Genomic DNA, 72089 nt, shown 5'->3' on the forward strand with positions numbered 1-72089 from the left:
TAGGAAGTGGTAACCTTAGAACCCATTGCTCTGTGCTCCTTGATTTTCTGACAGAAATTTGAATAATACACCCCATGTTCTAGTGCTTTGACATTTTTAATTCAACCTCCAATAAGAGGTTGTTGGTGGAATGGCAATTTGTTTCAAACACAGTAATGTCCCATTTTTAATGCGTTTTTTTCAAGATCGAGATCAAAATAGAAACAAATGCAAAGAGTGACAAAAGTTATTATAGTAGTTACCTAAGTTAATTTAAAGGCCACATTTCTGGTATGCCCTATTTGGGAAACATAGTGCATCTCTTACGTGAAACTACTCCACATGCATTCTGAGGTGGAAACTTGCTTGTTTGGAAGTGACCTTGTATCAGAATTTCCTTGTACTTGTTGAGAATTTTGCTTCTTTGAAAGAAATCCATCTGCCCAATATGTAAGGTCTTTCATGTATTCTGAAGTGGAACAATCTCTTGCTGTTGAAGCATCCTCCTGAACACTGAGAGAGACAATTCAACCTGTTTGGGTTTAGGATTGCAATCCAAGTTAGTTTGAACATTACTATGTCTAAGTAAGCATATTATTGCAGGGGTTCTCAAACTTTTCAATTTCTGGAGCACTCTATACTCCAAAAAGTAGTCTCAGGGAGCCCTGTCGGAGCATGCACAGATTCTTGGGGAGCCCCAGAGTGGCACAGTTCCAAGCCCAATGCCCAATACTGGTGACGAACCAGAGCAAGGGGAGAATGAGGAAGGAGAGCTGTGAACAGGGGAGGCGAGAGGGATGGATGAACAAATCAGGCTAGGAGTAGGTGGTAGCCAAGAATGGTGTGCTCATGAAGCCCCTGAAGGAGTCTTGGGGAGCCCTTGGGTTTTGAGAAATGCTAAACTTTAGGATTGTGCTGTTAGGAGAAGTTTGAGAGTTGCCCTCAGTCAAATAAGGATGTAGTCTGGTAGATGAGACAATTGAAGAAAGTTGAAGCACAAATGATAAAGATAATCAATGGACCATTAATAGTGTCCTGATTTCAGAACTGAATTCATATCAGAGGTGTAAAATTCAGGGATAAGCAGACTTTTATGAAAGATATTCAGCTACCTCAACTACGCCCCCCTCCCCTTTGAAGTTAGAACATTTTTTAATTTCTTTAATTCTTAGAGGTGTTTTGTCTGCTGGATCAAAAGACAGGAACTGCTCACTGGGTGGCATGGACTTGCAATTCATTATTCTGTCTTTGGGGTGGGTGGGTAGAAAATCTTGTGAGTTTGTTTCATACTTGGAATTGGAAGAGGCATTCTTCCTATGTCTGTCTGACTAGTCAAGTGGGGCTGCATGTGTGGTATTGGCTTACCTGCTTAATTACCTGGGGCTTTTTGTTTGGGCAGCATTCTCTGGAGTGATTGGTTTTGTTTTCTGCCTGTGGCACTGCATGTTGTGGTCTAGATTAATTGAATTACTTTGTAGCATTCCAAATTCTTGACAAATTTTAAAACGCTGGTGGTCAATACCCAAATCGCAATTTGGAATACAGATCATAGTCATTTTCTTGCTTGAAAAGTGTTCTGGTCCATTACATCATATTGTTTGTGTGTTCCAGGATCTGTTTGATAGTACAGTACTCAATGGGATGGAATCAGTGTGATCTCGAGGAAGTGGAGCATGGAGTAATAGTGATGTCTCTGCAGATGGCAAACTATTGCCAGTATTTTGGTTTGGTATGCTGAGCTGAATTTTGTTTTGCTCAACACTGCTGAATTTTACTAGAGCATGCATGTAAGGCAGCAACACACGAAGGCCAAAGGCTAAATATGAACTGCTGCTTTATCAAGAATCTGTAGACTAAATTTCCAAGTGGAACTAATTTGTGCAAAAGGAAAAAGCATGAGAATATTTTTTTTCCTTTCCTGTTTGTAAAAGTGAGAGGAGAAAATGACCAACTGTTTCTTTGTTATGTATTTTGGTCTCCTATTTCTTTATTGCGGCTATTTGCTACTGCTGTTTCTTGAGCTTTGTGTTTTATACAGTTTATTTTTTGTGTATTTGATGTTTTATGTATTTTGGAAGCCACTTTGGGCGCCCAGCTGGGAGAAAATTGGGGTAAAAATTGAATAAGTTATATTCAATGTTATGTTATAAAGCTATCTGGTGGTAGATCTTGCCACCTCTGGAATAGTCTTTCATAGTCTTTTGAAGTCATGTAAAAGAGCACTTCTTACAGCCTCAAAAGCAGAAGCATTTACATTTGCATGAAGATGCTCAATCACAATGTTCCAGCACTTATTTGGATGTGGTGGTAGTTAAGATTTCTGCATGTCTAACTGTACATGCAGAATACACTAATGAACATTGATAGCGCATAATTCAGCTGACTTGTTTGGAATACTAGTTGTTAAATATTCTACCTCATTTCGTTACCTAACATATGCGAGCTGGGGATGGGTTTTGTGGTGGTGGATACTGGACATTCTGTACCAAACACAGTTCAGCACAGAAGAAGTCAAAATTCTGGAGTTTTATATGTATATAAAAATATATGCAGATATATTTTTCTTCAGTTTGTATAATTTGAAAGACTCAGGTTTACAAAGTATTTGGAAGAGTTCTTAGGTAGTTGTTGCAATAAGAGTGAGGAAATGAAGGACATGGTAATTTGGGTTAAAAAGCCAGTAGGGCCATAAGGCATAAGGGTAGCCATTAAAACAGTGTTTCCTGAAGTTCTAGTGGCTGTGAACAACCTCTGTTTTCTGACTATAACTAGGGGATGTGTACCTCTTACACTTGAAAACATTTTTTTTTAGTGTGAAAGGTGTAAGAAATCCTGGAATTAGAGCTTCAGATCCTCAATGATTTGCAAGCTTTGGTTGGAATAAGCCAGAATTGCATTATTTTGGACATGATGGAGCTTGACCTTAGCTCAGTGGCAGAGCACATTATTGGAATGCAGAAAGTCCCTGGATACTCCAGGTAGGGCTGGGAATAATCCTTGTCTGAGGGCATAATCCGAACCCGGTCTACTCAGAAGTAAGTCCTGTTTTGTTCAGTGGGACTTACTCCCAGGAAAGTGAGGTTAGGATTGCACCTTAATCTAGGGAGAGTTACTCCTGGTGAATGCAGACAGTACTGAACTACTGGTGGTTTGATTCTATAGAAAACAGCGTCATCTGTAGAATGTCAGCATCACTTTGTTTCCTCTAGAGCAGGGGTGTCCAAACATTTTGGCAGGAGGGCCACACCATCTCTCTGACACTGTGTTGGGGGCTGGGGAAAAGAAGAATTAATTTACTTTTAAAATTTGAATAAATTTACATAAATGAATTTATTAGAGATGGAACTGGAATGAGTGAATTAAGGTCTTGCAGTAGCTCAAGTCATATAAAAGGGCTTGCACAAAGCAAGGTCAGCCTTTCCTTCACTGCTGCATCACAGACGTGAAACAACAAGTAGTGGAGGGAACCCTCATCCCACAGCTCAGGTGAGAAGGGTAGACGAACAGTCATCCTCATGCTGAGAGCAGTTGTGTCCAACTGCTCCAGCTAGTCTCTGGAGGGCCAGAGGCTCATTGGAGACTGGGGGCTCCCCAAGGGCCTGATTGGGAGCCACCGAGGGCCGCAAGTGGCCCCTGGGCTGGGGTTTGGGCACCCCTGCTCTAGAATGTTCAGTGTTTTCAATGTGAGAACACTCATAGTACACTGACCTCTATGGTCTTTGCCTCTTGTGGTGACACATCAGGCTTTCAGGAGACACTTCCAGGTTCTGTGTCTGTTTCTAGGGCAACTGCCGATGGTAACAAATTATCCCTTTTCCTCTGCCAGTTCTGCCACATTACAGAAGATTCATTACTACAGACAGTTGCCCTAGAAACTGAACCCAGAAGAGTTTTTCAGTGATTTTCAAGCACTGTGCTCCAAACTCCTGCTGGACACTTGCAGACTTTTCACGGCACACTGATGTGTTGCGGCACACCAGTTGAAAATCGCTGCTCTAGATCAGCAATCTCCAAACAGGAAACCGTTGTGTCCCCAAAAAACCCTCCATGTCCTGAGCGACGCTTACCGTTCTGCTGTGGCCCTGCATTTCTTTTAAGCTGATCTGGGCACAGGGATGCCGAATGGTAAGTGCTGCTCACGTGTCTTTCTCCAAACCCCAGATCCGGCCCATGAAGGTTTGGAGAGCCATGCTCTTTATTGAACCTGGGAGGCTGTATTTGGCTCTGAGTCTCCAGTTGCAGATCCCTGATATAAGTTTTGGGATGCACAGAGCTCTCCTTGCATGGGTAATTTAGTTCTTGTTTGTGATCAGCAGGAACAGCAACATCTTAATTTGTTTTTCCCTAAGATAAAGAAACACTCAGATGATGGGGAGAGGACTTCCTTAAAGGAAAAGTTGATTTCAGCAATGGCTGGTCCTCCCTCACCCAAGTCCCTTTCTTGATGATTTAAGGTGAATGTATATTTTCCTGTCAGTCACTGTCGCCCAACCTGTCTCTCTATGCATTGACTTTAAATTCTGCTGGCTGTCAGTTCTCAGTGTGTAGCCATGGGAACTCTGATGTCACTAACAAGAGCTTGTGACTTTTATTTCATGCAGGAAGGATGACTAGTGAAGGCAGGAGGTGGCTGGTTGGGGGGATGTTAATTACTGTACGTGATAGGAATAGAGTAAAAAAACAACAACTATCCGGTGATTCCAAGGAGGGATCCCTGATAAATCATTTCATATCTGGCCTCCCCGCTACATATTATAAATGCAAATTCCGTCCTTGAAAGAAAAATGTTGGGCGTGTGCTCTTTGTGGGGAGGAAAGGGAAAGCTCAGTGGTTAATGTCTAGTAAGCACTTTGGGAGATTAAAATGGCTGTTCTTGTAGTTCCTGCAGAGGAACTTGTTGAAACATGGTAATGCTCCTGTCGCTCACAGAGATTTGCCTTTGGGAAAGCTTCTGACTGACAAATGAAGGTGCTGAACTGGGTATAGGAGAACAAAATGTTCTGGGTGAGAATCTGCAAAGAAATGTCTTCCTAGAGAACTTTGAAATTACTTTTCTTACTTGTCCTTGATCTTCTGAAAACACTGTCCTCCGGAGATGGGGGCTTTGCCTACAAAGGGGTGTCTTGCAGAAACAGGCCAAAGTTGAAATCAAAGCTGAACCTTCTGCAAAATTGTTTTAAGTGCTATAATTCTGTATCTTCAACATAACAACCAAACTATTTCCTGAACTTTGTGTTGGTAAGATATATTGCCACTGAGTGCTTTTTCCCCAAGAAATGATAAATATAGGGTTTCCAACTCTTCAGAAGTCTAGGAACTGGCATCAAATTTCAGGTGAATTCACTACAAGCAGTCCTGGAGATTTTATAAAGGCCTCCAGGAATTTCCAACGTGGCTTAATGTTGGGGAATGCCCTGAAGAATCTCCAGGATTGGCTTCAGTCAGAGTTGACAACCCTAGATTTGCATCTGCAGGTTGAAGGATGGCAAACCAACAACTCTCCTTCACCATGCAAAAACTGTGGGGCTAAGTTGCCTTGTGAGGAATGTTTCTATTTTTAAAATGGAATCATTAGGTCTTGATTTTGTCTCTTTTCAAAACTAGGATGATCCTATCTACCTCATAACAATGTTATTCAACTAGAGAGAATAATGCATTGTGCATTTTGATTGTGAAACTTCATTCATTTTGGTGCTCATGATACCTGTTTGAGGTCCATGGGTAGCAGAACTGGAAATTATTAGCCAGAGCAAACTTCAGATGCAAACAAGATTTGGTTAAAGTTCCAGTCTGTTCCAGTTTGCCTGTAGCAGAATTTCAAGAGGCAGGCTGATTTGGCTGTTCATGAGTTCAGAAATAGTCTATGAATTAAAAACCTGGGATAATATAACTATATGTTCATTTAATCTGGGTTTATTTAAATGTTATTACGTTAATCAAAATAGGTTATTAAGCTAAATTGACTAGTTATAGTCAAATGAAACAAAATTTAGATTTTAAGCTCTGTGCTTTGTGAATTCTAATATAGAAGTTCGTCAGAGTGGAAAAAGATTTAAATATCATTTTATGGCATGGCCTCTTTTCTTCCCCGTCCATTTTGCTTGTGTGCTACAAGAACAGAAGCCTGTGATAGTTAGTTAGAATAAAGCGCTTTTTACAGACATGTTATCCCACCATGGAGAAAACTTCTCATAGACCACCAAAATTATGAGATTTTATCATCCTATTCATGACTAGAGTTCAGCTTGGGGAAAAAGAGGAGATAGCAGGAAATGTACTCAATTCCTCTTTACTTCTGTCTCTCCACTCAGTGTTTCCACTCAACCTTGTTCCTCATTTCTATCCTTGTTTGTTGCTTGGAGTTTGCAGTATTGCCTATAGGTATCAATTAACTATAGAATTTTAGTACCAAGGGTTCCCACATAAGTACCCAAAACTCATTGAGGCTGAAGAGTGTGTATATGGTTGAGTTGCAAGCACAAGTCTTCGGGCTCCTGTGTCCAAACTACCAACACTGTCGAGCATTTAAGGGTAAGGTTTCTTGTATGTTGCTGCTGAATCTGCTTTCTCCTAGGTTCAGTTGTTTGTTCTTATTATTAGCTAATACTTTGTTATGCTTTCTAATTAATTTTGAGTTTTTGTATGGGTTTTAAAAAATCTGTTTCCTCCTTTTCTGTGTGACTGGAAGGAGAGAGGACAGATTTTCCCATTGTATTGTCTCTGAGCCTGGCTGAAATCAAGGCCAATTTATTCTCATCAGCAAGTGATGGTTTTATCAAGGGATTCACTTTTCACTTGATACTTTTTACTTTTTTACTTGAAGCTACCTAACTCTGATGGAAATTCTGTTCAGGTGGTGATAAAAGGTTGATGTGTGATGGCTTGGCTGTGTTGGAGGGATAATATAGTTGTGTGAGGCACCCTAAGTTGAATAACAAGTTGAAGTCTCTTTTCAAGATACTCAGATAGTATTATGCAGACTTATACAAAATCAGGGAAAGAATCTGGGTTACTTTCCTACAGAGATGCAGGTGAAACTGAAGTGCAGCTAAGGATTTGAGGTTGCAGTCCTTTACTGTAATAGACACTTTGCTGGGAGTAAGCCCCTTGACCACAGTGGGACTTATTGAATATGTAGGATTGCTCTCTTTGTCATGGTAATAGTTTGTTGACAGTGCTGTACAGTATTGTAACGGAATTTCTATGGGCACTAGAGTAATCTCATCATTGAGTACCTTGGAAGGGAATGTTATGCCTGAAGCTAATAAATAACAGTAGGGAACTTCAGCCACCACAATCAAGCTTACTAAGCTAGTGCAAGACAGCGTGAAATAAGAATGTACATCGTGGAGGATGCCTAGGCAAGACATTTAGGGCTAGAAACTGGCTTTCTTTGCCTTCCTGGTGATAGTGAATATGTTCTAGCAAGAATACAGGCCTCCCCCCCTACCCCCCAGTATCAGCTAGGACAGTCAGGCTGTTTCAGTTCCAAAATCAGGTATGAATCCAGATAGTCTTTCTCATCCAAGAACTTCTGGAATTGAATTGCCACCATGTACTCAAGCACCTTGCCCAGAAATGGAAAATTTTGAGTTTACTTGAAGTTCTTCAACTTGAGGGGAAGGGAAGAGCATGTGGTGTTGTCTTCTTCAGAAGTGGCCTCACCACCATCTCCTACACTTAAGTTAGAACAATATTCTCTCAAAGAGAGGTATTGAACCCCCCCCCCCCCACACACACACACGCACAATACCAGTCTCCCTCTTCTTGTTTTAAGCATCAGGCAGGGCAAGAAGTGAGGCTTCAGACTTCTAAGAATCTGGTCTGTGTCCTCCGGTTGCACCAACTGAAATGCATTCTTGGAAGGACAGACTGCTGCTGTAGTTATCTCATCTGTTTGAGACTCTGAACACTTTGTGTTGTCATCCTACCTTCTCTATATGCTTTGCTTTTTTTGTGTAACTTGAACTGTTGGTGACACATGTGAGACCTTTCTAATTATTTTGTGAGGTCTTTAGGTGCTCATCCCCCTCTTCAGAGTCTGGCTCCTCTAACACCAGGAGACGTGTTGACCACTGACATATTTCAAGGACTTGGACCTCTTGTTAACCTGAAAGTGATTGGTGGAAAAAGCATTTGTGCTATTTTGAGAATTTTTTCTGGGTTTTCTCTTTAGATTGTGTGAATGTAAGCATTTTGCAGTGTTCCCAGCCCCACTCCCTAGAACAGATAATAGTTAGGGCAGGATTTAACTAGTTTGCTTAAAACTTAGGAGCCAGATGAATTTTTCAAGCCCAGCTGGAAAGCTTATCTCCCCACCAGGTGGTGGTGGTTCTTCCCATTTTTTCCCCACACTAGCTTCTCCCCCCAATGCTTCACTTTCTTTTAATCCTGAAGGAGAGCAAAGGAAGGAATGAGTGACATAAATCTTACTTCTTCTGCCCCCTCCGTCAAAGTTCAGGGCAGCAAGTGTTACCAGTTGACATCAGTAAGATGAAGCATACAAGGAATGGGATGTGGTTTCTCAGGTAATGAGTGGGGCAGGAGGTCTGGTCTAGAGGGTAGAGCCTCTGGTCTAGAGGGTAGAGCCTCTGTTAACCTGAAGATAACATCAGAAGGTTGCCAGTTCGAGAACACCGGCAGCTCCCTGAACGGCGAGACCTTGAAGCAGTTGACAAGCCGAGCCGAGTTATTCCATCTGCTCTGAGCGAAGAAGTGTCTTGGCTGCCCTCTATGTGAGAGATGTCAGCCTGCGTGGGAGGCACTGGAGGCCAGACGTGAGATCAGACCAGGAAGATCCATCTGAAATGTTGCGTGGTTCTTGAAAGCGAGAACCATTTGTGATTGTAAAAATCCCCTTGAGGGATTTAGAAATGCCTGCCTATGTAAACCGCTTTGAAGTCAGAGGAGTAATCTGATGACCAGAAAGGCGGTATATAAATACCGAGTTGCTGCTGTTGTTGGCCACATGATCCTGCAGAGACAAGAAAAGGTGCTTTCTGACACCAGATGGGATGGTTGGGGAAGCATCTGACTGGGAGAATCTCTTATTGGTGAAAACACCAGGCGTCAAGATGAAATTTCAATGCGCCATGTTGACTTGGCACCCAGGATTTGTTGAACCATGAACTGAACCATGTATGAACTGAACCATGAACTGGGGAATGAGAAACTGAGGGCATAGAAGGCCTGGAAAAAGTTTTTTCTGAGGCCCTGTCAGAAAGACTTCAGGAGACTATATAGGCAGAACTCAACCACTCTTGGAATTAAATGTGTGGTTTGTACTTGGTTCTTTTATCTGCTTACTTCAGGTAGGGACAAGAATGACTGGATTAAGGCAGGTATAATCTAGGCTACTTTTCAGCCTGTTTCCTTTAATCTCAGTGTTGTTTCTTGGTATTGTTTTTTTAAAGGTAATAATATTACCTTGCTTGCAGCATTTATGCGGCAGCCACTTTAGCGCTGGCCCACCTAAGCTTTGTGCTGCATGGATAGATGAGAGAGCATACTGTCCCTCTGTATGATTGCAAATGTGTAAAAGTGTTGGAAGGTGACACTGGAGTCAGATTTGGCTCTGGCTAGAAGCCTCAGGGCTGTGATTCAGTAGGGCAGGCAAGGGCTTGTTGCAACTGGAAGGTTGCTGATGTGCCCTTTAGAAAAGCCTTCACTGAATTGCTAGTGATTCATGCTGGAGTCTATTAATAGTTGTGCTCCACCTGCTTGCTAAGGTGTGAAAGTCGAAAGCAGCAGGCAATTGGCTGCTGCTCTACTTCAGTTCTAAGGGTGACCTAGATGTCAGTCCTTCCACCTATCACTGAGCAACTTTCAATGTATAAGGAGCAGAGGTGGCCTTGAAGGAAGGAGAGTGGAGGAGCATTTAGGAGTGTAGACTTGCAAGTCAGAAGAGGAGAGGAGGAGAGCTTTTTGCACTGTACTCAGTAACTAAATCATAACTGAGAGCCTCTTTGTTTGCAGCCTTTTACTGCTTTTAAACATTTGATTAAGATTGTCAATAGCTGGTGCTTATACATGTTCCTAATATGAGGAATGGGCTCTATTAAATAGGCAACTTGGAGGCAGAATATGAAAGAATGGGTTATTGGCAGAAGTGTTTAAAAATGGGGTTGTTTTCTCAGAAGTAAGCTCATTGTAACACTTGGGCTGTAATCCTATTTCACTCACCAGAAACCTCTAGTTCTTGGATATTCTACACAAAGTCTCCAGTATTTATTTATTTATTTATTCATTTATTTATTTACCCCACCTTTCTCTCTGAAGGGACCCGGTACGACTTACAAAAATGATTAAAAACACAAATTAAAAACATGATTTAAAAACAAGATAAAGCATATTTGAACAGACGTCTTAAAAACAGCAATCAGACAAAAAGTATAAAAAAGCAAACAGCAACAGTTTATAAAAGGACCGAAGCCTGTAGTCAGATGTTAAAAAGGTGTTAAAAGATGTTTAAAAATTATGTTAAAAAGGCCAGGAATTCAGAAGGCTTGTCTAAAAAGAAAAGTCTTCAGGTCTCGCTGGAACGTTTCATTCATAAGAACATAAGAAGAGCCCAGCTGGATCAGGCCAAAGGCCCATCGAGTCCAGCTTCCTGTATCTCACAGTGGCCCTCCAAATGCTTCAGGGCGCACACAAGACAGCAAGACTCAACCTGTGTCCTGGTGCCCTCCCTTCCTTCTGGTATTCTGAAGTTTACTGAATTCCAGGCCAGTTGTCTTTTGATGGTCTCTGCTCTTCCTTCTTCATATGGATGTTTACAGATCTGTGCTCTTTCCATTGGGGGTGGGGAAGCTCACCCTCCTAATTGGGTCCAAGTGTCGACCCAATGTGCAGCGGCAGTGAAGAAGGCCAATTCTATGCTTGGGATCATTAGGAAGGGTATTGAGAACAAAACGGCTAGTATTATAATGCCATTGTACAAATCTATGGTAAGGCCACACCTGGAGTATTGTGTCCAGTTCTGGTTGCCGCATCTCAAAAAAGACATAGTGGAAATGGAAAAGGTGCAAAGGAGAGCGACTAAGATGATTACGGGGCTGGGGCACCTTCCTTATGAGGAAAGGCTACGGTGTTTGGGTCTCTTCAGCCTAGAAAGAGACGCCTGAGGGGGGACATGATTGAGACATACAAAATTATGCAGGGGATGGTCAGAGTGGATAGAAAGATGCTCTTTACACTCTCACATAATACCAGAACCAGGGGACATCCACTAAAATTGAATGTTGGGCAGGTTAGGACAGACAAAAGAAAATTATTATTAATTATTATTAACAGTATTTATATACCGCTTTTCACTAAATATTTCACTAAATATTCACTAAAATATTTCTTTACTCAGCGTGTGGTCGGTCTGTGGAACTCCTTGCCACAGGATGTGGTGCTGGCGTCTAGCCTAGATGCCTTTAAAAGGGATTCGACAAGTTTCTGGAGGAAAAATCCATTACGGGTTACAAGCCATGATGTGTATGTGCAACCTCCTGATTTTAGAAATGGGTTATGTCAGAATGCCAGATGCAAGGGAGGGCACCAGGATGAGGTCTCGTGTTATCTGGTGTGCTCTCTGGGGCATTTGGTGGGCCGCTGTGAGATACAGGAAGCTGGACTAGATGGGCCTATGGCCTGATCCAGTGGGGCTTTTCTTATGTTCTTAATCCTAGCCAGAGTTTCTACTGTTGTGCTTACATCCTCTTGCCATTTGAGCACTGTCTCGTCTTGCACATTAGTCTGATTTTCTAGGGAGGTGTTTTGGTATTCGATGCCTATGGAACACCTTTCCAGGGACATGAACTTGGAGGCACAACCTTTGTTTCCGCAGCATGAGGCTGCTTTCTCTCTCCCTGCTTCACAGAGGCAAAGTACGAGCATGCCTTCTTTTTGCTCCCACTGTATTGCAAAGACCGGAGAGGAATGATGGGCAAGGATTTGTTACCCTGCACATGCCCGATCTTGTCTGATTTCAGAAGCTAAGCAGGGTCAGGCCTGGCTAGTACTTGGATGAGAGACCGCCTGGGAATACTGGGTGCTGTAGGCTTACACCATAGTCTTTCGAGACTGAAGGTTGCCAACCATGATGACTAAGACCTGGGATGCTGATGCATGATCCCAACACAAGACATAGCCTTGCAACAATTTCAAAACAAGCATTCACAGGGAAGCAGAGCTGTCAAGCTTTTAAAAAACTTGTTAATCCTGTGGCATGGTATACTGGAGTGGTGGTTCCCAAATTGGTGGGTCCTGATCCAGTAGCCTGGGAAGCACTTGTTACTGTCCCCTTAAGGGTAGGGAGGGGAGAAGGCAGCAAGGTGATCCCCAGGATCAAGGCGCTGCTGGGGACAGGAGTGGTTTTTAACTTAAACTCCCCCTGTGCCAGCCTCTGGGGGTGGGTTGCAGGGAACCCCACAGATGCGTCTGCAGGGCTCCCCAAGCCTTAGACATTTTAAAAATGCCAATCAGAAACCACTCCTGGAAATGGTTTCCAATCAGTATTTTTAACATTAATAAGGCTTGGGGAACCTTGCAGAGGTGTATGCTGGGCTGCCTGCATCCCCCTGGAGGCCAGCAGAGTAAGTTGTAAACTCCCATCTGTCCCTGGCAGCAGCATGATCCTTCTGCCTTCTCCCTTCCCCCCACAAAGACTTCGTTCTTCCCAAACTTTTGAGGAGAAGTTTGGGAACCACTGTACTGATGACTTTATCTGTTGGATGACAGAATTAAATTTCAGGCATTTACTAGCAGTCATTTTTGTGTATCCATAAGTATTGGTATGCTGGAGGAAGGTCATTGGAGTATATTATACACATAAAGGCACGCTGTGATTATAGGATGAGCCATTGACCATCATAATAGAAAAAGGGACTAGCGTTTGGAGGCCTGTGGTCTGTGGAGTATAGGGGCTTCTGAAGTATCATGCTTAGCCTGCAGAATATGTATGGGCTGATTCAGGTTTTTCTTTAAACTTTTAATAATGCAAGTAGGGAATCAGAGTGAAAATTGTGTTAGTGGTTGGATTCAAGTCATACTTGCCCATCTCTTGCATCTCTGTAATGTGCACCTCTGTAATTTCCAGTTGCTCCTCAGGTTTGTTGTACTTCCAGGTTACATTTGCTGCCATATGCTATCACTAGAAGTGTTTGTTTCTGGTGAGTAAGAGGCTGTAATCTTAAGTCTTACTGAACACAATGGGCTTACTTTTAAGTAAAATAAATAACACTGTTTTCAAACACCTCTAACTATCACTTCTCCCGTGAAGCTTCTGTCCTTAGATGTAGAAGTATGGACAGCTTTTATCTCTGGGAGGAAGAATAATGTGAATAGGGAGAATCACATAGTGATGTTGTTCCTAGTGTTGAGCAGGTTATACCTGCCATGCTGGTTTTATGAACACCCCTGCATTAAGGGCAGGTAGGATGCCATTGTTGACTGGTGATAGGTGACACATGGAGCATACTGAGTGTTATTAGATCCTTGAAAAACTATATCTCTTTTCAGATGTGTCCTTCATGTCAACGAACATCCGTGACTATTTTGGGACAGTTTGATACATCCTGGTGATCCACAAGATCAACACTCTTTTCCTCTGTAGGTACAACTTAATTCCCTAACAGCCAGTGGCCTGTATTGCTTTTAGTGTTTGAAAGATAAAGTAAATCTGAGAAAGATTCAGACAAATATTTGCTAGACGTATATTTTAGAGGCTAGCTTCTTCGAACACATATTCTGTAGCTGATCATAAGTTACAGCTGTGATGTGACTGGAGACAGTAGTAGCTCCTTCCCTTTGGATGCTTTCCTCTCCTGAATGGTGGCTTATGTAATTACTGTTCAATAGTTGGTCTACTCTGAGTAAAATCAGCATATTTCATGTATTTGGTCAATGGACCCCTCCTGCCTTTCCAAGTATAAAAAGACAGAGCAGCATTCTTGCAGCCTTGACTATTAAGTATTAAAGACCTCATCTGGCAAGTGATTGATGCTAAGCTGAAGCAGGTGCAGAGAGCCTGGTGGCTACCTCAGAACTATGTGGGAGTGAACAACTAGATTGGGAAAACAAACTCTGGGCCTTGCCTGTGCCTGCTTAGGCCTCTGGATTTCATGCCACCTGGCCCTTGACTGTCATGCCAAGATTGATCTGGGGACCAGCAGGCCTAAATTTCTGGTTTCCCTTGAATATGAACGGAACTTGGAAGCAGAAGTGCGTCTGTCACGCACTATTTGCCTTTTGCAGGCTGCGGGTATAACCTTGGGAGGAACCTTAGCATAAAAAAACACACTTTTATTGAATTTCCTTGACTCTCCAGCTTTTATGTCACTTATGTGAGCTTGAAAGGCATTCAGGGTTCTGCAAATGTCCCTTTCTGATTACCCAGAACTTAGGTTTTCAGTTATGCTTCTGGTCTGAAACTAGTTTTTAGTTGGAAGGATTCAAAAAGCCATTTACAGGTAGAGCCTATTTATCTGCTTTCTGTTCTCTGACTCTGTGTGATTAACAGAAAAGGCATTGTGCTAAATTCCATAGAGATACGATGCAGCCTGACACTTGGAAGGATGGAAGGAAACTAAGGCAGCTGTTATCAATTCCTTCCCCTCCACCATACTCAGCCCTCCCGTTGCCAGCTGTCCTGCTTCTTTCACAGGTGGGATGCTGAGCTTTTAAGAGTCCAGTCCTATGCGTTTCTACTCAGAAGTAAGCCCCATTGTAGTCAATGGAGCTTACTCCCAGGAAAGTGTGGAGAGGATTGTACTTGAGAGCCCAGTCCTATGCTTGCCTACTCAGAAGTAAGTCCATTCTAGTCAATGGGGCTTACTCCCAGGAAAGTGTGGAGAGGATTGTAGCCTTGCTGTTTTGTTTCCATAGGCTGGAGCACCGAGAGCCTGCACCATGGGGGGGGGGGAATTTGGAAAACACTTTAAAGCAATCCTCTCTGTTGCTATTGCACCTGTCCCTGTGTGAGTGAGTGAGTGAGAGAGAGAGCGCGCTCTCCACCTTGCTGTCTGGGCGAGGTGGAGCCTTTTTGCAGTGTTTTGGGCTGCCTGGAAATGGAGCAGAGGCCAGCACAGGGCAAAGGAGGCAAAGGTGTGTGTGACTTTCAGTTCCCCCACTGAAAGATAAAAAAATCCCTTGATAAATAGGCGGCACCTGTAGTTTTAGTGCCCTTCCACCCACCTGTATCTTTCCATAAGCTGTTTTACACAATCTTGTTCTTGCATTCTCTAAGAACAGAACAGGTGCACTACTTTTGGTACACATGAAGAAGTAATAGTGAATGGAGGAGAACTTTAGAATATGCAAATTTCCATCACTATTGGCATGTTAATTGTGTGTGACTTCTTGGCAAGCTTAAGCTTTGTTACTGGTCTTTCTGTAGGCATGAACTACTAAGGATTTGGTTTTTATTTTTTACCTAAAGGGGCTAGTTATGGAAAGACTCCCATATCTGTAATTATCGAGCACAACTGTGCATTTGGGAGAATGATCTTGGGTTGGGAGAGTTGGCTTTTCGTAGATTGGCTCACTTATTCTTTGTTTCATGTTTTTTTCCGCCCTCTTGTTTCTGACTGCAGACTTGAAGAATCGCCATGCTCTCCCACCCAGTGAGAGATGCTCAGGAAGTCCGTGTCAGCAGAATTTCCATCCTGATGAGACAGTAATGGAATGTTGCTGGAGTTCTTACCTTGGAAAGAAACTCTGAATGGATTTGCCATGGTGACATGAAAATAGACCAGAATGGATAATGGACTGCTAAGGGGCAACCCAACATACATACTGCCTCTTAGTGAAATTATCTTTTAGTTTTTCCAGACTCAAGATTGGGAGGGAGGGAGGGGGGCAGGGTGGGTGGGGTGGGGAAGGAACCTGAGCTCTTCTTCAAAGCAAGGATGACTTTGTTGGTAAGGCTCCGGAGGAGTTTCCGGCAGGTGTCTCCTCAGGTGGTGCTGTTCCTGCTGTTTGCCTTCTGCCTGCTCAGTGTCTTTGTCTCTGCCTATTATTTATATGGATGGAAGAGGGGACTGGAACCCTCTGCGGACATCCCCAGCCCAGACTGTGATGAACCGAAGGTTGCCCCTTCACGCCTACTTCCATTAAAACCTATCAAAGTAGTGGATTCTTCTCGCACAGACCCTTTGGTTCTTGTGTTTGTGGAAAGTCTTTACTCTCAGTTGGGTCAGGAGATTGTCGCCATCTTGGAATCCAGCCGTTTCAAATACCTGACAGAGATTGCCCCAGGAAAGGGGGACATGCCCACACTGACTGACAAGGACCGAGGACGTTTTGCACTGATCATCTATGAGAACATCCTGAAATATGTGAACCTGGATGCCTGGAACCGTGAACTCTTGGACAAGTACTGTGTAGAGTATGGTGTAGGAATCATTGGCTTTTTCAAGGTATTGGTTTCACTCTAAGGGAGTATTTCCAGAGGGAGGTCAGCAAGGGGACAAAACGTGTCCAACTGAGAAAAGATCTCTTTCCCTGTCTTGGCATGTATGGCCTGGTCGTATGCAGTTGAAGGAGGTGATAGGATAGGAGCACTTCAGACTGTGGGGATAATAGCATTTTTGAATGCTCCCCATGTTAAAACTCATTGCAAGTAGAAATGTCAAAGGGCTAGGCTAGTATTTCCCCCTCAAAGTATTAGGATTCTATTTGCAGGAAGTAGGAGTCTATAAAAGAGTGAAGCTATTCAGAAATGATCCCCCCCAGTCTGAAGGTGATACTGTCCAATGTAAGATGTCCAGTGCACATCTTACTTTGTCACATGTTTTGACCCATTCTGTTTTCCATAAAACTGATTGGGGCTTCTAAGAACAATAATAGCGCCAGTGCCTTGAGCTCAGGTTCAGGACTAAGGGGGAGGCTAAAATCATGTGTCCTCACCCCTGGATAGAACATTCGACCAGGATAATTCCTGAGAACTAGTGGACCAGTCCATTTGGACATGGGTCTTGTGTATGTGGTGGTCTTATGAAGTTCAGTGTTGCATACAAGTAGGTATTGTTGAACCAGTCCTAAAGGAAAAAATGGTGAATTGGGCAGTACCATATATCCTTATTTGCACATAAGCATCTTGCCAGTGGATGCTGCATAAATTATAAGCAGCTTATTTCTCCATCCCCCCTCCCTACACTGAAGCATCTTCAGAGTCTATTTCTCAGTATAGTCCTCTCTGCTGAAGATTTCAACCGGCCAGTTCCTTTGTATTCTTGTTTCCTTGTTGCTTCTGAGGCTGGTACACCATTAGCGGGAAGAATGAGTGAAGTTTTGAGAATGTGGCATGACAGTATGTTTTCTGAGATTCAGCGCAATTGACTTGAATAGATTCTGTGTATTCCCCTCTCCCCATCACTTAGCAATAACCTAATATTACGCTGTAGGAACGTGCCCTTAGTTTTGCCTGTGGGGGGAGGGGTTGTAATTCAGTGATAAAAGTGTCTGCTTTCCATACAGAAGGTTCCAGGTAGGTCAGGGAAAGACGAGCAAGCTGCTGCTAGTTATTGTAGACTCTGTACAGTGTAGAGACTACTGAGTCTAGGTGGAGCAATGGTCTAACTTGGTATAAAGCCACCCCCTGCATAGGAAGATCAGTGCCCTGAAGAATATTGGAAGAATGTTTAAGCAAGACACTTCTTATTGACACTACTTGCTGTTGAATGGCTTGATGTCTCGCCAGCACCAAGCCTGATAAGTAAAAGTGCTGTGTGTTTTAACTGATGCCAAGAGTGGATTTACAAATCCACGCCTTCTGTAATGAGGCTGAGCTGCTGTAGCTTTGCTGGTGACAGCTCACAGATAATAGTAATAGTCTTCTGGGAAACTGGTGAATGTGTGAGGCTACCAAATTGTACTCCCCCTGTTGGGGGGCAGGGGGTCACATTGGGCCTAGCTATCTTAATGATTTGACAGAAGTCTTGGATTTTCCTGGATTCTACTTAAAAAGGAGGAAGGATGCAAGATATATATTTTGATCTCTTGCATGACACAGGCCAAGGCAATTCATATTGGATTTGCTACGGATCTGCTGCATCTCTCTGTTTGAAAGGGTAAGCCAAGAAGGTTAAGAAACCTGGATAGAAAAGAAGCATGCAGAATGGGGCTTTGTTCTGAGGCCTGGAGCTGTCCTGCTGCTTGTGACAGACACTTCTGCAGAGTAACGTTTTCTCTTTTGTTCTGATTTATCTTGTTTGGTTGACTAGGAAATCTCTTGCTATAACAAATGGTTAAGTTTTCATGTTGCCAGAGACTATTGTTGCTTGTTCTCAGTTTCATTCCACTGATAACACATCTTCCAAAGATGTAATTGTATGGTTGAGTGTTGAGTAGTATCTATATGTTAAATTCTGTTCCCCTTCCAGAGGTGTGGGAAGTACAGCTAGATCAAGCCTGGAAATGCAACTAGCAAATGGAAATGATCTACAGCTAGATCAGGTTCTGGAAATATACCAGGTCATATAAAGTGTTGTGGTGTGTCAGAGGCCATTTGTTCACTGCTATTGGGAGCTTCAGAGACCACACAATATGCACTTTATGATGATAAAACAATTTTATGCATGACCTTTCTTTCCCTTGACCTTAATGTGGGAAGCAGAAGGTATGCAAGAGCAGACCCTAGAATCCATGGTCCAGAGTTTACAATAGGAAGAGCCTGTCACTTGTGAAATTGATAGGCTAAAATTTAAGAGCCTGACCACAAAGACTGCTGACACCAACAATTCTGTGCAGCTGCTGCAGAAAGATTTTCTGGTCCCAGGAGGAGTGGGGCTCCTAGAGCACACAGTGGGTATATGCATGCTAGAGCTTGAACATTTAACATACCTATCTTTAGTGTGTTGTGAGTGGCAGCCTCTCTGTCTTTGTCAAGACTTCCTTGTTCTTTTTTCCAATAATTCTGTAGGATTTTGCTTCAGAATCATATTCATTTTTCTAGTATAAGAAAACGCCATTTAACATGCACTAGGATCCTGTGGTTCTAGCAGCTGTGTGCACCATCATCACAAAGAACCCCCTCTGGTTTGGTCATTTTTATTGAGGGGGAAGAAAGCGGAGAAAATAGATTTTGGCCCTAGCTCTATCTGGGGCGACTTTTTCTAGTCTGCCATCTTCCCATGATAAATATCAAAGCTATCATGATTTTTTTTCTTGTAACATCTGTGGTGTGATGTGCAGTGCCATTAACCTTATCTAAGAGATTGAAGGCATACATCTAGAGACCACATGAGCAGTTCTAGAACCTGTGCATGACTTGGGCAAGGTGGGGAATAAAATGTAGTTTTCACAATTTTCGTTCTCATTTTCTGTAGCAAAGCTGTTCATTTCTGAATAGTTTGCTTGTTAGGAGCCTGTTGGCTTTACAATTCCATAGAACAGTTTTTTAGAAGTCTGATGGGGTGAATTCAGTAGAACTTCAGTTTGCTCTGAGAAATTAATTTCTTTGCACATAGTTCTGTTATGCGGCCTCTTTAACATTGCTCACACTTACATTAAGATTAATGGAGTTCTGGTTCTTTACCCCACTTTCATGCTTCCCCTTCACTTTTTTTCTACTGCTCTGCTTTTTCTCCATTTGTTGGAGTCTAAGAGAACTTCTGATTGTGCAGCAGCTCTATAAAGTAAATACTCAGCATAGCAAAATCCAGGAGTAAAAAAGTAATTCCCCAAGTTCTCTGTCTTCTTAAAAAAAAAGCTCTAAAGCCTTACAAATGGTGAGATTTTAATTGACTGGCTCCTGTATCTGGGCCAAATAGGTGTATGCAGTTCTGAAAATCAGTCTTGGCTAATGGCTGTCTCAACTGTACTTTTTCAGACTGCAAGTTGGGACTTACATGATTGAATGTTGCTCCATATAAAATTCCATCAATACAGAAAACTAGATGTCAAGGAAGAGGATTAGTCTAGTCTCCTCCGTACTCTAACAAGGGAATTTTTGTATGGAGGAGTGTTTGCTCCCTTGCTGCCACCTGCATTTGTGCAGCCTATACGCATCTTGGGGAGAACTGCACTTTTGTCACCTGACTTTCACTACGATGTACAAGAAGATGATCAAGGAAACTGGTATTGCTGGGAATCTGAAGGGCACAGCAGGAAGGCTGCTTGCCTTTTGGGGGAATCAAACTGCAAGTTCAGTGCCTCTAAGTTTTGATGTATGAGTGGAGGATCATATATGGCTAAAGGTGCCTCAGCATGACTTCTGTATTGAGGAAAGAACAATGCAGAATGTAAAGTTGGTTAGGATTCCTTGGCACAGAGAGAGAATTGGATATTTAGTATGCAACTCCTAGCTCGGAGCCAGAGTGCTAGGTATGAGATGGAACAAGAACTTCCCTTTTCTATCCATTTCACTGCCTTGTTCCTGACATTGGCTACATTTCGTGAAGTGAGTGATTTTTGTACTAGACAAACTCTGTTCTCTATTTCTTGAAAAATCAGCTGAACCAAATAGCATGTGTCTTTCTGTCCTCCTGTCCTTCTTCCCCGTTTAACTGCTATGTAACATGTTGCCTGAAGCTCTCATTACATACTTGCGATCTTCTTACAGGCCAATGAGAACAGCTTGCTGAGTGCCCAGCTAAAAGGCTTCCCCCTTTTTCTTCACTCCAACCTTGCTCTGAAGGACTGCAGCATCAACCCAAAGTCTCCGCTGCTATATATTACTCGGCCCAATGAAGTGGAGAAGGGGCTGCTTCCAGGGGAGGACTGGACAGTCTTCCAGTCAAACCATTCCACCTATGAACCGGTCCTCCTAGCCAAAACCAAGTCAGCAGAATCCATCCCACACATGAGCATTGATGCTGCACTCCATACCACTGTGGTACAGGACCTGGGCCTCCATGATGGCATCCAGAGAGTCCTCTTTGGCAACAACCTCAACTTTTGGCTGCATAAACTGGTTTTTGTGGATTCTGTATCTTTCCTCACTGGCAAGAGACTTTCCCTCCCCCTTGATCGTTATATCTTGGTTGACATTGATGATATCTTCGTTGGAAAAGAAGGCACTCGCATGAAGGTGGATGATGTAAAGGTAATTGCACCCATGGCAAAGTATTGCACTTGAGAGTGGAACTGTGGGGTCATTGGGGAAGAGGTGGGCCCTGTTTGGTAAACTCATGTCTTTGGATCAAAGCCAGAATATATAAATCTGTTGCATTGAAGCCTGGGTCAATGAATGACTCATATTGGTTACACTGCCTGTGTTAGACTAGTCCTTCCTGTGTGTTCTTGGTGCTCTCTGTCCATCTCTGGAACACTGAGGGAACATATCTACCAAGTGCAGATCATTCATTGGCATCCTTCAGTCTCAGAAGACTATGGTATCGCACTCTGAATGATGTCTCTGGAATAGAATGTCCTCTCCAGAGCACGAAGCCTGGGTAAAGTAGATATGGAAGATAGACGTGGAGGATTCCCATGCAGCAAATCCCCCTCTCCACGTCGCTGGAATGGTCCAATGGAAAGGCATAAGCCAATACAGTTGGTTCCAGCAGCGTTGCGGGAGTTGCCAGAACGTCAGTGAGCTAGGTGCCTGGTAGGAGTATACCAGTTTTATAGTTGACACGAATTACAAACCTTCCAGTGCTGTATCATCTCCATATATGCAGCAACAAGGGGTGGATAAGAAATTCAAAATGTGCTCTTCTGAAAATGTTAGTGTTCACAGCTAATAGGTTATGACATCAGTTGCGAACACTTAAATTAGGGTTGTTATAAATACTTGCATGTGTAAAAATGTATAGTTAGGGTTTCTTTGCAGCTAAATTCAAAAACATACAAAATTAGCTGGATATGTAGCTTTTTGGGCAGATTTTTTGCAAGTTGACAAAGGAGACTAGTCCTGTGACAGCTCATGCTCTCAGATATGCTGCTGCATACATTTTAATGTTAAATATTTATGTAATATGGTAACTGTATGTTGCATATTTTGTTTGTAAACATTGTTTATAACTTTGTTGCATTATAAATAATTAAAATAAGTTAGTAAAAGATGGTATCTTACTAAATAAGCCACAGATGGATGTGGTTCTTGTTCAGACTTTAAAAGGAAAAAACTATGAGATTTGAACAACGTAGCAGCACTTTACCAGATGTAGGTAATCAGAGCAATACACTCACCTACATTGAGAGTGTAGGACGAAAATTAGACTGACGTTAATTTAATTCAGCTCAGAGAAGTGATGGCTTAAGGCTGGAATTTTCTTTTTTTGTAAGAGAAACATGTTTTGCAGAAAATATAACATTGTGTTACTTAACCTCATGTCTTGGTTTCAGCAGGTTTCTGTAGAATTCTTGTAGAGCAGAAGTAAATGTATAACAGTCTACTATCTCAAAAGTAGAGATTGTTTGGAGAGCAGCTGGCACTTTAGTCTTTGATCATGGTACACTATCAATTGAATTTACTGTCTCAGGTAACAAAGTTTCGTATCTCCCAGGAGAGCACTTGTGAAGCATTGGTGGAAAGTTCAATATTCCCTTGCATACCCTCTAGTATTTTAATCTGTACAGTCTGTTTTGTGGAATAAGGGAGCACAACATAGACATAAAGTAAGGCGAATGATTGAGGTCTGGGAGCATTGTCATAACTGCTACAAAACTGTCCCTAGCAATGCAGTCAAAAACATGGAGGTGGGTGAGAAATGGAATTCTTGCAGATTTATTGATTAGGACAGTGTTTCTCAACTGGTAGTACTCATATCACTGGTGGTACTTGAGGTGGTGCCCGGTGGTATGCATGGGGCAGCATCTGGCAGCGAGCACCTGCCAGCACCTGGCAGCAAGCCCAGCAATGCAATGTGACAAACAGCAGTAGGAGTAGGAGTAGGGCAGAGTTTTCGCATGCACTTTTCATGTGCTCAAAAAGCCCTCCCATTCACCTGAGCCTTTTACTGGTGCTTGTTTGGTTACGCCTGGCTTCCCAGCGACACCAGTTGACACCAGTGGCATCCACCGGTTACTTTTGGTGATACTTCGCATGGTCCACCTGTTCGAAGTGGTATGGCAGGGGAGAAACACTGGATTAGGATATAGACGGGAAGCTTGGCTTGCCCTGGAAGGTCCACCCCACCTTCTGGAGCCCAGGAGAGTCAACTGTATGCTATAAATATGCTCCAGTTTTCTTTGGTTGTGCAAGCAAAGGATGTAGCCTAACACTCCCAACTGTTCCTTTCTTTCCCCTCCTAGACCTAAGAAAGGTATCCCATGCACAAGTAACTAAGTACAGGTGGAGCCTATTTATCCACGTTAGTTCCGTTCCGTGACTCGGCATGATTAGCAAAAAACGTGTTGTGCTAAATTCCATAGAGTTACACAAATACACTGCAGCCTGACACTTCCAGATGGAAGGAAACTGAGGCAGCTGTTATCAATCCCCTCCCCTCCGCTTCCTACTCAGCCCTCCCTGTTGCCAGTGTGGAGAGGATTGTAGGCTAAATCTCATGCTTTGCTTGGTGGGAAGGCTTGCTTGCTTCTGTGACTTGCCTGCACCATGGGAGGGGGGAATTCGGCAAACACTCCTGTCAGGGGCTCTCTGCCTGGCCAGCCCCTGTCTTACCTGGAGGTGCAGGGGGAGCAGGCAGGGGAGAACCACGGGAGGCAGAGGGCAGACCCCACCAGTCGCCCCTGCGGGCTCTCAGGTCTGGTGGGGAGCCGTGAGTGGGAGGAGGAGCAGCCCCCAGAGAGGCACTCCTCCCTGAAGTGCAGGGGTTCCGGGGGACGGATGAGGGGGGCCCCGGCTGGCAGTGGGCGCAAACCTGTGGCAACCCCTGCAGACGACCAGGCACTGCAGGGGGGCGGGGCAAGAGTAATCCCCTGAGAGACACCCGGCCCCCCCCGCAGCGATGTGGCTCCGGCGATGGCCGTGCCTCGCCTCACCCGTGGCCGCCTGAGAGGAGGGGAAGGGAGCCCCGCTGCTGGGTCCTGTGGGGGAGGACGAGCGGGGAAGTACACCCGCCCGCAAGCAGTGCCCCCAGGGAGGGCGCCTTCCCCCGTGGACACTGCTGGGTCTTCTCGCCCCATGGGGGGTCTCAACCAGGAGCAGGGAGACAGGTGGGGAGCAGGAGAAGGAGCCAGGCCGGGGCGCAGAGCCGCTCAGCTGGTGAGCAAGCCTCCCCGCAGACTCAGACAGCAGGGCAGGGTTGGCTCCAGGACCAGGTGCAAGGGCTGACTGAGTGAGAGGGGTAGAGCTGGGAACTCCATAAAGGCCGGGGAGGCCAATGATGAGGAGGAAGCTGGGCAAGGCTAACAGCCAGGAGGAAGGCTGCATGTCCATGAGACCCAGGCTACCTTAGAAGCCAATGAAGGGGACCTGGGTGGATCTAACCCTCCCTTTTGGACCTGAGGCCACTCAGCCTCACCCCAGGGACCTGCCACAGGATGAGTCTAAACCCCTTTTTGGCCGGAGGACCCTCAACCCCCTCCCCGGGATCCGACAACTCCCTGGGTTTTAAAAAGCAATCCCCTGTTGCTACCACACCTGCCCCTGTGTGTGTGTGTGTGTGTGTGAGAGAGAGAGAGAGAGAGAGAGCTCCACCTTGCTGTTCTGGCTACAGAGGCTTTCCGCCCCCCCTTCTCCTCTTCAGCCTCTTTGCTTTCTAGTAGCATACAGATATCCATAGGCACACCAAGGTCTAGTGACTAGTTGGGTCCAAGGAATCCAGTTATTTTGCAGCGAACACTTGGCCAGTACCTGGGTATTATGAGCCATGTGCAACCTTTAGGCTATGGCAAAACAAATGGTGCAAGAACTTTTGCAGGCTGCATATCTCCTGTCTTGTAATGGATACGTGATTTGCATAGATAAGTGGTTCTCACACATTTAGCATCGGGACCCACTTTTTAGAATGAGAATCTGTCAGGGCCCACCAGAAGTGATGTCATGTCCAGAAGTGACATCATAAAGCAGGAAATTTTTAACAATCCTGGGCTGCAATCCTACCCATACTTACCCAGGAGTAAGTCCCATTAACTATAATTGCTAAAGGAATATACATAGTAACTTGTTAAAAGTATAGATCTTAACAGTTACCCAAATGCAGTCACATACCATGGGAGCATCAAGTCTAATATATTAAAAATAAAATTTGGAAATGAATGGAGACCCACCCAAAATGGGCTTGCGACCCACCTAGTGGATCCCGACCCACAGTTTGAGAAACACTGGTATAGATTATAATTTAAAATGTTTTCTTTTTCTTCCCTCCGCCAACACTGTAGGCTCTGTTTGACACCCAGAATGAACTTCGCACCCATATCCCAAATTTCACCTTCAATCTGGGTTACTCAGGGAAATTCTTTCACACAGGTAAGAAAGGGAGCATGTTGCCATTTTGAACACGGAATTCTTTTAGTGTTTGCAGTTGCTGAGCTAGAGGATTTGTCTGGTGCTGTTTACATCTTCAGTCTCCTTTTTAAGCTTTAAGATTTTAAGCTCTGGCAATGTGATGGGTTGTGATGGAGTTGGGAATCAGGCTTGCTAAGGAAACTCTTTCTGTGTGCCTCTGAAGATCAAAATTTCAGGTATTAGACAGTTGGTACATGGTAGCACAGCACAGGGAGTTAATGTTTTGTGTGTTGTCTAACGAGGCATTGGGTATGTTTATCTATGAAAAGGGATGGCATTTCCTTTATTGTCTTCAGTCTTTATCAATGATGATGGTGGTTTGGACCTGGCAGGTACAGACGCTGAAGATGAGGGAGATGACCTGCTGCTTTCATATGTGAAGGAGTTCTGGTGGTTTCCCCACATGTGGAGCCACATGCAACCTCACCTCTTCCATAACCAGTCTGTGCTGGCTGAGCAAATGACCATGAACAAGAAGTTTGCTGTTGTGAGTAAGATACTTTGGAGTGTTGGGGGGGGGGGAAGGGAGGCAAGCCAAAAGAAGGTGTTTGAACTGTGGTTGAGTGAAGAAAGTATGAACTGACCAGAGATCATGACAAGTCTGACATTACAGAATGAAACAGAAATACCTGAGATTTCCAAAACTCTGCACAGTATTTTACATCAAGAAATGGTACTGTGAGATGCATACTTCACTTTTCCTTGTAGTCTTTCAGCATAGCAGAGAGGCAGCTTGAACAGGACTACTAAAGGGAGCCGAGAATTGCAAGATTAAATCTTTTTTTTCTTAAAATCAGTTGTGTAAGAGACGCAAGTGTGAGGAACGGAAAGATGCACATGGGGGCAGTTTCTTTACACTTAGGAGAACAAATGATAGGAAATGGAAGAAAAGGAGGAAAAGCAGAAAACAAAATCTTACAGAAGATATCCATCTTCTAAAATAACTTAAAAAAAAATCCCTAAAGCTGTTCTAAATAATGATTGGGTGGCAGTCTGTATTTTGCAGTGTGTTTTCTTTAAGCTGTGGATTTGTAAAATGTGTTACTAGGCATCTCTGTGTCCCCAAGGGGGAGTTGCTCAGGCATAATTCAGAACCTTTTGGCTATAAAGCAGGGTAGAAACTTAACCTATTTTAGATTCCAGACTGCTTTGCTGTTTGTTCAGTCCTCTGTATCTGTTGGAGAATGTTGATGCTGGTCTCAGCCTATAGACATGAAATGCATAAAAATCTTCAGGCTTATCTTGCTGTCAAAGTTTGCTACAGACATACATAAGTTGGGCAGAAAGGTCAGCATGTTATAACTCTGGAGCAGAGCCAGGGCTCTGAATCACCAGTTACTTGCCCCATTATTATCTTTGTTTTCTGTCTTCCAGAAAGGGCATGGTGCACTTTGCACCATCTTGCCCAATTTCCTTCACTGGAATTCTGGTATTTGTATCTGCTAATTTTGTTTCACATAGATTGCGTGTAGGACTAACATAACAAGAACAAAAATGTTGGAAGGGCTGGAGTTCATTGACTTGCGTCCACAAAGATCTTTTCATTAAAAGCCCACTAATTTCTTCTGGTGGTACAGTTATGAATAGTCTTTTCTCTTCTTAGGAGCATGGCATCCCAACTGATATGGGGTATGCAGTGGCACCTCATCATTCAGGGGTATACCCTGTCCACGTGCAACTATATGAGGCTTGGAAGCAAGTGTGGGGGATCAGAGTCACAAGCACCGAAGAGTATCCTCATCTCAAACCAGCCCGATACAGACGTGGCTTTATCCACAATGGAATCATGGTAAGTACAAAGTTCATCTACGCAAGTTCTTTTATCCTGTTCCTGAACACTGGCCAGGGCTAAACTGCATGTTAAACATATAACTTGACTCTGTGTGTATGGGTTGTTTTTACTCAGATAGCAGCTGCTGGGGGTGGTGGGAGGGAACAGGATTTGGAACCACAGTGCATAAGGAGGGGATATTTAATAGTTTCATGCTGCAGCCACAAAAAACTATTATCTTCCACTGGTGTAAGTGGTTAAACACCCCTTTCCTGCATACTGTGGTCCCAGTCCTGATTTCTTAACTCCCTCCCTTCAGACACAATAGCCTCAGGGCTAAACTGTTCATTTAATGTAATTTGTGTCTTGGCCCTTAGAATGGAAAATCTAGTACCTCTATTAACACCTCATAGGATAAACAGGAAACTTAAGAACCTGAAAGTCCTGCTGGATCAACCAAGAGTCCATGTAACTCATTGCCCTGCTTCCTAAAGTGGTCATTCAGATGTTATGCCAAAACCTACAAGCCAGGTATGAAGGCAATGGCCCTCTCCTTTATTGCTCTCCAGCAAATGGTAATCAGTAGCATATTACCTCTAATCTGAGGTAATTAGATTAGAATAGGATGGCTATCTGAGGCCTCTAGATAGCCATCCTATCTAGATAACAGAATGAACATTATATATTACTGAAGTATTTGTGCCTGATGCACAAGTTGCTCTTGTCTCCAGTTGCCCAAAAGTAGTATGGTTTTAACTTCAGAGGTGGGTGAATGTATGGTACAGACTAACTTTTGAAATGCTTTAACCAGGTGAAAAAAGGCAAGTGTTGTATATCCTGCCTCTGCTTTTCTGGCTTTTGGCATGTACTGAGTTGCGAGCAGGAAGAGATCTTTCCTCTTGGGAAGGATAGAAATGGAACATAATTGCCTCTCCCTACTAAAACATGCATTGTGAAGTTTTGTTATGTTTGTATTCCGTTCTTCCTTCAGGGATCTCATTGTTGTTTGTTAGCCTCATGGTAACCCTCTGAAAGAGTTTAGGATGAGTCACAGTGTCTTCCAGAGCAACCTGGTGGGATTCATAGTTCAAGCAGGGTTATAAACCTGGGTTTTCCAGCTCATAGTTGCTGCAACACCCAGGCTTGCAAGAGAAATAAGGAGAAAGTTCTATTCTTCCCTTAACAGGCTACCGAGCTGCCTACCAGATCAAGATTTCCTCTGATAAAGAATGAAAATAATGATACTGGACAATCATGTTGGTCAGGGAGGAAAACTGGGCAGTATTTGGGTGCGGCAAATTTCCTTGCCACTGATTTATTAAATCAGAAGCAAAGAGAAGTATCGACTAGATCACACGAATTTCTCGATTCAGTTGCCACTGTGAACAAACTCATGAAAATCTTGCATAAATTTAGATCAATATGACAAGAAACTTCAAAACAAAGTGTTTTGTGGTTCTGCTTCTATATGGCCAAAGGAGAAAAAAATGTGAAAATGTATTGTCACATTTATAGCCTGCCCACTCAGCTTTGTAGGCCCCTGTGCAATCTTCTGCTTACAATGTAATTAAATGTACAGTTTATAACTTGTGCCTAAAACAAATACAAAATCAGTCAATCAATATAATAATAATGTTGTAATTGTTGTGGTTTGCAGTTGCAGCAAGTAAAAGCTGGTGCTGGAACATCCAAATTCCTGTCAAAATAAACATGCATTTGCAGTTTTTCTACGAATTATGACAAGGTATTAACCAAACACCTGTTGCCTCTCCCCTGAGTCATGGGGTGAGATTTTCTTGTACAAAGGATCTAGATAAGTGTCAACTCCTAAGAGAATGGTTATCCCTTGCAACACCCACCCAGAATGTATAAAGACAAATTATTCTCTTGGATCTCTTTCCATTGATGATTTTTTTCTTCTTTCCTTCCAGGTTCTCCCACGACAGACATGTGGTCTCTTCACACACACCATATTCTATAATGAATATCCTGGTGGCTCCAATGAACTGGATAAAATCATCAATGGAGGCGAGCTTTTTCTGACTGTGCTACTTAACCCTGTGAGTACATCATCAAGGAAAAGGGGAAAGTTCCCTTGCAGCGTATAGAACCTCCCTCTTCTCCTATGCAAATGAACATTGACTTTAATACTCTCGGAAATGTCTGTAACTGATACCATGAAGTAGTCAGGTGCTCTTCTAGAGCTGATGTCTTCTCCATACTATCAGTGTACATGCTTTGCTTTTGCTTTTCTCTCTATCTTCCTACAACTTATATTCTCCCCATTGGCTCTTGTTTGGATTTGTATTCAGTTGTATCATCTTCTGATGGGACAGGCATATTGTAATACCAGAGGTATGGTGTTGGGTGTGGTGGACTTGTGCTTTTGCCTGGATCGAGTGCCCCCATATTTAGAGCTGGTCTGTGCATGGGTTTGGCTTGGGCTGATAGCCATATTTGGGTTGAAAGTGAATTCTCCCCTATATTGGATTGGCTATTCCAAGAGCATTTTTAGTGGGAACATGATACCAGATTGCTGAACAATTCAGCAGTCTGGATTATTTTGCTGAACTAATCCTCTCAACATGTATGCGCCTCCAATAGTCAGTTTTCCATTCTGCTTGTAATAGGGACTAAGCTAAAGAGCTGGGGATCTTAATCTGGGGTCCTTGGGTGGGCCTCAAGCAGTCTGAATCTGATACAAATGACATTTTTTTCAGAGTGTGTTTGTTTGTGAACATTTTTCTGGGTAGGGGCTCCATAACTTTCATCAGGTTCTCAGAGAGGTCTTTGACTCCCAGAAAGATTAAGAGCCACTGCTAGAAGATTATTAGGTTGTAAGGATATAATGGAACTGTTTAGGTGGGGATAATTCAGAAGAAAGCAAGGGAAATAATAGTAGAGGCTTCTAAAATTCTGAATGTTGTGGAGAAAGCAGCTGTTTCTTTAACCAGTAGAACTTGGGATGGAAGATCAATGAAATTGATCTGATCTTGCAATAAATTCATAACAGACAAAAGTAAATACTGGCCTGCCCAGTGTACAGTCTGAAAATGGAATGCATTGCCATAAGATGTGATGGCTAGTAGCCTGAGTGGCATTGTTGCATGCTGTCCATGGTTCCTTGGTGGAACAGCAGGATATGAATTTGGTACAGAGAAAGAAAAAAGATTAAACAGAATTTGTGGTAGCAGTAGCCAAAAGTGGAACCCTCCAGGTACAAAGGTATTTCACCATTGATGATGAGTTATGGAAACCAAATGGGATGACACTTCATCATGGCTGATTTGAGGTTTCCTTAGTGCCATCTGGTTGGCTGCTGACAATCCATTTACCTAAATAGCAGTTCTTGTGTTCTCAGTTCATGGAGGACCACAAAAACTTCAGTTTTCACTCATCCCCCCCCCCGTCAAGTGCTACAGTTCTAGAGCATGTGAATCAGTATTAATCTGATTTCAGTGCTTTCAATAGTGTGATACAGTTAGTATTATAGTGCAATACTAATACTTTCCTAAGCATGCCTCTCTTCTTATCCTTGTCTTCCTCCCACCCACCCCAGATCAGTATCTTCATGACCCACCTCTCCAATTATGGCAACGACCGCCTGGGTTTGTACACCTTTAGACACCTGGTCCGCTTCCTCAACTCCTGGACTAACTTGAAGTTGCAGACACTGCCACCTGTACAGCTGGCACAGAAGTATTTCCAGATATTCTCAGAGGAGAAAGACCCTCTATGGCAGGTATAGAGTAACTCCCAGGGAATTCAAGTTAATAATGACTACGATCTTTTCTGTTGGAATCTCTTGGGTTCTTCACCATCCAGTCAAATAGCCTTGTGTAATGCAGAGGTCTTAGTAAGGATCTCAGTGATGGGTCTCCATACCCAAAGCAGTAGTGATGAAAATGAGCTGTTAACTATCTAAAAAAGCCACAGTGGCAAACATCAGCTGCCAAGGCACTTTTGTACTGTGGGTGCAGCAACATCAGAAAGACTTGCTTGTACGGCTGCTTTTTCTTCTCCCAAGTTATGGTTTGCACCAATGTTTGTTGCCTGTCAAATGCGTTCACTGATGGTGACTGTATATTAGCTGCTTAAGGTAATAAGTTGCAGGTGGGTAATAGTTTCAGCTCACCTTATTGAGGGTGGTGGCAGCAGTTATGGGGTTGTTTTTTTTTACTGCTCCTGGTGGTGGTGACAGCTTCAGCAGCACTTGAGAATTGCTGAGGATGTCTTGGACAGGTTTCTTCTCTCTTTAAAAAAAATGTTTTTTTAAGCTGTAATGGTGACTTTAGCAGCCCTTGATGGTTGTTTCCTGGCTTATTCTAAAGAGGGGAAAAATTGTAGCAACAGGAGCTGGCTGCCAGGATAGTTATCAGCCCTCCAACAAAAAACAAAACCCTGCCACCAACGCTGCTTGCTGGGACATCAGCTCCAGTTCCTGATTTTGTCCGGAGAATTGCTTAATGCCAGCTGTGCTTTAAATATGGGTGTGTGAGTATGCTTTAATTTGTCAAATGCTGAAGAAGGCAGGGCATTGTGAGACAGTGCATATTAGCTCTTTCCCACTTCTGAAAATGGGGAAGCCAAGGCTCGCAGCAGTGACTCTGGAGTGGAAGCAGGGCTAACATACTAATTTGAGGAGCTGGTGTTCTTTTCTCATTGGATGTATTTCAACTGGGTTTGAGGAACCTTTGCCAATCAGAACAAATTATTTGCTTTGTGGTGTGAAGGCCCATTTCCTATTGATGACTTGTTTGAGCAGCAGCATGTGCTCTTGTTTCAGGATCCCTGTGAGGATAAACGCCACAAGGACATCTGGTCCAAAGAGAAGACCTGCGACCGGTTCCCCAAACTGCTTATCATTGGACCTCAAAAGACAGGTGTGTTTAAGCACATCATCTCTGTGTCTTAGGCTGGGCCTGTTGTCTGATGTGAAGGATATTCTTCCTGTCTTGAAAGTGTCTTCTTTGAAAGCAGTAGTCACTGCTTTAGCTTTCTGAGCCATTTACTAGTTTGTTTAGCCACAGCCTGTCCCCTACTGATAAGAGGCTAAGTTTTAACCTAGGATATGAGTTGAACTCTAGAAACGGTAATGTTCACTGCTATTTCTAGTGCCTTACACATATTTTTAAAAGTATTACATATTTGGCATTCAGTTTTGAGGCAGTGTTAACAACATCAGCTACTTATCGCTATACTACTTTCTGTTCAAATCTGTTGTTGGATTGAAATAATTGTTTTAAGAGTTAAAGGATCAGATGTTTTTGGAAAATGAAGCCATATAATTTTTCTGCCTGTGAGGCTCAAAGAGGTTCCTGCCTGGGAGGCTTTACCCACTTCTCTCTCTCATTGAATTTCCCCTTTCCAGGCAAAGTAGCTTTTTGCTTGCTTGTCAGCTTCTTTGCCTAGGAGGAGCCAAACTGTACCAGCCAGCAGTCCACTGGTTTTTCTCTTGGAATTGGGGTGGTAGATGATGGGTCTTTCCATACAGGATAACTTAGCTGAACATAGTAATAACACCCACACACACCTCTTTCCTCTGTGTGTGAGAGGGGTAGAATTATTGCCATAGATTTCAAGCAGGAAGTGAGTTCTGGAGAAGGGAAGACTTGAGTGATCAGGACAGAAAAAATTTAAGAACTTCTGACTTGCTTGTAGCACTCATCTCAAGGAATTAATACCCTAGACCAGCAGTTCCCAAATTGTGCGTTGCGATGCCCTGGGGTGTCATGAGGCAGTTGCCTGAGTGTCATGGGATGCCTGCCATCCAGCAGGGAGACCATGCCATTCCAACAGTGGTAAGGCTTGGTGCAGTGAGAAGAGCTCCAGCGCATGAAAACCGTGTGCTAGGAAAAAGCCTGCTCACCCTGACCCCCTTTGTTTGTAGCACTGTTTGGGCCTCTGAACCCAGAAGTAACTGACAATGATGTCATCGCCAGTCACTTCTGGGAGCATTTGCAGTGGGGGAGAGATGGCATCATGGATCCCTACTGTTTGGGAACTGCTGCCCTAGACTTAATACATTCGAGTCCTTTTGAGATCCAGGAAGGTTGCATTAGCCTGTGTATAAAACTCCCATGGAAGATTGGTAGGTATTAAGTATACTCAGTCCTTAGACCTATTTTTATTCCTTTTTTAAGGTACCACAGCCCTCTATCTGTTCCTGGGGATGCATCCTGACCTGAGCAGTAACTATCCCAGCTCAGAGACTTTTGAGGAGATCCAGTTCTTCAATGGACACAATTACCACAAGGGCATTGATTGGTAGGCTTCATTTTGCATCAGCCGCTATGATGGGAGGGTCAGAAGCTGCATGTGCCCAGAATGTGGCATATTGAGCTTTCAAAGTTGCTTACTGTTAATTGAAAATGGCACTGAAATGGAATCAAAGCCACAGTACAACTAGGTAATCTTTTGGTCTGCTTGGCTGCAAATCTCTGAAAGTGTAACAGATGCCAAGCAGGGAAGGAACTTGTGTTTTATTGGGGAGGGTGTTTGTGTTAGCAATAATGTACTAAGCTGGTATGGTTTTCATGTTTTTGGCGGAACATTTTAACATACATGAAATGCGGAACTGGCTGCACATGTTTTATCTGTTCCCTATGTTTGGATGCTTGATGCTCCCTGTTAGCATATTTTGTTTGCAAGCAGCTTAAAAACTTAAGTGTATTGAATTTAATATGTTCCACACAACACCACCACCCCCTGCAAACTTCTTGCAATTTGACTGCTTTCACGCATTGCCGGGATGATGACAGTCCACTGAAATACTGTTGGTTGAGTGGTTGTATTGTATCAGTAAATACAATAAATCGATCTCATGATCCCTTGAAGTTGAAGAGTACAGTTTCAGCTGTATAATTCCATTTGGCATATAACAGTAAAGAGATTGAAGCTCAGCAATGGATCATCTTCCTGTGACTTGAAACGCTTTGGTTTTTGTCTGGAATTTTTCTGAAATGGGAAATGAGTGCATGTCTGACTTCTTGACTTATAAAATCTGACATGTGTATATATATATATCTGTAAAACCACAATAGGGAAAATACCTTCATTGGCTTCACCCAGTGCTATCTGTCTTTCCCTTTCTGCCACTTGCATCTCTTAAGGTATATGGAGTTTTTCCCCATCCCTTCCAACACCACTTCTGACTTCTATTTTGAGAAGAGTGCCAATTACTTTGATTCAGAAGTAGCACCCAGGCGGGCTGCCTCATTGCTTTTTAAGGCTAAAGTAATCACTATTCTCATCAACCCAGCAGATCGGGCTTACTCTTGGTACCAGGTAAGCTGTCTTGTGGTCTTGCCGCATCTTGTCTCTGAGTTTAATGTTATTTCTAGAGCACTAAATTGGTGATAGAAGTAAAGTTATATTTATAATCCGGTTACGTGGGTGTTAAACATACCAGTAGCGCTCTGTATTCTTCAAGGCAGAGTTTTTTCCTCATATTTCTGTCTTCATTGCACTATTTGAAATACATTTTTAAAATGAAAGTTGTCACTGTCCTGCCTATAGTTGTGTGTGACACTTCAGTTAAAGTTTGTGTCAGTCTTCACAGTGTATTAACACAGTACCAGTGCCAGCATTTGATTGGGAATTCAGGGGGATAAGAATACCTTGTTTCTGTGTGCTTGTACATTTTTTAAGAGGGGTCTGAGCGGAAACACACCAGAGATAATTACTGAATTTTCCATTTCAAAGTGTCTTATATGATGTCACTTTACAAATCTGTAGGTGGGACGTTTTCAGATTTGTTACTGTAACCCCTGGAAAATAATACATACATTTTTGCTACCCCCCCCCCTTAATAGTATAGCTATTGATTTCATTACTAGTTTTCCTCACTTGGAGGAGAAGTGAAATGTCCTCAGAGAGGTCTTGCAGCCACCACGGGCCAGCAATTGTGTAACATTGTTCTTAATTCTTCAGAGCTTTTTGACTTCCTTCCAGGTTGTTCATGTCCCTCCAGGGGTGGTGACCCTTGGTGAAGGTAGACTTGGATGCCATTGTCCCCATAAACCTATGATGGTATTGGGTTTGTCTGTATTCATTTCAGAGGCAGGTAAAAGAGGGTCTGGTAACTGAACTCAGTGCAGTACTGATATGCCCTTGAATTTTTCATTTGTGGCACCTTGAATCAGGGATAACTTCTCTAACCACAGGCTTCCTAGAAACCTTATCACAGAGAACTAATGTCTTGTTTTTTGTAGTGCTTTGAGCTTCTTTGCTTTTGCTGACAGGACTCTTAGGAGATTAATTGTAAGGAAGCACTTTAGGATGCAACCTCTGTGGTTTTCTTTCTTTCATTAACACTCTTTAAATTGCCTTTTCGTTAACAGCATCAGCGAGCACATGATGACCCTATTGCCCTGAAGTACACCTTCCATGAGGTGATCACAGCAGGGCCCGAGGCCACTCAAAAGCTCCGGACATTACAGAACCGCTGCCTAGTACCAGGCTGGTATGCTACCCACATTGAGCGCTGGTTGAATAATTTCCATGCCAACCAGGTAGGACAGACTATAAAGCTCTGTATTATCTGTCAAGAAGCAAGCAAGAATTTGTTCATGTGGGATGAATCCTTTGAGGTGCCTGTCAATTGCTGCAGTAACACACAAGGGATTCTCCTGTTCTCAGGACTATTTACTAGAGTGGTAAATAGGAATTTGTTTAGGAACATGCATCTGTGTGGCTGGATTCCATGCTGTAAAACACTATAAATAAGAGCCTTATAAACTATGTGGTTATATCCAATACTGGCATTGCTTGTCCTAAGGTCAGTTGTTAGGTCCTTAGACCCATGAGGTTTCTCTTTTGATGTTACCAGAGGAAAATAAAAGAATGGCCATGTAGAAACATCTCCCACTGATCTGGTACATCCTAACACAGTATCTATCCTCAGATTCTCCTCCTTTCATTTTTTGGACTGTAAGTAGAAATTCATTTACTTGGTATGCTGAGGTTTTCCAAAAACCTTTCTTCAGGCCACAAAATAAAATCATGCTTCATATGCTTGAGCACTTAAAAACTGGACTCCTGATGTTCCTATTCCTGGTTCCTGGTTAGGAATTTTGTCCTCTTGTGCATTTAGGTTCACGATGTATACCTGCATGTACAAACATCATATTCATAGTGATTAGCATGCTATTCTTGCACTCTGGAATATACAAGGTTCTCTAGTTATCCAAAAGCAACACTGTAGTCTGTTGTTAAATATTTCATTTGGAGGGAAAAACCAAGGAAATGAGCCTTAAGACACTGATGGTAAAAGCCTGCATTATGATCTGCATTGGAGAGATTTATAAGGACAGGTTGATATGTGTAGTGGGGAGGAATGGCTTAGATTTGTTCCCCTTGATGTACTCTAAGGCTGGAATATGGTGCATGTCTACTTGGAAGCCAATCTCTCTAAACTAGGAGGGCCTGCCTCTGTGTAAACTTGTTTAGGATTAGACTGTAAATCCTTGTAGAGCGAAACAAAAAAAAAAGACGTAAGTACTTCTTGTTTTGTGCATATGGGAGTTGACAGTAAAGCATGTTTTGTCTCCATACTGAGTGCCATGTTAGCATTGCTTTGATCCATATTGTTCTGGAGCAGTACATAGAAGCAACTGGCTCCTACTCTGTGATCATCTTCTTGAAGATGAGACCTAGGCCTTTGTACTGACTTCGCTCTACTAGGGATATCAGCATCCTATAGATATTGTTTATATAATTGTGTTCAAACTAATTCCTTCTTGTTCCAATGAGAAGGAGAGCAGTGCTTTGTAGGTCTTGAACAACTTAAAAACTGAGCACTTACCCTGTGCTAAGGAGAGGAGATTTCTTTAGGTTGCTCAGGAGGCTCTGTATTTGTGGCTAGATCTGATTATGTTATGAAGTTTAAACTTTATAGCATTTTTTCCACTTTCAGATCCTTGTTCTGGATGGCAGGCTGCTACGCACAGAACCAGCCAAAGTGATGGAAACAGTCCAGAAATTTCTTGGAGTAATAAACATCATAGATTATCATAAAACTCTAGCGTGAGTCCTTCCTGTCTTTTAACTTTGTCAGTTTTAATCCCTTAATATCTTTTCAATATTTATTCTAGTCATTGTAATGCATCTCTTCCCCTGCTTTGCATGGCTTTTCTCCCTGGCCATTAGTTGATTTTAGGAAAAGGGGCATTTAGATTTTGTCCCCATTTACAAGTATTACGACAAGTTTCTTTGGAGCTTTGCAGGCCTGCCTGTCCAAGAAACATAGTGGTCTGCATTTTTCAGGCGTAGAAGAAAAATGTTATTCTCGTAGAGTAAGAAGGCTAGCATTCTGGAGAACTTTCATTTCTCTTTTGTCCCCAGATGTGACTCTTCCTCTAGCTAATGTAGAAAATTCATTTAGCAAATGCTGCATCTGTTGTACCTTCTGGATTTTTGTAACCAAAGTTCATAGTTTTGAATGTGGGTAGGTTGTTTTAGGAGGTGGCACTGAATATCTGGAAACAGGTCAGTTTAGTCCTTGGGAGTTTTTCTCCCATAATTTTTAGGATCAGTCATTGCTGCCTGCTTTTTTTCTGCTCCTAAACACACTCGGAAGTAGCTTCTCTCTTTTGTCCTCTACCCCTTTTAAATGTGTATTTGTCCCAGTATAATATGCATTTCAATGTTTGTGGAGACACAAGCTGCTGGGAGGGGAATGAGGCATGACTTGAAATGGGGAAGCCGTGACTTACTGGCCAACTCTTGGCTTCCACCAAGCCACTGCAAATCTCCAAGCACAACGCTGTACTTAGGGGCCTGCAGCAGCTCAGTAGGTTGAACGTCAGGTGGGAAGCTTCTAGAGAAGGAACACTGCCACTGCCTTCCTCCGAACGCGTCACCCCGGCTATGCTGCAGATTGCCCCATCCAAAGTGTGCATGTGTATCATTGTTCAAGAAAAATACAGCAAAAGAGAAGTCTGTTTGGCTGCTCTTAAAGACATTTTCCTGCAGTTTAGCCCTTAAAATCCACTAAGCTTTTCTTTTTCAGTGCTTAGAGGTCTAGTGTGACTTCTGAATAAAGCAATGAATGATTGATGGGCAAATCTGCATAGCAGTTGATTGCAATCACAGATCTTCCAGCCTACAACAGATTATGCACTTCTTTCTTTACAAACACCAAATAAGTGCAGCAATTAATTTTACATTGTCCAATATGCTGTATAAAGAATGTTGCTTTTAAAAATAGCTGGGAGCTGGATTGAGAGGAGAATAAGTGAAATTTGTAAATCAATTGGAATCAAATGCTTTCGAAAAGATACTTAAAATTAAAAAAAAATAAATTGTGAATTGGTCTTTTTTATAAAAGCTATCTACAGTGTGTTTCTGTTTTGTGGAGAAAAGACTCTAAGACAAGAAGCAGTTTAACCATAGTCACAGCTCCTGCACTCAAGACTTTGGGGGGAAAATCCCTGACATAGTAAAGTTTGTAGAAATTCAGAAAGGCAAATTTTAAAACCTGGAAATCTTCTTTCTAGCCACATGAAGAAGAAATAAAAGCCCCACCTCAAAGCAAACCCTAGGTTTTCTCATAGCTTTTCTAAGGTTTTCATAGTTATGCCAACATTAACCAGCACAGGTGAATGTGGAACACAGATATTGCAGTATTAAAAGACAAATGATAGGGCAAATGATGATAATGATGGGTCCATAGCTGGCAAAATAGGGCTCATTTTGTGGTTGTGGAGAAGCTTACAATCCTGTGAAAGCAAGGAGCGTTAAATAATTGCAAGATGTAAGCTGTAAGGGGCAGCAATAGTTTGGGTATCGGTTTGTTGCTCATTCCTCCTTGGGGTTTTTCTAGGTTTGATCCAAAAAAAGGATTCTGGTGCCAACTACTGGAGGGAGGGAAAACCAAGTGCTTGGGGAAAAGTAAAGGAAGAAAATACCCGGAGATGGATTTAGATGTAAGTATTTTGAAGCCTGACAATTACAAGAACCCTTCTCTCATGCCTTTTTGGGTAATGCTGAGCAGGATGGGTGGTGCAGTTGCTCAGTGTCTAATGTCGAGAGCTCAGAACATCACGCTTGCCAGTAGTAATGCAAGAGCTGTTTGCCTATGATGAAATCCCACAGTGTGATGTTACTATGGAAAATGTAGGAGGAGCAAATCAAATGAATTGTTTGCTCCTGATCAGAGGCTATTCAAGAGCAGCACATATCATTTGCCCTGCCCATGTGGTTCCCAGTCTTGTGAGTCCTTCAGTGACAGGCAGTGATTGGCTGGCAAGGGCACATGCAGTAGCTTTGTTTGTTATTCCCATGTTCTCCCCACTCTCCGTTGCAACTCAGTTTATGTGTGTACAGTTGAAACAGTTTCATATTATTTTATTTAAAGAATTTATACCAGTGAGTTTCAACCTTTTTTATTCCATGGCTCACGGTGCTAAAATTGTCAAGGCACACCATCAGTTTTTCGACAGTAGACAAGGCACACTGTACTGTTGGTGGGGGGCTCACATCCACCAATGGCCCTATTAATAAATCTCCCCCAAACTCCCATGGCACACCTGTGGACAATTTGCAGCACGCCAATATGCAATGGCACACTGGTTAAAAATTGCTGATTTATAGCCTGCCTTTCTACCACAGTCAAGGGCACTCAAAAGGCGACTTGCAAAATAAAACACTGCACAATTATAGATAGAACAATACTAATATGTTAAAACAAAAACGATTAAAACAGTGCCCTCTTATCCTTTTAAAGCACCATGATTGTGTGTGGCACATGTTAATATAAAGATTGAGCTGCTTCTTGCAACAGTATTACCTTGCCACTGGAAAGCAGCTCTTTCCAGTGCTAGCAGTTGCTAGCATGATGGACTCAAACTTGGAATACTTTTATTGGGGTGGTTGAAATGTAGCGTGTTTCCCTTCCCTCTTGCTTCTCCTTTTATCCTTCCAGCAGAAAAGTGTTGTAATTGTTCCTCAGGATATACTATTTAACTGCTACGCATTGCATATTTTAGGACTGCGTTAAAAAAAAAAAGTGAATACTACAAGCAGTCGGGGAACTGTGATTGGCTGCTCATCTCTCTTAGTAGCAAATCTGAAGTTGCTTCTGTGTAATGTGTGAATGGCCTTCATTTTCCTCTGGTGCAGCGTGTTTATTGTAGTATGCTATTGTAAATAGTGACATTTTGTTTGTGTTTTCTCCCCCACCTTTGCAGTCAAGGGCGTTCCTGAAAGACTATTACAGGGACCACAACATAGAACTATCCAAGCTACTGTACAAAATGGGCCAGACGCTTCCAACATGGCTGCGGGAGGAACTCCAGAACACTAGATAGCTACTTCTTATCTCCTGTATTGAGCAATAGTAGTACGAGTCCACGGGGAGGATCTCAGAACTGTACACTGAGCTCAGATGACGTGATGGAGGGTGGATAAGCAATTGAAGAAGATTTTGAGCAATATCCATTCAAGGTTTTTTTGGGTGGTGGGGAGATGGACGGAGAAGGGCCTGTACATGTAACATTGAGGCTTTGGAGAAGTTGACCATCAGAGACCTCCTGAGGAGCTGATGACTTGCCATGCATTTGGGTCAAGCCAGCATTATACAGACCTCTTCTGGTTTTCCTCAGGAGTTGGACTTTCCTGCTGGAGTTGAGGTTGCCTCTTAGTCTGTAACACCACTTCCTGATGATGCAGATCCACCAAGAGAGATCCTTTTCCCACACTGCAGTTCTCACATCTGAAATAGTATTACAGCAAGCGACTCCCCATCAGGTTACGGAAAAGAGGAACAAAGGACTCGCCAGGGGTCAGTTGTTAATAGCTCCTGCATCACGTGAATTTAGAGGAGAACATTGTGGGCAGTATGAAAACCAGATGGGGTCCTGCTAGAAGTCAGGACCCATTTATGCAATTTGGGCTCAAACAAACCCAGACTGGACTGTGTATTGGAGTAGAGTTCTTAGCTGACAGATGTGTTTGGTTTTTATACAAGGTGACTTTGAAAGATTTTTGTCCTGGCAATATTTTAGTTTACTGTTGATGGATTTTGTTTCCATCTTATTTGGGAGGCAAGGGAAGTGGGGAGTGGGTGGGATAAGGGGTAAGGATGGGACAGACAAATATGTTTACGTCCAAGAAAGTACTCAGCAAGAGAGATTACTCCAGAGGGTGATCTTCTGATTATGTCCCAATCACCCACCCTGTCTATAGTCACAATATTTTAAATGTGAGTGGTGTTTCCTGTGGTTGAAAGGGACACCCAGTATCCTCGTCACTGGACACAAAACCTGCCAGCTCAGAACAAACCAGGGTGACCTCCTGGCAGAACATGTAGGCCTTGGACTAATTGTCTGTCTGCCAAAAAGTTTTCTTCATAACATTAAACCTCTTGAACACTAGGAAATACAGTATTTTAATAACTTCTTTTATGAGTGCTTTTTGGATGCCAGACTTTATATTCCAGACGTTAGGTTTTAATTTTGCCCCTTTTGTCATTAGCGGAGAAAGGTGAGATGGTCCATGGACTGGGTTGGTCTACCTGATGTTCTTATTGTGGAAGAATTTTCAAGGGAGAGTCTGTTGCTGCCCCAGTTCAGTGGACTCCTCTTCCAGTGTCTTTGAGGCTCTTCTTTGCAGTGATTGAGTTGTTCTCCGCACACGTTGACCACTGCAGTATTCTAAGTGTGTGTGTATATAATGAATTGGCAAGCAGACAGCTGGGGCTTAGTCATTCACACACCTGCAGTTGTCCATTGCTTCTCTTTCCTGACCAAGGTACAAGCATGCTTAAACAGAACCACAACTTATTTTGTCATTTGGCTTGTTCAATCTTACACTGTTTTTTTTGCTGGATGACTTTGCAGGAAAGGAATATAACCCTTGCAGCTAGCTCAGTTGAGACTGAGATTGGCTGGTGTGGGGAGGGTGAGAAGAGAAGGCCTTTTAAAAATATATATATACAGTGGCAGGATTAAGGCAGTGCAAGTAGAGGTTGGTCTTATTGAATCCAAACTTGTATAGCTCTAGAAAATCTAGTAACACAAATCTTGATCAGAAATGCTAGTGGAAGGAGTTTATATACCAGGAAACTAAGAATTAAGTACAGAGGATTTTGCTCCTGGTGCTTTTGGGATTTGGTGAGTAACTCATGGTTATCTCAGGTTTATCTCTCATCTTCATGCCTTGCTTGTGGAATTCTTTTGATATTATGTAGGCATCTTTCCAGCCAGCTGCTATCATGTAAGCCAGTGAGCAGTTCTCCATGTGGACATGGGGTTAGTTGGAGACTCTTGTTTTCTATGTAATTACTGCCAAAAGCGGAAGACTTGAGTGTCAGATTCTCACTCTGCAAGGTGAAGATATTCTGACATCCTTATTCGTAGCTTCTTTTTCTCAATTTGTCACTTAAAACCAGCAAGCCTATCATTCATCAGTGGTCATAGGATGACCCACAACCCAATGGATTTCACACAAACATCTTCCTTCTCTCTGATGCTGTGCATCTGCCCCATCTAGTGGCTGAGTCAAGACATGGCAGATGGCCTGCAATCTGTCTCTTGTTTCAAATTGTGATTTAAATAAGCAAGTCCAATAATAATACCACTTCATATGACATTTTTTGAGTGATCCGAGCTCTTCACATATATTTTCTTGATGTTGTCCTTGCAACAATACTATAAAATAGGTATTATCATGCCTATGTTGGGGGTAGTGTCTTGTGGAAAGCACCTAGTTAAAGTCAGGACTGATGCATGATATGAACTAGGAAAGTTCTGATTCACAGGTCAGTCACTTAGCCACTATGCCACATCATATCACTAATGGGTATGTAGCTGGAGATAGGGGTTAAAATGATTTGGGGGTGGGAAAAGTTGGCATTGAGGTTTTTATCCTATAAATAAAAATACAGCATTGTTTTGCATGTGGCCTTCTGTACAAATAGGTTTTTTGAAACAAGCAGAATATATTGCAGTGAAGAAATTGTTTCTATTACCTAGTCTAGATATTCATTGTCTTTTCAACATATCAGACCGTGCAAAGGCAGTGCTTCATAAGTCTCCCTTACTCATTTGCAGTATGAATCCCCCATATATGTATCCTCTTGAATCTCCCGATTTCTTTCCTCTTCTCTGCTCCACTCCCTATTCAAGGAAGTTCCCTCTTCTTCGAATCCATCTTCTAGTAAGGTAGGAAAAGACTTGCTGCTTGTAATCTGGGTTGGGTTGCTTGAAACCTTTGGGCTCTCCCACACCGTGCAACAAGCTGTAGAGCCAAATGAGACATGGCAGTGGCAGATCACTTTGATGTAAACACTGGTCTGCTCTCATTGCATGGAAAGAGGGAAAGACATGGGGGGGCAGAGAGTTATGGTCCATTCCTTAAGCAAGAGGGGTATGCTGATGAACTGCTGAAACCTCTTTTCCCTCTCTTAGAGTTTAAATCCCTGCAGTCGATCTTCTCAGCACTTCTCTAGTTGAGCTCCAATTCTGTGAATGCATCTGCTAGAGGAAGGCAATTGACAAGAGAGACTGTGGGATAGTAGACTGAGCAATGGTAAGCAGTGAGGGGCTAGTGAGTTTGTGCACCTTTCTCTTTAAAAAGAGAGAGGTTTAAAAAAGAGAGAGGTTTAAAAAACAAGCAACAAAAAAGAACCATTACCTTTTCAACATGATTGGAGATACATCCATGTTTAAACACACACCTAGTTTGGTCCTGAGCCAAAGCAGGCATTTTGCAGAAGAGTTCGTAGTTTCCTAGCTGTATCTCTACTCCCCAGCCTGTCCCAGTAATGGGCACTTCATATTTTAAAAGTTGTCTTTGAATTAGATACAGATTTGAGAATTGGTAATTGTTACGAGGACAAGTAACCACATAAATATTTTGCCTTTGGCTGCTCTGGGCGAGGAGTCATAAAAATGGGATCAATTACCCATCTGTTCCTGCTCAATTTGGTGATACTGTGACGTTTGGAAAGAGCAAGGAAGGGTTTGCCACATATTTGCCCTGCCAGGATGTCTTCTGTTAGGAGTGGGCATGTGTTGCTGTCATGGATACAGAGCTGTGTTGGCTTATACTCCTCACTACAGCTTTCTTGTTTGGGAGTGGTGGGTCAGAGTATTCAATAACTTCTACTTTAAATTAGGATTTTTAGTGTCAAAGCATCTGCAAAGTAGTTTCCTTCTCTTTCTCGATGGAAGTGTCTTTACAATTTAAACAGATAGCCCCCCCATCCCTGACCCAGTTTCTCCGAGAATGTGTGTTTCTGTCATGCTTGGATGTTGCTTAACATGGAAATCATGACCTCGCTTTTCATTGTGAAGGATGCTTAGGATGGTCCTCAAGAGAGTTGTCAGGAAATTGCTGTGCAATTTGCAGAGGGCTGTGGTGGCCACTGCCCAAAAGTTCATTCTCATGATGTACTTCATGATTATTGTGCATAATGTCTGTATCTTCGAAATAGAAAAAATGTATAGGAGTTTGATAAAGAAAATACATTTTCAAATTAAGTTCTGAAGGTAGCTATCTCCATCTTGTGAATCTCTGGCATCACACTGCCAAAGCAACAAAAAGGAAGGGGGATCTAACCTTATACACGCTCATTTTTTTAAAGTATTAATTTGTACTGTATTTTGTACTCCAGAGTCCTGGTGTATTTAGCCTGCACTGCATGAGGAGAGATCTGCCTTTTTCCACTATGTCAGTTGGTCTGCAACAGTCATGAGACACCACTGTCCTTGGCTGAGCAAATATCACAAGAGACCTTGCCAATATCTGAGCGCTTTAAAATTAAAACACCAAACTCAACCATAGGTTGTTTCCTGTCTCTTTTTTTGTTTTTGACAAAAGGGGGGGCCCCTCTGTGGATTCCCATTTTTATTTTTGCATGAGATTCTGTATTGTTTCCCATGAGAAGGAGATTTTTCTTGGTGGGTGGGAGGAGAGTGGAGGGAATACTAAGAGTCTTTCTCCCTTATTTTTAATCTGTACTTGAACTCATTTTGGGTTCAGAAAACTGTGTCACTAATGTAAGGTCCTGTTGAACTAACTGCTAATAAAATGGGATTATCTGTTTTTATATATTTGTGTGGTCTATATTGTGTGTATTCTTTTTCCTGCTGATCTGAATGGACCTATAGGACAATTACTATAAATCAGCAATATGCCTGAGTTCTGCTTGAGTCCAAAATGTTGGATTCAGAAAAAGTGCAAGTTTCTACAGTAGACTGCAAACCAAATAATCAAATCAAGGAAAAATATCATTTATTTTATATGATCTGCTTTAACGCTCCCAGTTCAGGTGTACTCTTGCAAGAATTTGGATTATCACAGGTATGTATCTAGTAAAGCCTTCATAGACTTAACAGCATAATTGGTACCTGGCACTTGAATGATTGTACTGACATTTAAATGGGAGTGAGTGTTAGTCAAATACATTAGTTAAGAACTGTTTTTGGAGTCTCATGGTATCTCGGAATTCTGTGTTTTCCATTTCTGAATTTCAACGGTGATGGCAGCTTTGAGTGCACAGCCCTGGATTTGCTTTCAGTGGTATGTTTTATATATGTTATACTAACTATTATTAGAGTGACTGAAATTATGTGATGTATGAATGGAGACATTCCCCCACAAGGTGGCAGCATAGGCTTGGAAAGTAAATGTAGTCAGTAAATGAAATTAAAACATGTAAGAAAACTACTTGCAGTTGATCAATGGTATAGACTGAGTCTGGGTGAAATGAACTAATTTCTGCCCAGCCCACAGGTGTACACATTTGATCCCAGTTGCATATATGCAACATTGGGCAGAATTAAACTACATGGGTGCACCTACAGGTTGCCTTTCAGGCTATGAAACCACTTACTACATGATTATAGTTTGTGTTAGTTGCTGCAAAGAACAGCTGCCTTGTGGAATGTTAAAGGTTTCCATGTTTACATAAGCTTTTGTGGACTACAGTACACCTCTTGTCACATGCATATTTAGTTTAACCTATTTTTCTCAGCCCACAGGTGTACACATTTGGCCCCTGTTGTGTATATGCAAGATTGGGCAGAAATGGCTTAAAGTTTCACAAAACTTTTTGCCACATGGTTGCAGGAATTGCAGTTCTCTGGAAGTTATAATAGCATGGCTGAAACTGATGCTAACGTGCCACATATTCAGTGTTGGGCAGCTGCATTCACATCAATCATCAACCACATGGCTGGTTGTAGGAGCAAACATTTTTAGATGCTTTGACAGCTGTTCTTGTTTCTGAGCTGATGCTGTCACTTTGTTGGTGGCACATCTGCAAACACTTCATGTAATTTAAAACCATTAGGCTTTCAGCCATGTTTCCAAGCGGCAATTGTGATGTTCATCACATGTAGGAATTGGATCTTTGAACTACAGTCCAGGTTGCAGCTAGTCCAACTCTTGTGGATGCTCGGGGAAATGGAGGTCTGAGACTTCCCTTTCCTGTTATCACCCCATGTGCACTGTTAGGACTGCTAAAATGCCTATGTGGACACAACTGTCGCTAGAATGACTAGTGCAAGGTCTTTCTAACATCTCTTGAGTGGAGAAGTGGGACACTTGTGATCAGCTGTAAGACATGGAAACAGGATAATCTGAATGGCAGAAGTGCATAATGGTGGAGGCTGTTGCTTGTGATAGAGTAGTGTCATTGCTGCCATCTAGGACTTGAAAAATATAAATGGTTCTTTGTCATGTTCTGTCTGCAGCCATACTAATGGGGATCTGTGCTTGCACAAAGCAAATTCAGAAGCTTCTTTTAGCTTTAGAATCTGGAAACTGGCACTTGCTCATCCCTCCAGGATGATCTGACCAGAGAGCAAAGGGCAGTCAAACACCGTAGTCTACTAAGGTGTGTTAAAGTGTCATCTATGCACAAGTGTCCGACTGCAATGAATCTGGACCAATGGGTGAAGCACAAGAAGATAACCTTTAAGGAGCTCCTGACATCAGTCATCTGCCTCCCCCCTCCCCCCCCAAAGATGAAAGATCAATCTATCATTTTATCGTTTCCATAGAGTGCCCCCACCCACTGTTGGCCCGAAGGCAGCTGGAAAAGTGTGTGGGATGGCAACTGCTGTTGTGGGGGTTGCTGCTGGTCTCTGCCATATTTCCAGAGCTATGAGCCAAGGGCAGGGAACAATTTGGCTCTTGCCAGCTCTTCTCCCTTTGGCAAGCCAGAGGCTTCTGTACCTGCACCAGGAGGTGGGGCAACAAACACAATCAAGGGAAGAGTCCAGGTATTCTCACTCCAGCCCTGCTCTTTGAAAGAATGGGAAGATGATTGATTGATTGGCAACTGGATTTCAAAAATGCATTTTTTTCAATATATTCTAATCCAGCCCAGACATCAAAACAGATGAGCAGTTGGCTGTGTCCTGAGCTCTACAGATGTTTGTGCCACCTACACTGTTTGGAGGTCCAACAGGGAAGCACTTCTTGATTTGGGTTCCCAGTATAGGTCATCTGCTAGGGCAACCACCACAGGCCATTTCCCTGAAACGGGTCCAGATAATTGGTCTCATTGTGGAATTCCCAGAGTTGTGCTGCTACTACCCCTGTTATGGACCCTGTCCCCAAAACTGGAGGTTAGAAACTGGCTGGTAGTCAAAGCAGTTGGATTAAGATGGAACCTTTAGAACAGGGCAGACCACATGCTGTCCACCCAACGTATTTTTGATTCTTTCTGCCCATTCAGCAAGTCTTCCCTCCCCCAAATGGGCAGTTCGTACAAGCCAAGATGGCTGTTTCTCCATTCACTCTTTGCAAGAGGAGTTTTGTGTGTGTGTTTTCGTATATCCCTGTCATAGTCTTGCTTTGTGTTATTCAGTTAGTTCACAGCAATGGTGGCAGGCTTCCCAATTACTTGGTTCCTTTAGTTAACAGGCTCTTGCTCGTATTTTCCCCTCTTCCACAATATCATGGAAGTTTGGAACAGACTTGCTCATGACTGTCCAAAACATGGTATCTGGCACTATGGGGGAGGTCTCTTGCAGCATGCACGTAACTTGGGCTGAATAGACAATTTGGAAAAAAGATGTTGATGTCACAATGCACATTTAGAAGTTGTGTGTTGCTTTGTCTTTTTCATTTCACCCACCACAAGAACTCTTGAATCCAAGAATTTGCATGTGGGCAACATCTGGAGTTTACAGATGGAACAGTAACCCAATGCCTATCTCTGAAGATTTGGCTGGCAGGCATGCAGCAGCTTAACCGTTACTGCTGCACTTCTGGCAAATTATTTCATCATCTGACTGCTTATACCAAACACTGTAGGCAAAGGTAAACGGGGTGTGGAATGCAGTGTGTGTGTTTAGAGAGCATTCAGAGGTGGGAACACAATGGGTTGGAAGTGGAACTACTACTACAGTCGGCTCCCTCTGTGCACTAGTTGCATTAGGGAAAAGCTTCACTTGGAGCTTCTGTTTACAGTAGTGTGCAGGATCAGAATCGGTTTGCAGATTGGTTTACAGGGTCAAACTTACTGCTCCCTACGTCCCACCCACCCCATTTTTCAGCCTCCTAAATGCTCTTTATAAAAGCCAATATACACATGAGATTTAGTTTTATCTGGACTCCCCTTAAAAAATAGTGGTGATCAAAGCTTAATGATCAACATGAATCTTGTGTCCATGCTGTCATGTTGCTGGCTCTCTGATGTCCACTGTCCCCTTTAACACCAGTTTTCCCATAATCATTCACACAATATTTCATAAACTGGAATATGTCAGATGGAAAAGGAATCAGACTACTGTCTCCTCTGTCACTGTGCACAACAAGATCATGCTCTCCAAAGATTTCACCATGGAGGCATAAGTTGTTGGCAAGATGCAATGTTTAAAGTGTTACGAATCTGCCTTTAAAGACTAATGGTTTCCCCTGCTTCTCAGTGATCCCAGCTGGAACTTCTAATGAAATATACAGCAACTGAAAGCAGGCCCTTCCCAAATAATAGCAGAGAGAACAAAATCTGCTAAGGCAACAAAATAAGTTGTTGGGCCAACATTTGCTGGCTGAAGAACAGGCATCATGCAATTTATAAATCTGGGTATGCCTTATTTTGCTATCAAAAACTGCTAGAACTAAATAAAATTGTCTAATCTCTGTATGTGCCTTTCTTTGGAGGCTGGCATAAAAATACAGTAGCCACCAAATGTAACATACTTGGGACATCCTGACCTAGTGCATATATCCAGCAGGGGACACTACAGCAGGTGTTAAAGTTGCTCTCTTTATATTGGCTGTGGTGGAAACCAAGGCCTTGCTGCATTGAAGTGCATGACAGCTGTTCAGACTGTGGGCAATAGCTCAAGATGAATTCATGCTCCTCAAACTTCCAGAGACTAAAGACTGCCTATGATTTTGCTGAAAAAAGATTACTGTACTTTGTGTGAAATTGTAAAAGCAGCCAACAGACTGAATTCCAAAACAATATAATGGAGACAAAAATTTTCATAAAAGATTTTGAAGCTTTTCTGATGGAAGGAAGGAAGTTCTTTGTGGGTTTGGAGGATTGCTAACTGGTACCTAAAGGCTCCTGGTGTGCTTTCTAGTTATTGCTGCTGCAAGGGCAAGACCCTGGATACCACGAATGTTGAGCTTCAAGAAAGGGCAGTGCAGGAAGGAGATTGTTTCCTTGTCAATGCTGAGGAAGTCATCTTGTGCCTCCAGTAGAGGTGGAGCTGTTCAGAGAGAGACTTTCCCAACTCAACAAACAGATCGCCCACAGCATCATTCCTTGGTGTGGTCTCCTTACAACACCTGAGAGGATGCAGCGAGTTGATGGTGGCAACTTTTGTACCCAAGTCAAGCACAGCTTATTTTGCTTAATGAGAGGTGGCCACCTGGAAGAATTTATTTGCACAGGTTGAAAATGGGTAGTGTTGTAGCATATGGTGGTTGTTTAAAAATGTCCTGTTGGGTGAGCTGGTTAGGAGCCTAGAAGGCTGCCCTAGCCCAAGTCTGGCCCTTGGTCCATCTAGGTCAGCATTGTTGACACTGATTGGTGGCAACAGCTCTCCATGGTTTCTGACAGAGTTTTGCCTCTGCTACCTTCTTTGTGCAAAGCTTTTGCTCTGCCACTAAGTGACAGCCGCTTCCTCCACTTCTCCAGCCAGATGGTAAGTACAGCTTTGCCACCTTCTAGTAACTACCTACTGAAAATTCATGGAAAAGAGACAGGTATGGGTTGGGTGGCTAATGAATTACCTGTGTGTCTCTGGTTTGCAGATAGCTGCCCGTCCATGTGTTTAGGAGTCCATATGGAATACTGTAGGGATCACCATGCAATAAACAGCGGTCTGTTTGCATCCCTGGATCCCAAATACAGAAGGAGCATTGGAGTTCTCACTATGATTTTTACTCTACTGGTAACCTGTAAGAAGTTCAGTTCTACAGATGGGCTAGGCGGGGAACCCTGGCTTTGTGATGCAGATTCTGTTCCTCTGGCTGCTAGCACTGAAATGCACAGCTTATCTTAGCTTTGAAACTCAAAGCAAGCTGGAGAATATACCACATTTCTTTGGGTGGACCCAAGCAATTCTTATGTTCAAATATATCCTTGTGCCATAGGAATAGCAAGGACTTTCCCCTCCACTGGAGACACCACTAAGGAATCTATATCTCAGCTCATGTGGGTTGAAGACAGAGCTCCGGCTCAAGTGAAACCACACAAAATGAATCTTGGCCAAGCTGGAATTCACTCCTGATGCAAAACAGGCATGTTTATGGGGAATGGCCAGGCCATGCCAAGCAACAAATGCATGCTCAGCTGTCACAAGAGATCAGTTCAATCAAACTAAAAGGATCCACGTGAGAAGTTGACACCCAGGATTCAGCAGCTGCTGAGTCCTGCGGTCTTGCTATGTGTTCCAATGCACAGCAGCAAACATCACAATAACAAGAAAAGATGTGTCAGTTCCGCTTTTAGTAGATCCAAAAGAAAAGCTGTGAGTCTTATTTTCAAAGAGTTATATCCCTCCTTTCCTGTTAAACACACAAAGGGCAAACTCCCAAGGTGCCCAACAGTATAACACATTTAAAATAGAGTGGCTTGTTTTTAAACTAATGACTTAATGGCTAAGTTGCCAGACTAGAGCATGCTGCCATTCTGTTCCTTGGAATTCCCCACTGTCATCCCACCGTGAGGTTGGATTTTGCCAACACTTGCTCTGAAACAGGACCTGCCGGAAGTGAAGAGAGAATGTTGAGTGTTCTCATTCAATTTATAGTAAAGGACTTCATTCACTGTCTAATAATTATGGCTGGTACTAAAATCTGGCAACTGATGGCCACTGTTGGGTTTATTGAAGAACCCGTACGTGGTGCAATGCCTTGATCCTCCTTCCCCTGCTAGTTTCCTGCATGCTTTAAGAGCATTTGAGAGAGCTGAAGTGAGGTGTGCATTGTTTGAGGGGAAGGAACCCACTGCTAACGAACACTGGAATGTTACATCTGACACTGTTTCTAGAGGATTTCATGACATCCTCTGCAATCCACAGCTTTGCTATCAGCAGGAGGCATCTCCAACTATAATAATAATAATAATTAATAATAACTTTATTTTTACCCCACCTTTCTCCCTGAGAAAGTCTCAAGAGAGGGAGCCATTCTTAAGGCAAGGGGAAGGGAGTTCCATAGCATTGGTGACACTACTGAGAAGGCCCTATTTCTTGCCTTAGGCGGTGGCACTTGTAAAAAGGCCTTCTCTGATGACCTAAGAGGATGAGCCGGATTGTACAGGAGTAGGAGATCTCTAAGATACCCTGGCCCAGAGCAGTATAGGGCTTTAAAGGTCAAAACCAGCACCTTGAATTGGGCCCGGAAATGAATGGACAGCCAATGCAGCCGCTGGAGAAGCGGACTGACAGAGTCAAACCGCCTACCTCCAGTAACCACATGGGCCGCCGCATTCTGCACTAGTTGCAGTTTCTGAACCGTCTTCAAGGGCAGCCCCACATAGAGCGCGTTACAATAACCTAACCTCTAACTAATCTAATCTATTTCCACTGTAGCTTTTTTGTGTCATCAACTTGCCCCTGGATGTGGCCCACATGTTTGGAATAGCATATGTTGGTCTGGGAGTTGCATCAGTGGGTGGCCCAGATGAGGTTCTGTGTCCTTTCCACTTCTGTGACCCTTAAGTCCACAAATGACTGGAAAGTTGAGCCTAATTGATAAAGCATTTGTGATACTTTTTGGGGCAATCATTCCACTGGTTAGGCTGATGGAAAGATCTTTCTGTGACAAACAGCGTTTGGCTAAACCAGTATTTCAAAGTGCAGAGACTGGGCCTTGTCAACATCATTTTCCTCTTGACTGAGGTGGTCAACTCTGGGATTGACCAAAGCCAACACTGTGGCATGTCTCTTGGGTACTGGGCATGGAAGGATGGCTTGCAGGAGGATCCTCCAGAAAGGGGAGAAAATGTGATGGATAAACTTTGTAGGATTTAGCAGACATACTCTAGCACATGTGCATTTGTACAGTGCCTGGCGCAAAGGTAGGCTGGGTCTGAACAGCAGGACATTCCTAGACCCGATTGCAAGGTTATCTTTGTGTCGGGACTGAAAAATAGCTGTCTAACCTCAGATCACCTGCCTCTGAAGCCAACCCTCATAGGAATATATTGCAGGGGGAATCTATGCACTCTCTGCAATGCTGTCCACAAATAGACATTCTGACCTTCTGTTTACTAGCTTGGCAGGGTAAACAGCATATTCTAAGGGGGAATATAATACGTTGCATGGTGAATGGCTGCAGTGGCAATACATTCCTCACGTCAGTGCTACAGAAGTAGCAGGGGATGACTGTAGAGCCAGTAACACCCCCCCCCCATCTTTCCCCCTTGCCATTTTCAGTTCTTTGGCCTGTCTTTGTAGCCTTTGCATAGCCTCTGAGGACGGCTGTTTGCAAAGTGCTTTGGGGCTTGAGGGCTGTCTCACTTCCCACTGGAATGCTCTCAAAAGCAGCTGATGACAAGGAGACAAACGGATTTCCCAGATCCTGTGAGGGGATGTGGTTTCAGCTAATGTGTTCTGGGGCTTTCTGGCCATGTTTGTTGTGTAATGTATATGTTTCCCCTAATAAACCCCCAGAGTTTTGTCAACAAGACAGTGGTCCAAATGAGCTCTGTAGATATTTCACTTGCTTGTCTTTTTCTCTCTCTAGTATACATCTGCTCTTAATCCAGGCCAGGGATGACTTTTCTCATTGTATCTCCAAAGTTGTTTCTGAAGCTGGTGTTTAGCAGCCCAATATAAGTTGCTACAATGTAAGCCCCACAGTTCACATTTGCAGCTAGTGCTTTCCTTCATGCTTCCAGGATGGCTGTAAGGGGGGGGGGGGAGTGTCCTTCCATGCACACAATGAGAGTTAGGATGGCTTCCAAACAGGTTTGAAGCCAGTTATCTTTAAAAAAATAAAAGAATATGAAACTTTGGCTATCACAAGTTACACAACACCTGTGCTCCAAAAACAGTAGGACGGGCCTGTATGTCTGTCCACTGGTCTTCTCATGTGCTGAGCTTCTCTCTATTATTCCCTCTGCAAGCTCATATGAAATGTCTTGCGTTAGCATACAGGGCTCTTAAGTATGGGTACAGACCTCATCTGTCTGCACATACATGCCATGCTATAGAACTCTGGGTTTCTGTCAGGGTGTAGGAAGCTCTGCACTAGGACTGCACACTTTATGCTACCCAAGTGCAAAACTAGGCTTCACTACCAGAGTCCTGAGCTTTGTACAGGGGAGCCTGGATGTTCAGTAACATGTCCATAGCTGTAACTGAGCTGACCCTCTTCTCTTTTCTCATGAGGGTCCAGAAGTTATAAATCCTTTGGAGAGTCTCTTGGAGCAGGGCTTTTGCCCTGCTCATGCATCTTGGGTCAAGTTGCTAGAGTGTGGAGTGGGCGTTCCCTCCCAATTGTGGTTTTATATCCCAGTAAACACATTTAAATTTAACTGCACTAAACGCAGCACTTTCTGTGCAATTAATCATTCCCTAAGTGGTCTCTGCTGGGTTTAATTACAGATCGCCAGAGGCCTTTAAGTATCTGCCCTCTGTAGTTGGTGCTTCTGTCCTGAGTGGAGATAGAAGAGGAGGGAATCGCTGGGTGGAACAATACAGCTAGGGCTTGTGTAGCAGAGGCTGGATGCATTTCACAACTACTAGCAAAAGCACAACTTTTGACTTTGCAGAGCAACCTTCCTGATTCACTGATCCTGGATTTTAGGCAGAGTTTGGGTGTGATTTATCTCAGCCTCTGGTATGCTTAGATGACTGCAAGATATTTTTGCCTCTTCCTGGGAAGCATATTGGCAAGGTAGCATACCTGAATATTCCTGATTAGTTCTTATAGCTATGCAAACACCTTTGTTTTGGTGCCCTTGATTTCTCATGCTTGCATTGTTATCTAGAAGATCATGTTCTTCTCTTCTAATAAGGCTACATTCCGATTATCTCAGTGGCGCAATAGAAATGGCTCTATTACAACTACAGCCTTATCCACCCTGATTCTGCCTCTTCACCGTGACAATTTCAGGACTATAATATGAGAGTTATAATCATGCACCCACCTTCATACAGACATATGAATCCTAACAGGTGCATCCTTCCTGTGGGATGGAGGGGGGATGTGGGGAAAAAAGTTGCAGGAGAATGGAAGCACTTGCTGTTTGCAGGGAAAAATGGATTTTCAATAATAAGAAAATGAAGGGAAAGGATGTTGTTACAGAGTGAGGGAATGGGTTGCCTAGCAATACTACTTTAAAAAGAGAGCACTCCTAATCTCTACACAACATAAGCATTCATTTGTGTTCGTTCTCTCTCTCTCTCTCGAACACTAGTGCAAAATAGCTCTAGACCTTGAGGTGAGAGGAGCAAATGTGTGGCTTCCGAAGGGCATGATCCAGGAATTGCTTCTGACAGTTTCACACTAAAACATTTTATGTACCTTTTTGGCTGCATTTCTAGAATCTGGTTTTGGTTTTTTTTCAAGGTACATCTTTGAAGCCCTGTCACCATCCTCACACTTGATTTCAGCAGCGACCCAGGCAACCCAAAGGAAAATAGCAATTGTGTGTACTATGAACAATGACCACGCTACAATACAGCCTACTCTGCAGCCTGACATCTCTACTACTCTTGAACCTGCAGCAAATCCTTGTACAGACCCCTCAGCACTAAGATGGAAGCTCATCATCTGGCCTACATTGATTTAACTGCAGAAATGAAGAGTACAAACTTGCAGGTATAAATCAGTGTGGAGTCTTTTAATCTTTATCCATTGCCACAAGATCTGAGAGTAGATGGCTGAAGATTAGAAAATACCTCCAATTAACTGCGGACAGAGCCGTCTCCTTTCTAATGACGGATGTCTGATGTTCCGGAACAAGGTTCTGATTAGAAAGGAATGCTGCCAGCATAGTCTTCATAATCGCATAAATCACATCTCCTTTCCACCACTGTTTATAATAAATCCCGGGGAAGCCAGAGGAAATTAGCATCTGTTTTCTTAACATGTTTCCTTCCATGGGCAGGAATGGGGAGAAGAGAAAGAGATGAGTGGACGAGTTACCCATATACCACAATGTGACATTTCCCTTCCATTTCATAGCGTTGGCCAGTCAAAGGGGTACAGTTCTAAATGAACTGCACAGTGGTTTTGGGCTCAGCAATTGGAGGTATGTAGGTATGGCTGGATAAGAGCACCTCCTCAGTTCCATACTGAGCTTCTCAACTTTAGCATCTCTGACATTCCGTGTTTCTGGGTGACTACTTTAAATTTAAAGACTGAAATTTGCCATGAAGTTAGGCAACTTTTACTGGCTATCCATTCGTTGACCGTGCAGGTTTATCACTGGGGGCACAATATGTGAACCAGCACGTTTGGGGGGCTCATAGAAATGTCACAGGAAATATTTTCATACAAACATTTTCAACAGGAAAATGGCACGAATGGAAAAGATTAGATTTGCCTATTTTAACAACATGGTCCTGATCTTGATTGAGCCCCAGCTTGACTGGAGTGTTATTGTGAACATACAGCAAGCCTGCAGCTAGACCACATACAGCATTTAATGTCTCGTTTAAGTTGGAAATACAGGGTTGATTCTGTTATGTATATTACAGAGATGGGGAGAGGGGAACTTTGTATATATCCCTCTTTACTTCTAGGCTACTAACTTTTCCATCAGGACCTTGAGGGATTTACGAAATTTTCCCTGTGACATGGGGCTGTACAGGCTGCTGGAGTGTAAACCAAACTTGCACTGTGGAATGTAATGATGCTGCCTTCAGGGTAGGGTCCCTCTTAGATGAAAAGATAGAAAAGAGCCCTACTTTCCCCTCCATCTCTTCCCGGCCCCACCTCTCAGACGGATGGAAAATGCTGGAGGAAATGAAGAACGGGCTTAATGAATTCCAGACTGGGCACTAGCAAGGTTTGTTTTAACCTGTCCAAGTGAAAAATGAAGTGCAGTTTAGCCAGGGCTGCAAAGTCAGCATCAGAGGGAAGGGGCTGGGTGGGAACTTTTCATATCCTGCTCTATGTCAAGGATTGGGAAGAACAGTTATATCGCCAGAAGACCCAGCTCAGGTTTTATTCCCATGCACTCTTCCTTAGAAGCATCTCTCATTGGTCCAGTGACGCTTATCTCTCAGGAAACATGCCTAGGACTGCACTGTAAGTCTACTACTGGTATATGAGCCTGTAAAAGAAGGGCTGTTGGGCCTCCTCTGGTAGATCTGTAAAGGTATGTCACACTATAGTGTTGGTGCTAAAAGCAAAATGACTTTAAAGGATGATGGTAGACTGTGGAGAGGTTGTGGGCACTGCTCTTAACCACTTTCACATCCCTGCTTCAAATTTTATCCCAGTGGGTTTAAAGGCGTGTTTGCTTTCACAAACACATTTTAAACCTCATGGCGGAAAATCGCTGGGGGGGGGAGAGAAGTTGACTTGGAATAGGCAAATGGAAGCCAGGGAAGTAGTTACGTGCCCCCTCCCCACCCACTGCTTCTTTGCTCTCAAATAGGACCATCAAAGATACTTTTCTTTTTAAAAAAAAATAACATTGGAGCTCTAATGTGCCTAATTAGTTGCTTTCCTTTCCTTTAGCAAGATCCTTGCTCCCTGTTTGAAATCCGGCTTCATCATGGAAAGGGTCTTTGCACTAAGCTTTTCATTTAAAACTTTTTTTTTAATATGCCTATTTCCGTATACTTAGATTACGGAACACCAGTTTTAGAATACCTGCCACTTTTGATAGCACCAAAATAATAACAAGAAACCTCACAGGTTGATTTTCCTTCTGAAAACTACATTTGCAGCAGAAGCTGACATGCCTTTCTGTGGTGCTCACCACTTCTCTCTCCAAACTGTTCTCAGCAATGCCAGAAACCACCAAGAACCACCTGTGCTGGGTGAGTCAATGGGAGGTAGGTTGCTTCTACATTAGAGGCCCTTAGTGCTGAGGAGGCATTACTTTCCTCAATCATGTTGAAGCAGAATTAAAACAGAGGTTCCATAAAGCACTTAATATACTGCTATGCCTACAACTCTCTTGGCTATCTAGAGTGCTAAAAATACCCTGCCTCTTGACCAAAACCTTTATTATGTTTACTTTCTTAAGGTTCTGAACGTAATTAAAAGCTTCCTGTCTGGTACAACCTGTTTGTATTGCTTTCTGTTCAGTGTGGCTGGGGGATTAGCCATGAATTGCCCCTTAACCTATTTTTGCCCGGCCCACAAGTGTACACATTTGGTTCATGTTGCATATATGCGACATTGGGCAGAAATGGCTTAACTGAAGTGGTGGTGGACTTTAATTAATTGGCTCCATGTTATTTTTTTTTAAATAGTAAAATAGCATTATTTTTTTCCTATAAAATAAAGGATTAATAATGCAAAGAAATCAGTGTTTCAAGTTTCCCTTTTCCCACAAGAGCAGAAGCTGACTAGTTAAAGGGCAATTCAGGGCTAATCTCCCAATTGCACTGAACATGAAGTCATAAAACAGGAGCTACAGTAATGGCAAACACAAAGTGGGTTGACTGACACCTCATTAACTCTTTAGCATCCTGCTTTGCTGCACTGGAGAATACCGTGGTGGATCATATCATTTGCATGAATGGTTGGCAACCTTCAGTCTCGAAAGACTATGGTATAAGCCTACAGCACCCGGTATTCCCAGGCAGTTTCCCAACCAAGTACTAACCAGGCCTGACCCTGCTTAGCTTCCGAGATCAGGCATGTGCAGAGTAACAGTTACTGTCATTTGCATGAATGAACTTCTATATAGCTGCAACCCTCAATGAACTGCATGTTTTTTGCTTGGGGGAGGGGTGTGTGTGTGTGTGTGTGTGTGAGAGAGAGAGAGAGAGAGAGAGAGAGAGAGAAGAACAGAAGCCCTGTTCTGGCTCCAGTCTCTGCAGTCTACTTTACACAACGTGTGCCTCTTTACATTGGAATGGTTTGAGGGAAGGCTCCAAGATAGAGAGCTTGCCATGCAACACTCTGGCAACTGGGTGTGGAGGGTGCCTTGTTAAAACAGGAGCTGAAACATCCCCTCAGCCCAGCTGGCTGCCAAAGACATTTTCTTAGTTTCCACCTTTACATAAAGCCTGCAAACCAGACAAAATTCAGCTGGCAGCAAGGGGTGGGTGGGTGGAACAACTGCGGAAGCCACAGCTTTCCAACAGGAAGAGAGCCAGCATTGCAGTTCTTAATCCTTTTAATTCTATGGTTGAGCTCTCCAAATCCTTGTGTTATCAAATCATTGACACCCTTTCCTATTTTGCTAGACGGAACTGTTATACCGGGAACAAAGGTCTTCCAACTTCATTACATGGCCTTTCCTTAGTTGGCTAGCTTGTAGCATCCCAGCCTCACCCGTAATGGGGAGAACACTCCTGTGTGGCTTCTTCATAAGCATTAACAGCACAAAGCATGTTGCAACAGCACACCCACTGGGCTTGCCAGTGGGAAGGCCAAAGCCTGTACCAGTGCAAGGAGCAGTGCATGCCAGGAAAGGTAAGTTCTGCAGTTCCGCACTGGAGGCAGAATGGGGCAAGGGGAGAGTGGTGACAGGCAGTGTAGGTGGATCAGGCCCAGGAGTAGGTGGGATTGGTAGTGCTGGCACACACTATATCCTATCCCCCTTCCTGAGCCTGATCTGCTGACACAGGGGAACAAGAACTTGCACCAGCAATTTTGCTGGTACAGGCCCAGATAGTCCCATTGCTGCTGCCAGGGCTTACCCAAAATTTCAATGTAGGATGCAGTGTAGCCCGCACTGGTGCTGCTGCACCACTGCGTGGAAACTTAGGCAAGATTGAGCTATAAATCTGTAACAAAGAGATAAGCTGATGTTCATCATGTGTGCTTTGGTAGACAGAACACTTGCTAGCTGATATCACTGGTTTATGGGTATTTAAGATGCTAGAACAGGGGTCTCCAGAAAGTTTGTTTTTGGCCAGAGGGCCGCATGAAATATCTGGTGCAGTGCTGAGGGCTGGAAAAAATTTAAATATAAAATTTAAATAAATAAATTAGAGATGGAACTTGAATGAATGAATGAATGAGTGGGCTCATTCACTCAGCCTCTCCAGCCCTCTGAACACCCTCCAGATGCAATCAGAGCACAGCTCTGGTCACGTTCAGTTGAGTGGGCCAGAGGCTTTTAGGGGACAAGAGGCTGGCTGCAGGCCGGATAGAGGCTCGCTGCGGGTCGCATCTGGCCCCCGGGCCGGGGTTTGGAGACTCCTGTTCTAGAAGAACAAAAGATTTGCCTTGCTGGATCAAAGCAAAGGTGTGTTCAGTCTACAGTGTTGTAATCCAGATGTTTTGGTCCCCAGTATGTGATAGACCAAGGTACAGCCTCTGGATGCCCACTTCCATGTTTAAATGACACGGCTAATAGCCATTGAGAGACTTCATCTTTGCTGAATTTCAGTATTCTTTTCTTCACATGTTATGTTAGGTAAAAGTTCACTTGATGGCAAATGTAGGTTTAGTCTCTGTGTAATGTGTGAAAAGCCCAACAAGTCACAGCCAAAAGGAAGCAACAGCACTGCACAAGTAATCTTGCTCAGGTATAGGGCAGATGCAGAGAGGATCATTGCATGAATAGTTGTATTGCACAAGAACCAGATGCTGGCTGCCATCAGTGTGAAAGGATGCTCCAGGGAGATCTTGATTTGTACCAAGGAGGATCAGTCATTCAATTTGTGTTTGGTAATCTAGCCTAACTGGCAGGCAAAAGTGGATGCATAGGTGCCACTGCTGAGCCCTTGACTGAAACATCGTTTAAAATCTTGCTTTCCTTTTGGTGTCAGCCCTGGATTCAACGCAAGCCCTGCTCCATGTCTGGAGATTCCACTCTGCTTTTCATTGAAAATGAGGTGTCCTTGCATGTTCCTTCCTTTACCTCTTGGCCTGTCCTATATGAAGGTGATATTGGATGGGTAGGGGCACAGGTGAAAAAATCTCCTTTGTGCTTCACCCTACAGGATCTTGTCTCTGCAGGTGGTGGGGACGGGAGGAGGAAAGGGGAAAGACTACAGAAACATTCTGCAGGCCTGGAAAGGAAATGGATATGAAAGAGTGCTCTTTCGGGCTGATGCAGGACAGATTTGTGTTCTGTTTGGCTGATCTCTGCCTGCCTGCCTGCCACAGAGTGCTAACACAAGGGCCTTGTCCTATGTGTGGGACATGACCGAAGGGAAGGAGACATCTGGCACTCGTGGAGTCAAAGGAGTAGCTATTCTCTGGCTGAGGATGCCACAGGGAAGGGGCGCTCGGGAAAACAAACATTCGGCCGAGAGCAGCTTTTCATCATATGCAAGATGTGGGCCTAGGGACAACCATGTTTTCTTTGGAAGGTTGGCTGTATAAATAGCGTTGCTGTGGAGGGACAGCATGTGGAAGCTCTTGGCAGGAGAAGGAACCAAAGTAGGGCTGTATTAATTAATCCAGAATAATAGGATGTGACCTTGTGTCCGTGCCAAGACTGGGGCTGCTGAGAGGACTTAGAGGCCGCCAAGCAAGCAAACAGAACTTGCCGCCTTGTCCCCCCAAACTCTGAAACTTACCAGTGTTATTCTCGGCATCAGTCCCAGTCCCAGCCTGTTCCCTCCCCAAACCCACCATGGGTCAGGACTCCCACTTGGGGCAGTGTCTGGAATTTGTCTGTAAAATTTGCTGGAGCTTTGGTTTTCCTGTCACACTTCAGACACTGCAGTCATTATGCCGCAGTTATTTTGCAGACTTCACAAAGCACATTCCCAGGCCTAAGAACAACTAGTCTGGTCTTCCTCTGCAGCTCTGTCATAGACGCCACCCCCCTCCCCAGGCCTGGAGTCACTCCTTGAGTCAGTACTGGACTTCTACTCACAGCCCAAGCCCTAAGGTGACATTAACACCCAAGAGAATTAGTGAACCCAGTTACACACAAGGATAACTACCCATTCAACAAAATATTTATGTCTAGGTAGGCAATGATCTTGTAAACACAAAACAAGAGCTTCAACAGACTACTGAATTCAGGCTCCACATTGGTGCTAGTAATTCAACCAATTTATTTACCAATATATACTAATTATTGGTAGTGCTCCTAACCCAAATCTACAGCAGTAGCTGGGAGGCTGTGTTGTCCCAGAGCAGGAGTCTCCAAACCCTGGCCCGGGGGGCCAGATGCGGCCAGCAGCCAGCCTCTTTCCAGTCCGTGGCCAACCTCTTGTCTCCTGAAAGCCTCTGGCCCACTCAGCTGAACATGACCAGAACTGTGCTCTGATTGTTTGGAGGGTGTTCTGAGGGCCAGAGAGGTTGAATGAATGAGCCCATTCATTCATTTATTTATTGAGTCAACCTCAAGGCAAAATGCAGAGCTGGAGTCGCTGAGACAGTTCATGGCTGAACACAGTCACGTTCTGGCAACTCCTGCGACGCCGCTGGAACCAACCGTATTGGTCTCTGCCTTTCCATTGGACCATTTCAGCAACGTGGAGAGGGGGGATTTGCTGCATGGGAAACAGTCTATCCTCCATATCTACTTGACCCAGGCTTCGCACACTGGAGAGGACACTCTGTTCCAGAACCACCATTCAGAGCGTGATACCATAGTCTTCCAAGACTGAAGGATGCCAACAATCATCACTTATCTAAGTTCCATCTCTTATTTATTTAAATTTATAATAATTTATAGAGTCTGGTGTACCTGAAAGTTTTCCTGAGATTGTCTGATTAAAAGATTGTCATTCTAAAAAGTGGGTCCCAGTGCTAAAAGTTTGAGAACCACTGATCTAGGAAATATGGCAATTTGTCAGGACTCACCGGAAGTGATGTCATGACAGAAAGTGGCATCATCAAGCAGGAAAATTTTTAACAATCTTAGGCTGCAGTCCTACCCAGCAGTAAGTTCCATTGACTATTCTTGTTAAAAGCATATGCATAGCAGCCTGTTAAAAGTACAGATGTGTCACATTTCCCCACATGCAGTCACATAGCGTGGTAGCATCAAGTCTAATATATTAAAAATAAAATATGGAACTGAATGGGGATCCAACTGAAATTGGCTCACGACCCATGACAGAGAGGCAGTAACCTTTCTAATTAGTATATGGCTTCCAGGAATATATGACTATTGGAAAAATTCTATGGGCCTGTCCATAGCACAGAATGGGGCTTCTTCTGCCACTCACAACATGACAGTTGCTTACCTGCTGAATTTCTTATCATTGCACGTCTGTTATTAAAGACACTAGGGTTTTACTGGAAAAATGGTGACAACTCTAATTTGGTGAGAAAGATTTGTATGTCAAAACAAGTTTCTATGTGCATGTGGAGCTGCTAAACCAGGGCTGCTGGACAGAGGAAAAAGCACCACCCACATCCTGAAGCCTGGGAGTAGGTCTAAAACAGTCTCAATTTTCCTCTATTAAAGATTTTTTAAAAATCTTGGGTATTTAACCGATTTGCCTGGAAATGCTGACACTGAATAAAGGCACTGTCAGGGCATCAGTTTCAACATTCCTCTCTGAGCATGAGCAGATAAGAACTGCTTGCAAAACCCATCAGGAATGCCTTTTCTAGCATACATGGCCAATGCTGTCCAACTTTCCAGCACCAATGCAGCCCCAAGGTAAGGGAACAACTATTCCCTTACTTTGAGGAGACCTCCATGATTGCCCCCCACCACTACCACAGGATGCAGCACATGCTACAACTCTTACCCTGCACATGCCTGATCTCGGAAGTTAAGCAGGGTCAGGCCTGGTTAGTACTTGAATGGGAGACTGCCTGGGAATACTGGGTGTTGTAGGCTTATACCAGAGGTGTCCAAAGTTTTTGGCAGGAGGGCCATATCATCTCTCTGACACTGTGTCGGGGGCCGGGGGGGGGGAAAGAATTAATTTACATCTAAAATTTGAATAAATTTACATAAGTTTACATAAATGAATATATTAAAGATGAACTTATATGAATGAATGAAGGTCTTGCAATAGCTCAAGGCCTATAAATGGCCTTGCACAAAGCAAGGTTGGCCTTTCCTTTGCTGCCGCTACTGCATCACAGATGTAAAACAGCAAGCAGTGGAGGGAGCCCGCATTCCACAGCTCACACGAGCGGTCAAACAGTCACCCTCACACTGAGAGCAGTTGTGTTGGGCCAGTGTGGGCTCCAACAAATCTCTGGAGGGCCAGAGGTTCATTGGAGACTGGAGGCTCCCTGTGGGCCGCATTGAGAGGCCTCAGGGGCCGCAAGTGGCCCCAGGGCCAGGGTTTGGGCACCCCCGGCTTATACCATAGTCTTTCGAGACTGAAGGTTGCCAACCAAATTGGTGCTGGAAAGTTGTATAGGACTGGGCCTGAAATCTCCTCCTCTGCAGTATCACGAGTGTAGTCTGATCCTTTCCTCCTGGGATGAATGTCCTGTTTATCCTTCCTATTTTTACTTTTTTTGTGGGGGACACTTCTTACACCCCAGAGGCTCCTGTGCAAGTTCAGCAGTCGATAAATGGCTGGGGCAGCAGCAGCCTTGTCTGTTGCTTGATATGACATTATCAGACAGCCATGTGTTTTTGCAGATTCAGTGTCCTTCTCCTTGTCTGGAATAGCTTACCTTCCTACAGATTGACATGCAACTACCTTTTGGACAACCAGATCTGTCTGTCCGAGTAAAAGGGTGGGATGGAGAGGCAAAGTGGACTCCACTCCTCTAATCAGGTAACTGTATGTCATCATCAAACCTAGGTTACTTAAGATCAAGCACAGGGATGCTGTGTGTGTTTTGGCAAGGTCTGCTGTGATATATAGTGTTTCTTCATGGAAGCCATACCTGCTTACTCTCCAGTAAGTGCAGGGATTTGATTCCTGGGACAATGTAAGTAGGTGGCGATAGAGACTGCAATCCTAGCTGGATGTATTAGCAAATTTTGTTTATTTCTCACTCCAAGCCAGCAAAATACCAGTTATTGTACCTTTGGTTAAGCTTCTCTTCTATCTGTCTGGCCAAGTTCAGGCATCTTCCAACAGCCTGCTTATACTTTTTTCTATCCCCTGCCCAAAGTTCCCAATTCATTTTCTTCTCGATTTTTAATAAACTAATTATCTCCTGATTCTTGCCTGCCGAGTCCATATTCATGGGCAATGCAGTGGGTTATCATGCTGATCACTCTCAGATGTTCCTGTGTTTTTGATTTTAAACATCTAAGCCCCTATTAGGAAGTGTAGGAGCAAAGGGCATCACTGTCCTTCCCCACCCCAGCCTGAAAGGTGATTGGTGTTGGTGAGGGGTCAGTTTCTATTGAGCAGTGGCAGGAGTGGCTCAGCAGTGTTCTCTGATCTCATGGGGGTCAGGGAGGTCCCTATTGTTCTGTGTTATGAATGGAGCAAGAAGTACATAACTGGCTTTAGCATTCATGTTCCTCTGCACTTGCCATAGTTTTTGCTAAAACTGAAAGTGGATAAAAATTAAATTGAGAAATAGCTGGGCAGGCAGAGATTTTGGCAACAAGTCACCTACTGGAAACAAATGGGCAGATTCCAGCAGCACACTTGTTTTTAATTATGCTGGTGGCATGGTAGCTTGAGCAAGAAAAAAAAATGAGGCCCTTGAATTGTCGGAAAAATGCACTTGTGAATATAAACTCCAGGAGTGCTAATTTTACTCCTTGTGCAGGAGATGAGCATGACAGACCAGAAAGTATAATTGGACTCCTGCTGTTCCATGCCCAGTACCCTTTCCTTCTAACTAAAATCCTGGGAATCGCTTATGAGCTCTGACAACATCCTCATTCCGCTTGTTGCTATTTTTGTTCCTCTTCAGCCAGCTCCTTCCTGGCCCATTTGTGTTGCTGGCCTGTTTCAGTCTTGTGGTCTGCAGCATATAGTATTCCAGAGCTTGAAGCTGGAAGAGAATGATTAATCCACGTCCAACTCAGTTCCAGTAAATGCGCAGGAAATGGAGATGTAGGGAGGAACCCAGCCATTAGTCTCTGTTCAGTTGTCCTAAACTTTTGCAGATGGCCATAATGCTGTTGGGGCATCATAAGAAAGGTACACTGTCCCATTGCAGGATCTATTTAGCTATGTAACTCCATCACCCTCTATTTCTAGTGAACAGTTGCACTCCCTCAGTTTGCCCTCTGTTTAGAGAATGTTGCCAATCAGCAAGGAAATAAGGTGCTGGTTTCCTCTTCAGGCAGCACTTCAGTATTATACATGGTGGTAATACTAAGATTTCTCATCCCACCTCCCAATGCAAGATCCTGCCAGATCTAAGCTGAAATCTCAACCACAGTTGCTATGACATAAGCCTCTTTTTGTGGAGGGACACATATTGCTTGTTAACACTTAGGAATTAGGTGGTACTCAGGGAGAGGATACTCAGGGAGAGCTACTCAGGGATAGTTACCCTGTTACTATCAACTGTTACCCTGCACGTGCCCGATCTTGAAAGCTAAGCAGGGTCAGGCCTGGTTAGTATTTGGATGGGAGACCACCTAGGAATACTAGGTGCTGTAGGCTTATACCATAGTCTTTCGAGACTGAAGGTTGCCAACCAGGGAGACGACCCTCAGTCATCTGGCTTAACATATGCGCATGCAGCCCACAGAAATCTCTGGAGCCTCAATGAAGCCTAGAACATACACTATACACAAGCACGCATTGGGACAGCAATAGGGAAAGAGAAGCTTTACTTCTTTGCCCTGCCACTATCTTAATCGCCCCTTCCCAAAGGCTATTAAACTCTGGGAGAAATGCACCCATTGACCCCAGTATCATGTTCAAGATTTAATCCAAGATTAAGATTTAACACAAGATTAAATAATAAAAGATAGTCATATTACAGAAATGAGACAAAAGACACCATGTGATGAAGGCAATTGGTCCCACCAGCTTCCATTTTTAACATCTGATTTACTTTCGGACATTCTCTTTTGTAGAGGTTTTCCTCCTTGGCATTCATTAATGGAAGGAGGAATATTGTTGGAAGTGGCCTATTGGACACTGGAGAACTTGTAGGTTAATGATCCAGAGAGCTTAGTTTGTGTTCGGACTCATGAGGGCTTTGCCCCAGCATCTGTTTTCAATCCCAGGGTTCAGCCCTAGAACACATGGAATAAGAACAGATGAAAGCAAGTGGAGCAACAGCAGAGTGTGTAGAGGGTCCCAACATAACAGGGTCTAGGAGAAGCACTTTTAGATCAGAATTTGGTACTTTCAGAGAGACATGAGCCTCAGCACTCTCTCCTATTTTAGAAATCAAGTACTGACCATAAACCCCATTGCTAGTCTGGTTGATGTATGCTCTTAGGGCCAGGAAGGAGCAATTAGGATCAAGCTGGAACGAAGGGGCTGCTTCTCACAAAGCTCTCTGTAGCAATGAGGTGAAGTATGCTTTCAGATACTTTCTGAGTATGTGGGCTACCACAAAAAATGGCAATAGTTGTCACCTAAACAAGCCAAGAAGTCTTGGGTGCTGTATAAGTGGTTTCTTCTTATATTTAGCAGGGGAGAGCAACTGCCCGTCTTCACCCCAGCATGATGTCTTTTCCAGTGGCTATCGCTAGTGTCCCTTCTGTGACTTGTTTAGACCGTGAGCCCTTTACGGACAAAGATTGATTTATTGATTTGATAAACCATTTATGGATTTATTTTGCTACATAAACCACTTTGTGATCTACTTTTTTTTTTTGGAAAGTGGTATCTAAATACTCCTAATAATAATATTACAAAAGGGTAAGGAAGATTCAATCAAACTCCTGCATGTCAGCTGGAAAAAGACCCAGCATTTGTTCTTGCTGTAGCTCCGATGAGACGAGACGAAAGCTTGGCCACAGGCAAACACATGGGAGGGAACCACCACCCTATGATACAAAGCCCATGAAACACAAGCTGTCTGCCAGGAAACATGCGCTTGAAGTGTAATGATCTGGCATGCTGAGATCCTACGTCGTCAGGGAGTTAATTAAACTTAGCAATTGATTTTATATCACTAAGTATTGTTCTGTCAGCGCACCTCCATTATACCAATTTTTTTTTTTTTCCAAGCCCAATGAATCTTGCATCTTAACTTGCCAGCTTTCCTTGATCTTGCCTACTGGGCCCCTTTAAGCTGTGCCAATAATGAAAGCACTTGCTTTTGCCAACAACAATACAAAATATGCTGTGTTCTTCCAAACAGCATCTTCCAGCTGAGCTTCCCAGAGCACTTAGCAAACCGCACCCTTGCTAAAGGTTATGCCCATTTGCAGGCAGCAAATGCTGAAGCACCAAAATTTTAAAGGTCTTGTCTAAAACCACCCCACAGAAGTGGAGATTCTGGCACTGATTTGAAGAGTTTTACAAAGATCACCGAGTCACTTTTCTTCAAATAGTTCAGCTTTTGTATGCCAGACTTTCTGGTGCTTTTCCAAAGTAAAAATAAAGTAACAGTGACACAATGTTAAGCACTTTCCAGTCCCATTAATTTCAGTGAGAGAGAGTACATTACATACTTTACTCTCACATGAACTCTTCACAATGAGCTCAGTAGGACTGAAAAATACTTAAGAGCCCAATCCTATCCTAGCCACATAGTATGGAAGAAAGGAAGCAAATCAATAGGAGAAGCCATGCTTGCTTTGTCTTCTCTTGCACTGGGGATTTTGAAGATACAATACAAATCTCTCGGTTGCCATCAGCTCAGGTTGCAGGCACCTCCACCTCACGTCCAAGCTGACCTGCAGTATCCGCTTCTTTTCCTCACAACAGTTCTCAGAAATGCTGCTGCTAGTTTTTAGGCTTGCTTCTGTTCTGTATTACACAAGGCCTTGTAGCCCGTCAAGCACTCTCCTAACTAATATGCTTCAAGGAAAAAGAGTATTCTTTGGTTCTGGTGATCAAGTGCTGCTTGATTTTGGATGCATCCGTTGAGACTGCCTTTGTGCCTCATTTTCTCCCCCATAGAGACTGGTTTAATTATGCACAATTAGATGTTAAACATTCACGCTGCTTAATGATAAACCACTTGTTTGTCTCGACTTGACTGGCATTTTTGTTTGAGAAAGTGTGAGCAGGCAGGAGTGGCTGCTGTTTCTGACCCTTTCCTTGCTGCCTTATTTGTTTCTGCCAGGATCCAGCAATCCTTTGGCAGAGCGCTTTGGAGGAGAGAGGGGCTCCGACATCCAAGTGCACCTCTTAGAGAGCTTGGAGTACGGGAAAGTCTACGGTTGAAGAGAGAAGCTGAGCGATTCCAACATCCCTGCTGGAATTGCTTCTGTGGAAAGTCCAGAGTTGAAAAAGAGATTTATGGTTGTTTGGTTCTGCTGTAAGTTCCATCCGCTACTAGAAAATGTTGTTTGCTTGTGCCTTGAGCATCCCTAGAGATGGGACACAGCACACTGATTTTTTTTTTTTAAACGAAAGACTGGAAATAGAACTAAGCTTGATCTTTACAACCTTCGTGTTATCTGCAAAACAATAAATAGTTTTCTCTGTTTTGAATGCTGAGTTAGAGCCAAGGTCATCTCCTAGGCACTGAATGATGTTAGTGAGAGCCAACGGGGAGGGGAGATCAACTCATTATGAACTTGGCCATGCCTACTTGTGTGTGGTAGCTCAAAAATACAGGAATACCAATCCAACCTCCCCCAGCAGCCTGTGTGATGCAACAGTGCCAAAGGAGCGCGCACTGCATGCTGGGGGGGGGGGCAAACAACCTGGGTGAGGCAAGTAAAAATCTTTTTTACATATTTCCCTGTAAGCTGCCTGGCTGCCATTGGGTCTCCTTGGACCCATGTCAACTATTTAGCTGGTATAAGTCGAAGGATCCTCAGGGGCTATGTTGGGCTGGGATAAAAGGATAGGCTCTTGGCATGCATCACGGAGATTCTCCACATCCTGCTCCTGGTTTGGCCTGATCCCTGTCCCGATCTTCCCCTGAACCATCCCTGCTGCCACCTTACCTGCTCAGCGTGGGCTGGGTAAGCTCCTGGCATGCTCATGCAAAATTTCCAGCCATTTGTGTTGTCAGCCCTGAAGCACATGACAGTGGTGTTGCTATCCACGGCAGTGGACTGCAAGATCTGTTTTGCTGAGTAAGGCTACAATGCTGTGCACACTTTCCTGGGAACAAGCCCCACTGAACATACTGGGACTGACTTTTGATTAGACCTGCTTAGGACTGGGCTGTAAAGCAGCAAGTTTCTTCATCTGGCAGTGAAGCAGGGAGTTTACTGAGGTGAAAAGGAGAGATTTAAATCCCCTTTCTCCCTCAATGACTCCTGCTCTGCCCCCCCCCCCACTGGATACAGTATTCCAGTTTTTGGTGTGGCGGCACCAGCAGGAGGGGGGAAGGATAGAATTGGGCTTTCATACATTAACAGTGGATTCTTATCTACTCAGATGCAAGTCCTATTAAGTTTAATGGGACGTACCTCCTGGTAAGTGAGTAAACGATCCATCTATTCAAAGTATACATTCTCACAAAGTGTGACCTTTGGTGATACAGTTTTACAACTGAGAATCACTGAATTTGCAACCAGAAAATGTTGATGCTCACATTGATTATTCCTTTCAAGTCAGGGTGAACATACTGCTTCATATTTAATGAGCAGGTCTGATTCACAGAGTTGGATTTCTTGGTTTTGAAAACTTCAATACTACAATCATGAATTGGGGGGGTATATATTTTCCAGAAGAATGATTTATTTGGATCCAAAGAACACCTCATAGAATGTGTAGTTCTAGGTAAAGTCACCAAGAGATTAGTCCTTCCTGACACAAAAAATATGATTCATTTTAAAGAAAACCAGCTGTTTCCTGGATGGAGTTGAATTAGCTATTCATGTATGAGGGACTATTTCTTAGCCATCTGTAGCTTGATGATGCCCATAAATTATAGTGAAACACTTTTGTTTCTTCAACTATGCCCTGGCCAGTATTTCAGCATTTGGAATTACTGTATATTGTTATTGCCTTATCTATTTATTGCATGTCTGTTGTGGGACGATAGAAGTTGGAGAATTTGAAGGAAGCAATGTCTAGACTATGTGGTGAGACAATAAAAAAAGTCCACAAGAAAGGAGAATGTTGACATTATTGAGATTCGTAAGACCCATGGAACTGGGATTTATGATTGCATTCTTTGGGAAGACCCAACCTGACGCCTTGAATTACATCCTGGGCACCACATGAAACCCTGTGTATGTGCACAACACATATTCCACTATATAAACTACATGGGGAGGGCTGAACATAGTCATATTTATTGCCTAAACCAGCATTGCAGAGTCTTCATTAGTGGTCATTAGTAGACAAACTCTTACGCAAGACTAACTACTCTGAATGTGTGATAAATGAACATGTTTAAAGAAACAAACCAGATGGAGTCATACATGCCTTGTTCCTGATAACTAGCGAAGAAAAAACGACTCCATTTAAAAGTGTTTCAAATGCACAGAGCTCTTCAATAATAGCTGCTTGAAACGCTTCTTTCAATTGTTCTTCTTTGACTGTAGAAATAAGTAACTTTATATAATGAACAAAATTGTATATTTCAGTTCAGTAAAATGTCCAAGCTGGGCTCAGAAGTTCAAATTTACCAGGTGAGCAACATTTGTCCTTTAAGGAGGGGGTTTCCAGATTAATCCTACTGGAAAAGGTTTCCAGATTAATCCTACTCTGGAAAACTACAAAGCCCTAATCCCACAGGTGTGAATAAAGGTTTGACAGATGTGTGAGCCACGCCTTTGGTCTGAGAAACCAAACTGTGTCTTTTGGGTTAGCCACCCAATGGTCAAAATGTGAGATCATTTACAAGTCAATTACTTTTTTCAAAGAGCTGCAAAACAGCAAGTTGGGACCCACTCATAAAGGCCTCATGAAAAGTGCTGACAAACTGCCTAGAACTGGGTATTGTGGGAAAACATAGCACAGGAACCACACGGAAGTTTCAATGCCAGATCAGAGGTTGGGCCACTGCTGCCACGGCGGCCATTTTGGATGGTGACAAAACTACCACGCTTTGCAATGCCAAACGGCCTTTGTGACCTAATTACCATTAAGTTGTCACAGCCAGCCCTATAGGATTGGGCCATAGGTGATAGATGGGTTGCATTAGTGGCACATTGTAGGGAAGGCAAGAGGGTGGCAAGTTTGGGGTGCACTTCACTCTGTCACCTCCATCACCTTTCTTCAGCCTGCCCCAGATGCAACCTGCACTGATCCACTTTCCTCCCACTAAAAGAGAGTAGAAAGTGGGGCACCTGCTCCCTTCCCCTGCCATGGTTTCTTCCAACAAGGAAATGCAAAACTTTGCAATTGAAGAAATCATGCAAGGAGCATAAGAAGATACCCTTTTTCTTTTTAAATTGTGCAGAGGTGGCATCAGGAGGCATTCCGGGTTGCGCCACCATTGAAATCAACGAAGATGGTTGTTTCTGAACTAATGAATACCCACCATAGACCTCAGTTTGTGAGTTTGGGAGCACACTTTAGCGGTGGCAAATTTGGCTAC

The 72089-nt window shown here is 43.4% G+C and overlaps 1 protein-coding gene across 1 annotated transcript; it reads left to right on the forward strand.

The window, feature by feature from the left end:
- Window positions 1-15872: 15872 nt before the first annotated feature.
- On the forward strand, window positions 15873-45095 carry NDST1 (N-deacetylase and N-sulfotransferase 1). The gene is made up of 14 exons (XM_066616290.1): window positions 15873-16382; window positions 20528-21010; window positions 25195-25282; window positions 25654-25808; window positions 26925-27110; window positions 29024-29152; window positions 30652-30834; window positions 31879-31975; window positions 33236-33359; window positions 34205-34379; window positions 35435-35605; window positions 37009-37118; window positions 38917-39019; window positions 40283-45095. Exons 1-14 carry the CDS (start codon window positions 15873-15875, stop codon window positions 40400-40402), a joined length of 2634 nt encoding a protein of 877 aa, XP_066472387.1. The 3' UTR covers window positions 40403-45095.
- The last annotated feature ends 26994 nt before the right edge of the window (window positions 45096-72089 follow it).

Source organism: Tiliqua scincoides, chromosome 2, assembly GCF_035046505.1.
Source record: "Tiliqua scincoides isolate rTilSci1 chromosome 2, rTilSci1.hap2, whole genome shotgun sequence".
Classification (NCBI taxonomy): Eukaryota; Metazoa; Chordata; class Lepidosauria; order Squamata; family Scincidae; genus Tiliqua; species Tiliqua scincoides.

Coding starts and splice junctions, on each gene's coding strand:
- NDST1 (XM_066616290.1), top strand. CDS start 15,873: ATGACTTTGTTGGTAAGGCTCCGGAGGAGTTTCCGGCAGGTGTCTCCT. Junction 21,011..25,194: donor TGAAGGTGGATGATGTAAAG/GTAATTGCACCC, acceptor CCAACACTGTAG/GCTCTGTTTGACACCCAGAA. Junction 27,111..29,023: donor TTATCCACAATGGAATCATG/GTAAGTACAAAG, acceptor CTTTCCTTCCAG/GTTCTCCCACGACAGACATG.